Genomic DNA, 66,610 nt, shown 5'->3' on the forward strand with positions numbered 1-66,610 from the left:
CAGCACACATTTGTACTGCCAAAATGCATATACCTCTTGGAGTTGCAAATGGCGATATCTTCTCCAGGAGTTGATTTGGCTATGGATGTCTGCAGGACCCATTCCTTATGTATCCATTAGCGAGTGACTCAGCAAACGTTCAACTCACTTATGATGTATCAGCTTCCTTTTGAAAACCAAAGCCTACAATTATGCTAACCGTGTGTTGTCACTTAGGAGGGCTGTTTGGACAGCTCTTTCCAGCCACAGAAAGGTTGGACCTTTTGGGTGTGTTTTCTGCCCGGCCAGCTAACTTACAATGGTGATACGTGCATCAACCAGGGGTGGGGTGGGGGGAAGCATCCTTTTCAGGCAATCAATAGTAATTGGATTCATTAAGGTGCCAGGAGCCTTGCTTAGGGGCACATGCATCTGTAGAGCAGCTTCAGCCACTCCTGAACTTGTTCCGGGGGGGGGGGGGGAGAGTACAAAGTGGCATGAAATAGCCCTTTGCTGTTTCCCAGAAAATAAATGCATTCACCCTTCCTACATTTCTTGTGTCACATTGCAACTCAGATGTATTCTATCTGAAATAAATGTTTAGTCCTCCACCCATTACTACTTCCATAATGTTGTAAACATATAAGAACCACACACCCCTACATATTTAATGTCTCCGCTTTAATCATTCTGAATTGACATGAGACTCTTAATCTCAGGGTTGTGTGTTCAAGTCCTGGGTTGAGCAAAAGATTCTTGCATTGCAGGGGGTTGGACTAGATGACCCATGTGATCCCTTTCAACTCCACAATTCTTCAATTCTTTGACACATGATTCCTCCTTGTTTCTCATGGGCATGTATATCAATGGGTAGGCTCTCTCTCTCTCTCTCTCTCTCTCTCTCTCTCTCTCTCTCTCTCACACACACACACACACACACACACACACACAGAGAGAGAGAGAGAGAGAGAGAAAGTGAGAGTGCTTCTGTTAAAATTGACATATTTAGGCACAAACTTTGTCAGTTTCACAGAGGTCAGAATCTGGATTCTGGTGAAACTAGCAAGCTTGGTCTGAAACCTTTTACATCTTCATATGAGAAAAATAAACATTCAAAAAGGCCTTCAGTCAAAATACCCTCTTCAGACCCAGTTCAAATGGGGAGCCTTCAGTGGTGCCATGGGAAATGTTGAGGTGCAGCCTCTAATCACGATAGACTTCACAGCTCCACACCCAAGGAGACTCGAAAAATGCAGGCAGCTGTGTTAATTCTACACACATAAACACCAAAGAGCTTCAATACATGGCACAATATCAGCACCAGCAGGATGTAAACACTATTGAGTTTGGTGGTGCTTCCTTCTGAGTGCATGGGCTCGATTGGTAAAATTATATAATAATTATTATAAAAATAATTTTTTTAAAGCAGCCAGCTCAAATGCAACCCTTAGCTTTCCATTAGAAATGCTAAGAAGTGTTGCCATTTAAATGGCAGGTGTAAATTAGAAACTCCAACAAAGAAAAGAAGAGCAGTATCTGCTTGATTATTTTCCTCATCCTAGGAGTACCTCCATGTGAATATGTCGCAAACAAACTCAGAAGTCTCATTATCACCTAATTCATTTGCCAGAGCAAGTTGAGCCCATCAATTGCCCTGGTGCTCAGTCCATAGCTCCTGCTCTGAAAAGAAACCCCAGAATTCCATTGCCCTGCATCCCCCCCCCCTCTCCACTACTGGGAGATCCTCATGTGATATACAGCCTTTTTGCCCAATTGTGTTGGCTAAGAAGGTACTCAAGCTACTCCTTGTTTGACTGCTCCTTCATATAAAAACTCTCCATCTGGAAAACTTGCACATTTGGGGAACAGTCTAAGGAAGAGGTGAGCCAAGATAGAGAGCTTCTTTTTCATGCATATTCATTCCACACACAGAGACTTCCTCTTTTCTTTTCTTTTTTACAATCCTGCCAAATTGCCCCACAACCTGAGGACAATTTGAGCACGAGGGCAGCTCCACACAAACAACTGCACATTCCCATGACTTCAGCCCTGCTGCATTTGAGCTTTAAAACCGAGTTGTCAATAAATTGAATCTGGGGCCTAATACAATCTCCTTAACTAAGCAGAAAACAAATAGAAACAAACAAAAACAAGCATTTGCTTTCATTCCTTGGAAATGACAGAGAAGAAATAAGGTTCTGCTTTTTTTTTTTACAGAGATTGAAAAATGAATGTTCAACAGAAGGAAGACCATTTCTCCATCCACTTGGATTGTCTTCAGAATCCAATAATTGTGTCCATTTTCTGTTAACTGTGGGTTAGGGCAGCTCACCTGACTTGATTTCTTTTTAAAAAAAGCCAGCGCTTCTGGTGGATTGTTCTACAAGACAGAGCCATATGCACCAATGTAACATGCAGCATTTTATTACCGAGAGTGTAGGATGCAATAGCATCTAGTATAGAATTTATTTATTCACTGCCCAAGCTGTTTTTAGCTGGTGGATTAGCTAAATGTGGGATGCTGGTATGCCATCCATCTCCTGACATTGCTAAAATCCAACCCAGGTTTCCAGCCTAGAGGGTGGCATTCTTTGGATGGCAGCAGAAGCTTAGATCAGCTTGGCATTCCATTCCCTTTGCTTAAGAGACCAGCATGAGCTTTTGGGTGACAGAACTGGGTACCACTCAAACCTTCTCCCCTGCATGTTATACAAACACACACACACACCTCTCAGGGTTACAGTTCTCAGCAACCCTTAGCAAATCACAGGATCCAGAATTCTTTGAGAGGAAGAGCATGCTTCAAATGTATGTTAAAGGTATAGTATGCACACAGCATACCTAATGTGGGTTGCCAGACACCTGGGAGATGGCCTTGCTAGAATCTGTAGGGAACAAAACAGAATGTGAGAGCACCAAAGAGGCAGACACAATGTGAAAATCATGAACCTTAAGCGGGTTCACAAAGCACCTCACTGCTGGCGGGCTGGAGAAACCCTCAAGACCGCAAACTCTGCAAAATTCCACGGCACCTCTTAACTTTCAGGAGCTGCCACTTTGCTGGGCTCCTGCTATTGTTTTGCACAGCTCCCAGCCACATCCCTGATTCCATGCAGCTCGCCTCTATTCCCCTCCCTCCGTGGGATGCTGCCAATCCCAAATTCCTACAGCCCGAGAACAGAGTTCGGCTGCAGGACAGGACAGCACGTGCGGCTTCTCCTCTCTCTCCCCTGTTCAGGAGGCCAAGGCATGCCAGGCATCGCCCTGTCTGCCTCTTCTTCTTCCCCCCTTCCCTTTCCTCATGCTACCGTGTCTGCTGTAATGGAAGCTTTGACATTCAGGCAATCTGCAGAAACCCTGGCCGGGCAGCCGCAGCCACCTTTATTTGGGCGTGCAGCGCTTTGACCTCAGAGCGACACACATCTTTTGACCAAAACAGTCTTGTCATTCCAGCTTTGCCACTACAGAGGATCCTCCGGGTGGATCAGATGTTACAACCATAGTAAACAGAGCAGAGGGAGGGAGGAGGGAGCAGGCCAGCCGGCCCTTTTTTAGCTGTGCCTTGGGAAGCGGCATCGTATGGACTCATCCAAACAAGGCAAGGCTTACCTCCCAGTGCTGGCTAAGCCCGCCCAGGGATCTGCAGCCCACTTCCCCTGTAGGCCACTCAGATCTTGCAGGTTTGTCTCTGCCCACTGGTTGCTCACTGTGACTTGTTGCCTTCTCAGAGCACCAGCAGCAAAATTCTCCTGCAGGCAAATCCAGGCCTGCACAATGACTTCTGTGTCTGCTGCATGGATCTCCCCAGCACATCAGTTCACTTCTGGGGCCCCTTTCCATGCGCTCATATTTCAGAGACAGGCAGGCAGCTTTTTACAGGGATACGATGCAAAGTCTTGAGGTTTAACGATGGAGTTGCGTGCAGTATTGTCAGTTGCCCTGGTAAAAGAATTGTCACCAACCAGGTGGGGAAATAGTAAAAGGAGAAGTCCCACCCCAGCCTAAAATGTGGCTAGGTTGTCCTTTTTCTTGGTTCAGATTGAATCTGCTTTTTTTGGGGGGGGGGGACACATCAAACGACAGCATTTCACAAGAATAGATATGGATTGTGTGGGATGTTGTGTGTACACTGCTTTGCAAACCAGCGGTGGGAGCACCCTGGATGCCGAGTGAACTGGGAGTGTGCACACAACCTGAATGTGAAACATGAAGCCAAGCCATGAAGCATCGAAGCTAAGGGAAATTCTACCGCATCAGAATGATCATGGTGTGTTATGGAGGTAATGTCATAAAAAGCAAAGCATAGTGTAAAGGCCAAGTGACTTTTCCCAGGATTGGCCCCTTGTACATGTTTGTGCAAATACCAGACTATAACAGTAGCCTGCTTGTGGTCATTGGTCTATTGGTACTTTGTAATAAAATAAGTTCCTCCCCTTTTGGTTACAGGTAGGTAGCCGTGTTGGTCTGGATCGAAGTAAAATAAAAAAATTCCTTCAGTAGCACCTTAAAGACCAACTAAGTTTTTATTTTGGTATGAGCTTTCGTGTGCATGCACACTTCTTCAGATACAGTGAAATGGAAGTTTCCAGGCACTTATGTAGAGAAGGGGTGGGGAGGGGTGGGGATGGGGAGGGGGGATCACTCAGAGGGGTGGGGATGGGGAGGGGGGATCACCCTTCTGAGTGATCCCCCCTCCCCATCCCCACCCCTCCCCACCCCTTCTCTACATAAGTGCCTGTAAACTTCCATTTCACTGTATCTGAAGAAGTGTGCATGCACACGAAAGCTCATACCAAAATAAAAACTTAGTTGGTCTTTAAGGTGCTACTGAAGGAATTTTTTTATTTTCCTCCCCTTTATCCATTTTGAATTGAACTTGGGAGTTGGGTTGCCCAGTGTACCAATCTTATGCAGCGATGAGGACCTGGTTTCATTAGTTTTTAGGAGAAGCGAATAAGCTATTGGAGGCCAGAGTGATGTTTAAAGTCATGGTAGCAGAACATACACATGACTATGGAAGAAATAATTGGTCTCTTGGTTCCTGCAACAAGAGGAGTAAATGTTTCAGAGGAAGAAAGACGGGGTATGATCCACCTGTTGGCCTGTGGTGTGCTCTTGGGCTCGCTTTGAGAGCCTTCTTGAACAATTCACAAGAATGGTTACAAACGATGGAGAACAAGCTCTTTCCTCGTTCAGTTGACAGCAAATGCAACCCCACGGAGAGCAAGTGCCACGGAATGTCCTATTTGGGATCTCATAATCTAAAGAAGGCTGATTGCTGAAGAATTGATGCTTTTGAATTATGGTGCTGGAGGAGACTCTTGAGAGTCCCATGGACTGCAAGAAGATCAAACCTATCCATTCTGAAGGAAATCAGCCCTGAGTGCTCCCTGGAAGGACAGATCGTGAAGCTGAGGCTCCAATACTTTGGCCACCTCATGAGAAGAGAAGAATCCTTGGAAAAGACCCTGATGTTGGGAAAGATGGAGGGCACAAGGAGAAGGGGATGACAGAGGACAAGATGGTTGGACAGTGTTCTCGAAGCTACGAACATGAGTTTGACCAAACTGCGGGAGGCGGTGCAAGACAGGAGTGCCTGGCGTGCTATGGTCCATGGGGTCACGAAGAGTCGGACACGACTAAACGACTAAACAACAACAATCTACAGTCTAAGATTTTTGTTTGGGTGGGAGTAGGGTTGCCATCTTTCAAAAAGTGAAAATCCAGACACAAAAGTTGTCGAGCTTTTTGTAAAATCTTTTTTTAAAAAGTGAATTTTTTGAGCTTAAGGGAATTTGCAAAAAAAAAAAAAAAGCTACACTTCCAACATGGGTTGCCATAAATCTTGATTTTTCTGGACATTTCAGCATTTTCTGCCCGAACCATGTTTCCGATGGCCGAATCCCAGTAATGTCTGGGAACTTCCATATGTATGGCAACCCTAGGTGGGAGGAAGGTTGATGGAGATGCTTTACTACAGAAAGTGAAGTGCACCAAAATGATAACTCCACAAACTGCATAATATGGCAATGACTACAGCTCTTGAACAGACTGCTTCCTAATGTGAGAGATGGATAATGTACTAGCAATAGCTTGGGCAGCCTAAGTGTATGGTGTAAGAGAAATGTGTCGTTCTTTGAAGCCCCAGTTTTTCCTGGGCTGAAAATTCAGAGTGCTTTGAGGTTTGTTTGAGATAGGGAGCAACATTAAAACAACAACCCTGCATTAATTCATTTAAAAGCATACTGTAGTTGTTTGAAGTCAGCACCATTTGACAAGCTAACATTCTAAAGCAGGGTAGACAAAAGATGTTGTTCAGCTACAACTCCCATCATCCCTGACTGCTGGCTGGGGCTGATTGGAGTTGAATGACATCTGGATGGCACCACATTGGCTACCCCTGTCCTAAAGGAACATTATCTCCACTTCCCAAGGACTGTTCTCTGACCAGGACAAGTCACAAAGACCATCATCTTCAACAGAATGATCGAGGCGCAAGTGACTTGATATGGCACTGAACACCCTACTCCCAAATTGGTCTTTCTGTCTGTTTAATAGCAGTATTTCTGACAAAGTGGCCATTATGTATCCTTTCCTCTTCAGCAGTGAAATCCTCTTTCTGACTCAAAGTCACACACAGTTGCTGTATCCTGGAGAAAAGGAGCAACAGCTTCCGCAACTGCAGCTGAGAGACAAACACTCATGACATGCCTTGTGGGCCTATTAATAAACTCTGCATCTTGTCCTTCCTGGTTAGACTGAAATCACATGGGTTGAAGCTCTTCAGACAATAGTGCTTGCTCTTGCGTAAATTACTGACAGAAATATAACCTTGGTCAGCAAATTCAGACTTTGGATTAACCTCAGTCTAGCCCCAAATCACTTCCTTTGGGGGCCCAGCCATTCATTTGTACAAGCCTTTCCCGATCAAAAGTAGGCAGGGTATTAGGTGCCAACAGCAGTTCTGCTTCATGGGTCAATTTAACCTGCTTGGCAATATTTTGAGGCTATGCAACCATCCTTGAGCATGACTTACTCTGGGCATGTGCTGGTCACAGTTCTGAGACACCAAAAGCCCTTCAAATACCGTATTGCAGAAAATATGCAGCTGACTCACAGTGGAAACACTATTTTGCGCTAATTGTGTGTAAAAAGCAGCAAAGATGTGGGAACTTACAGCAGTGAGTAAGAGCAAGGGAAGCCCCATTTAAGCAAGGACAGATCTGAGCTAAACAAAGCTTATGTGTATGGTGTTAGGAGGGGGGTGATTTCAGCGGGGAAACAGCCTGTGGGGGACAGTTAAGTTCTCCTGTACTGGCTTTCTACTTTAGTTTGCAACTTCTGTGTTTGCATTTTGGAAATGCAGGGGGCCAAGCACGGATTGGCTCAGGTGCCAAACTGCAGGCAGATTGAGCACAATAACCTTTTCTTCTCTTCTCATTTTCAACCTTAAGGCCAAACAACACCAGGGGTGGGGAGCCTCAGACCTGGGGGCTGAATGCAGACCTCCAGGCCTCAAGACTCCCCAGGCAACTCCCTATCCACAGGCCCCACTCCTTCTTCTCTGGCCCCATCCTCTCCTCCTCCCTGCTATGGGGCCTGCAATGGCACCCACCTAAGAGGTGCTGGAACTGCTTTCCGGTGCATTCCTGCTGAAAACAAGCCCTGCCTCTTTTTTTTCAAATAGATTTTAATTTCTTTCTTTAAAAACATAGACACACAACACATATACATACATTCGATTTTCTTCTCCTCTCTCATAACATTTTACAAAACAGAAATAGAAAAGGAAAAAGTTAAGGTAAAGAAAGAAAAAATATTAAGAAAGAGGGAAAAAATACTATTACCGAAAAAACAAAACACTCCGCCCACCCCGTATCATGGTCCAGATTACAATCCCTCCCATGGAAGGAAATCTGCTATTGTGAGCTACACTGTTCTGATCCTGAGCAGGGTGCTTTTTATTTTTTTAAGGCATGTTTGAATGTGATCATTGCACACTTAAAGCACTCTTCGGCCACTTTGACACGGTCTTGCCTTTTCCCACAGAATCCTGGGAACTGTTGTTCGTTAAGGGTGCTGGGAGGTGTAGCTCTGCAAGGGGTTGGTTTCCTAACAACACTCAGCCTCATGATTCTTTGGGACAAGCCAAGACTGTGTGGCATTAGGGTGTTTTAAATGTATGGTGTGGATGGAGGTATCTCTCCTCATCAGTGGAATATATTCCCTCAGTGTCCTCTGATATGAAGCTATGTTCTGGGTCTCTGCTTTATTACCCTTGCAGCTGATTTTCACTTTGAAGAAGCCATGGTGCTGCAAACTATTCGACCACAGCAGCAGTATAAGAAACGCTTCCTATTTTAGCAGTCACATCATAGAGTGAAACTACAGTGCCCTTGAGCTGCTCCTGCAGATGCATGATGTGGGAACACCCATCATCACATCCTTAATTCTGACACAACCAGTGGGTGTAGTGGAGATCTCACGAGGTGGGTGTACTGGAGATCTCATGGATCCATATTTACATCAAAAGTCATTTGATGCACACCCTCTCTGTAGGCGTGCACCCACATTTTGTTAAGCTTCCAGAAACAACAGAGCATGTGCTTCTCCAGTGTCTTTATTATAGATACATTCGTACTAGCCTCATCTTACCATCACTGCATAAGTACCCAGGGCGCACAGGACGACAATTCTATACCTCCCTGCTGCTTTCAAATACCAATCCTGCTACAACATACAACGTTGCTGGATTCTGCACAGCAGCGCTCAAAATTTGTCAAATGATGACCTGTGCCACAAACTAGATATAATGAGCACTCGTATTAGAGTGCTCTGTAGACTGATACCTATAGTCTTATATATACTAACCTTTTACACTCTTGTCTAATGTTCCTAACCCTTCTTTTAGACTCTCTTAGCTTCTTTTGGATTTTTATAGACTTTTATACATACTTTCTATTTTAACTTTTCTTCTTTTTTGAGTTTTTTAAATGATTGTATCCCTTCCTCCTTATGCTGGTCTACGACCATAATAAGTAGTAGTAGTAGTAGTAGTAGTAGTAGTAGTAGTAGTAGTAGTTAAGCTTCCACACCAGACCCCCTCCTTGCCCAAAGAGGTCCTCAGTGTTTCCTTTTCCTCATATGGGAGTAGAGCTTGCCATCCTGAGCACACGACCTATTCAACTCACTGGGACTGAACTTTTGATTCAACCTGCTTAGACTCATGGCTGTGTTATCTCCCAAGTCAGTTCTCAGAGTGATGGGTGATGGGCATGTCCAGAAACAGGCTGCTTTGAGCGCTATTGCTCACACACACACACACACACACACACACACACACACACACACAATATGCCACCAGTGCTGGGCATACACAAAGCACTTGTGTGTATGCAAAGAGCCATAAACACTCCCTTTCACACTTGCAGAGCTGGGGAAATGTATAAAAGACTTATTTCTGCCTCCTCCACCTCGCCCACTCCAAGCATTGACATCATACCAATCTCCTACAGAGGCAATGCTGCCTCTGAAATGTGGAACTGTGGCAGACCAGTAGGGAGTGTGAGGAAAAGGACGGACTTGGCATCGTTGCAGCCATTTGTGATGTGTATGTGTGAGTATGTGCATTTTCATTTTAGGTGCCTGGAACCCCTGGAATCTTGCACTGCTTGGAGATCGGGGTGGCATGCAACAATATGAATCTAAAGCCGCACCTTAACAACACTGTCACTGCTGAGAATTAGAATTAGATGCATGGCCACTGCATGTGAGGTTAGCTCTGCAAAGACAGGCTTCCTTTTGTTTCTGAAAGGGTGTCTCCACTCAAGAGATACATGAGACTGGCAAGCGTGGAAGCATTACAAAGTGGCAATTGGAATGGATCTTAGAACTATTTATACTCCTAAAAATTAATGTCTGAAATTGCTGCCAGCCTGGAAAAGGGGAGAGACACTGGCATTCAGTGAGGCACAAAAACTAGAAATGGCGACTTCTCTGACTGCCACTTGGGCTTCTGGGCAGCACCAGAAAAGGATGGAAAATCCGGGTAACATTTCAAGCCTATGATACCTAAGTGACAACAAAGCCTACAGCAAAGATGGCTTCAAATGCACTTGAAGTTGGGATCCCCAGAGCAATCCAAGTAGGAGAAACAGCAGCTATGGATCATTTTTCTATAAATAAAAACTGTTGTGTTTGGAATGTGTTTCGAATCCATTCCCATAGGCGTATAGACCAGTGCTGGATTTACATAAAAGCTAAACAAGCTATAGCTTAGGGCCCCACTCTCTTGCGCCACCCCACCCCCCAAAATGTAAGGGGGGAAAACTGGATGCACATTTCCAAAATATAAGATAAAAAACAAATAAAATAAAACCTACATACAGCAACAGTGTTTTGTGTTGTGTAGGCTCCTATGAGGTAAGTAATGGGCCCTGCCTGCTAGCCTGCTCCCTAAAATATCACTGGTTTGCTCATTTCTATATACTGTATAGAGTGCCCACATTCTGCATGGACTGGTTGCATGGCAACATGTGCAAATGGCTTAAGATACCTATTAGGTCCATAAATTATGATATAGCATATATTCAACACAAAAAAACAGCGACAATTTGTTGTTGACAAAGGAAGGACAGCTGGACATATAAAGGGCCCTATTACCTTCAGTAGCTTAGGGCCTCATCAAAACTAAATCTGGCCCTGGTATGGACAAGCCCTCCTTACTGAGTGATGTCGGAAAGGGAACATGCACATGCTCAGATACTCTTTATTACCAGACATTTACATTCTGCACTGACTCTGCCCTTCATCCAATGAGCTCAGAGCAGCATCCATCCCCTGAACCAGTCTATTATCACATCAGCACTATGTGGCCAGGTGTTTGACTGATCCAGGCCTACCCATGAAATGCTGTGGCTGAGTAGGGATTTAAACCTGGCTCTCTCCACCATAAGCCACTACATCAATACAATGTCCTTAGAAAAATCCAGCATCTTTCTTCTTGGCTGTTTCTTTATCCAGGACAAATGTGCCCATCCCTGTTCAATAAGTGTTACCCTTGAGCCTTCCAACACCATGCAGGGCTTAATGTTGGACCAGATCCATCTATAACTAGACCAGATTCATCCATAAATTACTTGGCAAAGCAAACCCTTGGCCCTTAATTACCACCAAAGTTATTGCTGTTCTGAGCAAGGAAGTTATAAACCATGCTAATTTGGCTCTCATGTACAATATCCATCTGCCCTAACTGCACAATATTGAATTCTCAAATTGGCTGCTTAAAAATACAGACTTTTCGCCCTTTCCTGCAGGTCGTTTTCGTTTGCCTCTGTATGTGTGTATGTGTAAATCTGACCACATTGTCATTGGTGTGAGGTTAGTCGATATATCACTTATACAAGGCAGACAGCACCTGGATTCTGTTGGTACACCAACAGGAACATCTGGATTCAATCTACCCAGACATAGCACAACAAAGCCCCTTTAGAGGAGAGCAAGAGCGGGACGGGGTGGAGAGTCAGGCGTTTTATGTTATAGTAATCAGTGGGGTCTGCCACTTTTGTACATACCGGTAGTGTCAGTCAGGAGTGCTGACTTACACTTTTTGGTCTTTCCTTCTTAACCCTTTGCTCACCTTTCACTGTTCATTTAGCATAACCACCAGACATGTTACAGCTAGGTAGCCGTGTTGCTCTGACGCAGTAAAAAAATAAAATAAAATAATTCCAGTAGCACCTTAGAGACCAACTAAGTTTGTCATAGGTATGAGCTTTCGTGTGCATGCACACTTCTTCAGATACACTGAAACAGAAGTCACCAGACCCTAATATATAGTCAGAGGGTGCTACTGGAAGGATTTTTTTATTTTGTTTTCACCAGACACGGTTGGACAACAATGAAAGTGCAACGTTCTGCCTTTCTCTTGGCCGGTGGCAGATCAATCAGAAGCCACCCCCAAAATACTGGGGTCTGGGGGTGAGGTGGGGGGAAATGAATGAAAAGTGAATGTATTCAGACATTATTTAGGAAGGTTAGGAAGATATTTCTCATATAAGAAATGGCAGAAAACAGGAAGAGACTTATTGTGAAGTCTTCCCTTCTTTATCAGGTTTGTCCTTCGTTTGTTTGTTTCGAAACATTATCTTTATTCAGTTTTGGGAAATGGCAACATGCATTAAACATAGCCAGCTCAAGGGCTGTTATCATAATACAAAGAATGAATTAAGTAACCAGCACACAAGACTGAAAACATTGTCAGTATAAGGGTCGCCATTTAAATTGATCTGGGCACAACCCCTCTAACCCCTGTGCTCAGGAGAGTCCATAAAAGAGAAGGAGGAAACTAGGCCATGAGGAAACTGTTGGAAGCACAGCAAATGTTCAGTTTGCAACTTTGCGGGGGAGGGGGAGGTACTTTTGTAATTGGCAAGCGTGACAGCAAACTGATGAGTTGGAGACTCGAGTCAGTTGGAAGTTGGCTGGCAGTGAGGAAGACTGCTGAGATTATGGGATTTGAAACACAAGAGCAGTCAAGTACAACTCCCTAGAGTGGACATAAAGGGGGATGTCTGGACCAGTCAGTCGGAACTTCCTGTTTCTCCTAAGCTGGGCAGACTTTCTCTACATGTGACTAGAGGTGGGCGTGGCCTCACCTGTGCAGGTAACAAAAGCAAAGGACTGGCCACCATCTCTCTCTCTGTCTGACTACATTCGTTAAAGAAGCAACATCTGCTTAGCCAAAGATGCTCTCTTGGCTTCTAGCTTCTAGCCAAGAGAGGACAAAGGGGCTATCTCCTTATGGGATGGTTTCCAGGTGTATGTTACTTTTCTAAGCTAAGTCTGCCTTCCGGGATCCTACTGTGAACAGAATGTGAGTAAGTAAACTCTTTTTTATACTTTTATAGAAGACTGTGTCATGTCTTATCTTTTATTAGGGAATAAAGAGGGAAATACCAGGACAGTTGTTATAGAGGCTTTAGCGATCCTGAACAAACACATCTGCTGAAAGTTAAAAATGGGAATGTTACTCTGCTAAATTGTGGAACCCGTTAACACAAGTTGGAAAGGCTATAATCAAACAATATATCCTCTCCTGCATCCCTGAACATTCCCACAGAGATTTGACCATTTGAGGAGCTAGAGGGAAAAGCAGTTCTGGATGAGTTATTCCTCTGTGTAGACCTGGCCTAAGGAAGACGAACTTCTGTGTTCATTTCTCCTCAAGTTATACCCTGTTTTTCACTCAGTAAAGTAACAAATGGCCAACAACAGTTACGAGCCACTTTGGCTATATTCCACCTCCACAGTCAGAAGCAGTATGCTGGGATTCGCAAGTGGGCATCAAATGAACAGAATGCTGGACCAGATGGGCCTTGAACTGATCTTACAGAGTTGTTTGTGCATTCTTATTTGCCCTCACAATAAATGTGCAGCTGCCAAGTCTCTGCTTATAAGCGACTTCCATATAGCATCTTACATTCATATGCTTAATAACACGTGAACCTTCTCAAAATCAAGGGTGCAGGCAATTGCAAGCACTAAGTATAGGCAGTAGGATTCTATGTACATAATAAGGGCTGCATCCCTACTGACTTCAGTTGCCAACCTCACCAGCCCTCTCCCCCTGCCTTTACAGCTCACCCAAAGAATGTGTCAGATCTTGCCATACCTCTGAGGGTCTCCTGGGCCACCCACCTGCCTGCATCTCTGTCCTTGGGTTCCCACCTCATCACCTCACTTGGTTCTCTTGTCTGGGCCTCCTGCTTATCATAGAATGTAGAGTTGGAAGGGACCCCAAGGTTCATCTAGTCCAGGGGTCAGCAAACTTTTTCAGCAGGGGGCTGGTCTACTGTCCCTCAGACAGACTATATTTTGAAAGAAAAGATAATGAACGAATTCCTATGCCCCACAAATAAGCCAGAGATGCATTTAAAATAAAAGGACACATGCTACTCATGTAAAAACATGCTGGTCCGCGGGCCATATTTAGAAGGTGATTGGGCTGCATCCAGCCCCCAGGCCTTAGTTTGGGGACCCCTGATCTAGTCCAGCCCCCTGCAATGCAGGAATATTTTGAACCTATGGCCCTGATAATAAGAGTCTCATCCTCCACCGACTGAGCTATCCCAGCATTTCTATGTCTCCCTTCTCCAGTTCCCTCCTCCTCCTCACCTCACCTTGGCCTGCCTCTCTACCCTCTGGAACATTCCCCCTCTCCTCACCTGAGCTGCCTACCTGCCCACCAGCTTGACACACTGTAGTTTACAGCGCCAACTGTCTGCGGCCAAGCAAACTACAGTGTGACCATATCCTTAACCATTTTTAATCTCAGCAAGATACGTCACTTGGAAATTGTGTCAAACACTTGAAGGCAAAATAAAAAAATAAAAAAAATCCTTCAGTAGCACCTTATTTTTTTTTAAAAAAATATTTTTATTAATTTTCCAATTAAAACCAATTATATCACATTCAATATTTCAAATTATACACATATATATATCAATCAGACCGAATGTTATGCCAAATCATCTAAATAATTTATTTTTGGGTTCCCATGCTTCAAGAAATTGGGAATTCCTCGCAACTGTCCACTGCCGTCTTATTTCTAAAGTTCAAATCGTCCTCCAAGCTCATAATATTCCAAATCTTCCCCTTACAGTCACCTAGATGTTTTCCACTTTCATCCAATTGTTCCAGCTGCTGAGATAAATGTCAAACGAAGTTTCACAGATGTTCTTTCTCCTGTGTGAGTTAATCAGTCCAGCCTCCCCATAAATCTTCTTAGTGGAGCTCCCTGTTGCGACGGAGTAGCAGCGCCATCTTAAAAGGCTCAAATCACTTTCATTTTCTCTCATAGCCATGAAGATTTACGATTTATTTATCTTTATAGAATTTACAGCTTTTTCAGGCAGGAGACCCAAACATCCAACCATGAACTCTTGGTAAATTAATGGATCTCCTTGCCCTATAGCTGAACTTAGCTTCAGGTCGCTGCTCCAATTTAAAGTGCGTCACAGCTCATAAATCCTCCGAACGCGTCCAGGACTCCTTCCGTCTGACTAGGGGGGGGCTTTTCTCATCGGCAACTTCACATCTTTAAGAAATATGCTCAGTAACAACAGCTATAGAGTTCAACTCACACAGTCTTTTGCTTCTCTTTCACTCCAAACAAGCCAGGACATCGCGTCCGGGAAGATACGAGGCAACAATATGAAGAAAAAATAAAAACTTGCTTCCCTTATCGCTCCGTCCCCATCAATCCTTCTTCCAGATGCCGTACATTCTTTGACTCCTCTCGCTCAGCAGCATAAAATTCTCAGCAGTAAACAGCGCTTCTTCCCCTCCTTCTGAAGTATGTCCATAGATTTAAGCCTAATTATCTTCTTTAACCATGGAAATCCCCGCCATGCAGATTAGCGTCCGGGAGTCCTGGCCGTCGTAAGTGCTCAGCCCAAGCTCCCCCCACTCCAAAAACAGTCGGAGTGGGTCTGGGGGCATCGCGGGCCAGCGGCCCCTCTCCGTAACCCCCGGAGAGGGTAGGGGGTTGCCATTTACTCCCCTAGCAACCGCCAAATTCCTTACGAAGGTCAGAGAGATGGAAAACAGGTCCGCCATTCCTGCAGGCGGAAACCGGAACCCAGTAGCACCTTAAAAGACCAACTAAGTTTTTATTTTGGTATGAGCTCATACCAAAATAAAAACTTAGTTGGTCTTTAAGGTGCTACTGAAGGAATTTTTTTTATTTTGGTATGAGCTTTCGTGTGCATGCACACTTGATGAAGTGTGCATGCACACGAAAGCTCATACCAAAATAAAAACTTAGTTGGTCTTTAAGGTGCTACTGAAGGAATTTTTTTATTTTGTTTCGACTCAGACCAACACGGCTACCTACCTGTAACTTGAAGGCAAAGCATTTCCGGGGCAAGGATGGGTGGGCAGGAGCTGGCATGATCAGGCACAGACCTGTGGTCCCATAACCTATTGTGTGTGAAAAGGCCTCTAATGTTTGACATCTGGTTTCATACGCTCTCCTTCTGGTCAGTCTTTCCTTCTGCACAGGATATCCCACATAAATGAACCCTCCTGTCTGGATTTCTAAAGAAAATGACCCAAATATAAATATTAGTTGCCGAAGGATTTTAATGTGGACCAATCTGAGGAGGCTATTTGCACCGTCTTGCCTTTCCTGATACCGGAGGCATCGAGCAGCTTCATTGGCAACACACGGAGAGGGACTTTTTTTTTGGAAAAAATGACAAAGTTACCTGGCGCTAAGGCTCCCTCTGGGGAAAAGCTGCTTATGGGGACCAGGCCACCATCAAAGAATTCCCTGCTAACGTAAAGGGGACTCGTTGCTATGCTGAATCGTGACACTGCTGGACTTTGTTCAGCAGCCACACCTACGTCTTGAGACCCGTAGCTGCGCTTCTGCTGGGGGATGTGAGAAAGGCTGCTTTCCCTGCTGCTCAGTCCTTGAATGCTTATCCGAGGTGCTGCCAGCAACTTGGAAATTCTCAATTTGTCCTGCTCCGCAAGCTTCTTGACCACGGGAGATGTGTGACTAGTGTAGGCTGGATACTGGATGCGGTGGATCAGATGCGGTGGCATGCCAATATTGCTTGATACCAAAGCCCGATCTAAAACCCAAAAGGTAGAGAATATATATTAGTTTGGGGATTTCCGGCTTCAAGGATTTTGATTCCAGAAAACAAATCCTTGCCTATCTGTACCGGTTTGTGCATAATGCTAAGCTGTGTTTTGTTTAGGCCATAGTTTGTTTAAGCATGAGTTGTCTCACAGATGATTGACCAAACCACATCTTGTTTCTCTAAAACTTGCTTTGTTTTCTAGTTGTTCTTGCCCTGTGTGTGGTTTGATGAGTGCCTTTCTGGAGTGCGATGGTGAAACAAACTATAATTGAAGATGAGTGCTGGGTCCGCATGTAAAGCTAAACCATAGCTGAAACAATCCAAGATTTGTATATCAACAACAAACTATGGCTTCTGGTGGAAAGGATTAACATATAGCGCTATGTCATGGTTTAACAAAATATTGTTTAATAAGCCACGGTTTGGCATCATGTGCAGAATAGGTTTCTCCAAGGAAATCCCAAGGAAAGAGAAATTCTGGCCTGCAAACAGGAAGAGGACAGAGAAGTTCACAGAAATAAGACACAAAATTAAAGAACCATGAAGAAGGTGCTTGGAAATCCTGGAGCACCATTGTAGTGCTGGATCTAAAAATAAATAATAATAATAATAATAATAATAATAATAATAATAATACCTTTATTGTCAATGTACAACCTGTGTACAATGAAATTATGAAATAAATCATAAACCAGTAGTCTTCACCAAGACATACAAACATTTATTTCAGAAGGATCTTTCCCAACCCACATGACTGCTATCATCACACACCGGCTGTTAAGTATTGACAGGGCAAAAATGCTCTCAATTAACAAGATTCAGCAATTCGTATTGGGTGCAGTGGTCCATAAAAGGCACACTGCAAGGCCAAGAAAAAGTTATGCGCCAGTAGCTGCATTTCACAACCTCAAGCTGTGCCTGAATCCACTTTGGCAGACATTGGAGAGAACTGGCCAGACGGTTTTGTGCTGGGAGGATGACACCTCAGTGTAACAGCCTAACAATTATACCTGCTGCCTTTGGACTCCTTGGCTCAGCTGCTGTGAAACGACCACTGACATCTTGCCTCACATGGGGTGCAAAGCCCTCTTGGATTTCTCTCCATTGTAAGTTGCACATGCACCTTCCCTGAAAGAACACGTGGAGGTACAACCCCCCACCCCACCCCAATGTTCTTGGATGAGCTATTTTGTAGTTTTGTGATTTCATTTCTCTTTCTTTCCCCTGCATTGGCCCTCTCAGAACTAGCTGACAAGTCCCACTCTGACTCTGGCAAGAAACCAAATTGGCCCTCATTCACGTTATTGGATCAAAATCTAGAAGGAGCTTTAGATACAATGCAAAAAGGTGCAGCCACGGTTTTCTTGTTTTTGTTTCTTGCACCACCTGACACATTAAGCTGCCCAAGCTACACTACACTTAATGGAAGGAGAACAACAATCCCCTCCAGGTGACTGTGCAAGAGGTTCAAATGAGGGAAATGAAATAAAAGGTATTGGCTTACAGTAGGTGAATAGTATATGCACAAAACAAATGGATGGAGAGGATCTAAAGTTGGAAACTGGCGTCTGAGATGGAAATTGGTGTCTGAGCAAAAGAGGAGTACTTGAATTCCAGCATAAAGCTGGTTCCATTTGATAGGATATTCTGTTGTTGTTGTTGTTTAGTCGTTTAGTCATGTCCGACTCTTCGTGACCCCATGGACCAGAGCACGCCAGGCACTCCTGTCTTCCACTGCCTCCCGCAGTTTGGTCAGACTCATGTTGGTAGCTTCGAGAACACTGTCCAACCATCTCATCCTCTGTCGTCCCCTTCTCCTTGTGCCCTCCATCTTTCCCAACATCAGGGTTTTTTCCAGGGAGTCTTCTCTTCTCATGAGGTGGCCAAAGTATTGGAGCCTCAGCTTCACAATCTGTCCTGATAGGATATTCTACTTTGGTCTAATATTTGGGGAATTTCAATTCAGGATAAAACTAAGAAATAAAAGTATGAGCTTTCAAATGGGTGAAAGTGGGTAATTTTTACATGACTGAAAAATTCCCCGTAGATTTGAGTGGGAAGGGATGGGTCAAAATTATCCTATATTCAGTGAGCAGTTCATGGATGTTTAAGAATCAGGATTTGACATAAATTACATCAGGGTTGGGAAAACTAAGGCTCACTGGATGTTGTTGGAAGCCAACTCTCGTCACCCCCAGCCAGCATGGTCAGTGCTAAGGGTGATAGGAGTTTGAGTCCAGAAACATCTGGAGGGCCACAGGTTGCAAACCACTGTATTGAAGCTCATGGAATCTTGTGCTGAGTGAAAGTAATAGCCAACCCTCCCCTTGATCTCAAAATGGAGGGCTGCATATTGAAGTAGAAGAAACATTTCTGTGTTCTACTCAATCCTTCTGAATGACAGCATTAAAAATGCAGGATCTTCCCCACCTCCTCTCCAGGGAAGAAAGACATGACCATAGAAGGAAACCCAGTGAAGTTGCCAGTGCCTTTCTGCAGAGAACACTTTTCTTCCTCATAACCTGCGTGCATCTTTGATGGCAAACCATCAGTCAGCTTTCGTACCCATGTGGCTCTGTCGTTTCCATATTTCCCCTTCCCTTTCCAGTTGCCTTTTTTTTTTTTGCCTCTGCTGATATTTCACTGAACAAAGTCCCATCCTGCCTTGAGACCTTTAACACTGTGCCTATAAAATCCGAACACTTGGCTAGCTCTCTGCATGCCTTTTCTCTTCTCCATGGTTACCCCAGCCGAGAAACACTTTGTTTTTGTGTCACTTCCATTAGGCTGATTGAGTTTACAGGGGGAAGGGCAGGAAACCATTTGATGGGAATAGAAATTCCACAAAACAAAACTCAACAGATAAAAATGTTCCTCTTGGAAGAGTTTTCCCTAGCACTGGGCAGCCCTTGTCAAGGAGTTTGCCACAGCAGGTCCACTTGCAGCTTTCCTATGACATGCCAAGAGATTTTGTGACCCAGCACTACAAAAGAGAGGGGGGTGGGGTTCCAGATTCCCCCAACTGAAGAACATTGCTTTTTATGAAAGAAGGCAGGGGACATATTTGATGGATTTAAACCATATATCCAGACTCACAACTTCTAGCTGTGAACACCAATAAACAGATGAAGTTCAGCTTCAGAGGTTTTGAAGTAATTCTTCTTTTATTTTAATAAACTAAACATATATCACTATAATATACAGACTGTGTGAGTTTCAGTCATCTAACATAAGTAAGAACGCATCTTTACCTCAGAACACACTCTCCAGAACGGACAGTTAGGAATAACAGTTACCAAGGAAGACTCCTCCCCCACCTCTCTCTCCACTGAGTCAGGAGATGGACAGAAAAGGGAGGGATGAAAATACTAACAATATTACTATCATGGCAACCTATCCAACAGTACATGTTAAAATGGATAATTGCTTCTAGTTCTGGCAAGAAGCTGACATGGAGGCAATTTCCACACTCTTCTATTTAAAGACCATTTGCCTGTGGTAGGGAAGAGAGATGGGAAATAAAGTTAAACCCTGCTGGCTGTAACTCAGCATGTTCTGACAGTGTATAGAATGATTAGTAAAAGCAAACGAGGGGAAATAAAATTATACACTGAAGATGGGAACTTCGCAAATGGGTGGGCTTTTTATTTGAGAAGGGGGCTGCAGAGTTACAATGTCTTTTGCTCTTTCTTGTTTCAAAGCTGTGTGTTTTTAGCCCTTCCTCGCCACACATGCATAAAGGTTGTAGGGCCCCAGAGCTCGTCTCCTATTTATTTTGCCATGTGGTTTCCATGTACACTCACTCTGGGGCCTCCAGTCGGAAGGCTCTCTTACGGTACCTCAAGACGCTAGCAAGGGTAGGGAGAGGTGTGGCAAATGCTTTTGTTCACTTTGCAATGGAGAGACAAACTAATGCAAAACACTTTTCTTGGAGTGAGCATGATAGCTACCCCTACACAAACGTATTTGAATTTCAGTCTTTGGCTGAGTACAGTCTGGCCTAAATAGCAAGTGAGTATGTTGTAGCTCCCTGGAAGGACAGATCGTGAAGCTGAGGCTCCAATACTTTGGCCACCTCATGAGAAGAGAAGAATCCTTGGAAAAGACCCTGATGTTGGGAAAGATGGAGGGCACTAGGAGAAGGGGACGACAGAGGACAAGATGGTTGGACAGTGTTCTCGAAGCTACGAACATAAGTTTGACCAAACTGCGGGAGGCAGTGCAAGACAGGAGTGCCTGGCGTGCTATGGTCCATGGGGTCACGAAGAGTCGGACACGACTAAACGACTAAACAACAACATGTTGTAGCTCAACTGGTTGTCATCCTCATGGTGCTCTTAAATGAGGGAGGGGGAGAGATAAAGCAGTTCACAAAGGGGAGGGGAAGTATAATAAAGACTCTGTAAGGGAACAAAAAGTATGAGTTCACGTTCTCACTAGAATTAGCAGAGGTTCAGATACACAAAGTCAGGCAGTTCAGGGATGCTAGTCTCATTCTGATACCGGTAGTATTCATGGCTTGCTGTGCCCAGAAATTGCCATCATTGTCAGTTTATGATGTTATTATTGGAGTTTTATGATTGGCATGTGCTTTTTGAAATACTGTTTGATGTTTTTGGGGTGGGGGTAGCCATTTTTGCAGGTTGTTTTGTTTTTGTTTTTAGAAATGAGGAAAATAAGTTTTAAATATGAAAATAAAAAGGTAAAGGTAAAGGGGCCCCTGGCTGCTGTTAGGTCCAGTCTCAATCACTCAAATCCGCTTATTGTGAGGACCATGCCTGTACACAAATATCAACACAACAAGAATTAAAAATATTAAAATTCATTGCATACTAACCCAACAAAACCTTCATCCCACAAAACAGGAAGAGAAGGAAAACAAGCAACGAGTTAAACAGACGATGAAGGGGTCTTTACATTGTCATCCATAAATCTTTCCCTGGCTTTCATGGCCTTCATCACAAAAACTGCTACTGCATGGGTAATACGTGGATTTGCATCAACTGAGTTGTGGCTGCCACAGCTGTACACAGAAACAGCCCCCTGTGCCTCCTGCAATGAAGCTATATTTTCTGTTGTGTTTGTACAATGATCATGACTCGGCTGCTACTGTTGTACTAACAGTAAAATGGCTGGGGTGGAGCAGGGTGGGTGGGGGTGATTCTGCAAACTCTTAAGGCAAGCCCAGGAACAGATTGAGTAAGAGAGCTGGGAAACTTTTCCTGGACCAGTTTTTTTTTTTTTACTGGGAAGGCCTATCGAGGTCAGTGACCCTGGCCTCAATTCCAGTGTTTTCACATATGCCTTTCCCCCTTGTCCGGGTGAGATAGCTTTTCTATGAATGGACCCTTCTGCCTGGTGCCGACCACAACATGCTATGGAGGAGCAAAGTTAAATACGGTCCCTTGGCAGGAAGGCACAGCTCACAGATATTTGGGGGTGGAGGAGAGAGCTTGCTTATGTGAAATGCCAAGGCAACAAATAGTTGACATTAGAATTGCATGCAGGCTGTGGGACTAGGCTATTTCTTTCAGGCGCTCACACAAAGGGCCCCTTTTTTGTCTCGCTGCTAAAGACAAGCAACAGAACGAGAAATACAGAAACGATATTGATAGCTAGGGAAAGGCCTGTGGAATTTCTGGGGAGGGTTTGCTATCCAAAAAGCACAATGGCCTGTGCTTTGAAATGCACAGACCACGTAGGATGCAAAAGGCCACTGGGGTCTCACGTGACCATGGATTTGCCTTCCCCACCTACCCCGGCTGATTCCCCCTCACCCAGAACTTGGTGAGAGTTCTTGCTGCTCTCCAACATTTATGGCAACAATCCTGCCACACATTTAGGCAGCCTGGCTGCATACCCTCCAGCATTTCTCCAGTGAAAGTAGGGGTGCCCTATTCCATAATAGTAATAATTTTATTATTGATACCCCACCCATCTGACTGGGTTGCCCCAGCCACTCTGTGTGGCTTCCAACACATATAAAAACATAATAAAACATTAAACATCGAAAACACGCTTCCCCATACAGGGCTGTCTTCAGATGTTTTCTAAAGGTTGTATTGTTACTTAGCTCCTTGGCTTGGAGGTTGCATAACTCCTAAGGAAAAGCGGGACATTTCGGGATCAATCAGAAACAAAAGATGGCTTCGGTAAATCCGTTACTGTCCCTGGAAAATAGGGGCATTTGCAGTGTCTGTGACTGTGCACAGAATGGTGGCCTAGATTGCCTTCCACTGATTCATAGAACCAAAGATTCATAGAATTGTAGAGTTGGAATGACCGCAAAGGGTCATCCAGTTCCAACCCCCTGCAATGCAGGAATTTCAGCTAAAGCATCCATGACAGATGACCATCCACAGGCATACGTGCCACTGGGGTGCAAAGATCTGCCCAGTGCCCCCAAATTTAGTTTAGCCCCCCAATTAACTTTTGCATCACCGTTGTGAGCGCTGTCGTTGAGTCTGACAAGCGGCACCATTGTGAATGAGCGCACAAAGTCAAAAGTCCTTTAGTGAAACAGTAGGTATACATTTTGGTAATACCTAGGTATTTTGTTTTTCTAGCTTGATCAAAATTATTTATTATTTCATAACAGGTAGATAGTTAAGCGGCTTCAGCGGCAGGCGCCTGGTGCCCCCCAGAATTCAGCGCCCGGGTGCCCTGCACCCCTTGCACCCCCAGGTAAAGACGGCCCTGGCCATCCAACCTCTGCTTTAAAAACCTCCATGGAAGGAGTTGTTCACAACTGTTGACAGGTGCTAGGCCAGAGAAGCTTAGGTCTAGAGTTACACATGAGGTGTCCAAGTCAGGTTTGCAGACTTCAGGTGTTGTGTCTTTGCTGCAAAGCAGAATCCAGTGAGGGATATTTATAAAAGGAAGGGTTGAAAGAGGTCACTTAGTTGTAGCAGTCTGTCCCTGCCTCCTCCTCCCATTTTGCCCCAGCCTACAGTTCCAGACCCATAGTTCTGTCACAGTGAAGAAGCACTGCCCAAAGTTTGGAAACATAACTTGGATAAATAGAGTGTGGTTCTACTCTAAGGGCCTTCTCAGATGATAATAGACACACAGTTGTTACTCATTTGTTGGGGAACCAGATGGTTTCCTTCTGTGGCAGGGATAGAGCATTTTCCAAGCACTTGGGAGGAAATATAGCTCAATGTGTGTGCTGGGTTCATATGATCAGGAAAGCACCGCAAGGCAGGAAGAAGACTTTATTTTATTTTATTTTCAAAAAGGCAGCTAGAAAGGCCTCACACAGACACCATGCAAAATGCCTCAGCAGTTTAGCATTTGATCAATAGCTAATGGTGGAAGAGGAAGAATTGCTATACAGTGAATGAACCACGTTAAATGTTGGCGGCACTGCCAGCCAAAGGAACAATCCTAACACCTAAGATTCATCAAGCTAGACCTTACAACTTCATTGTTTCCCTAGCTACTAGGATCCCAAAGCGTCCTAATTCCCAGAATGAAATCTAAACTGGAATCTAGAAACATATTAAAAAATGCTGTGAAAATGCTTAAAAACAACAACACGTTTTAAAAAATGTATTAAATTTGCCATAAGCTCACCATAGCCACCTAGTGTCACATTTGTATAATGCACTTAAAACATTATATTTGCAGCTGTACAGCGGAGTCCCAAGGTTAGTCAATAACCAATTACTTAAACTGGAGTGCATTTCACCGGGGGGGGGGCTGTTCTGAATCATTAGATGCAGCTTGTGAACCCTGTACCGTGCACAACTTCAAAATCTGGAATTACACAATATGGGCAGCTGGGTTTAGACCACCAAGGAGTTCAGCCCCCTCCTACCTTGTGTAGGAGGAAGACATCGCTTTTAAAGCCCTTTTGAACATTGCCACCATTTCCATGGCAAATACATACCGGTACATACTGGGAGATAATATCAGGGCCATTTAAGACAAGGCCATGCAATTGAATGGTATGCATGGCACATCACTCTGGCGCCAAGTGTGGCAGCAGAGGGGGAGTTAGCAATGCAGCTTGAGTATGGCCCACAGTGGGATTGGGATTGTAGATAGTGCAAACAATCATGGGCTTTGTGGATAGAGATGAAGGAGGCACATAATAGCATGAACGTATTCCAGAGGGTGGTAACGTAGCCAGTTGACCACCACCAACACCCTGTGCTTTTCCAACTCTAACACCTGCATGATGCAGACATTCTAAAAGTAAATGTCATTTCCACTTGAGACCTTTTATTACTACAGCTGCTAGTCAGAGCAGACAACACTGATGGACACAAAGGCTGAGTTGCTCTGTGCTTTGATGCTCAAACCAGCCCTGCCAAAGAGCCCTGCCTTTCACAGAGCAAAGCCTCGCCACTTTCAGCAGTGATCTGCCCCTAAAGCATCATTCAACAGCTGTTTTGCTCATTTTCCCCTGAAGTGGTATTGCTGTTGCTGTGCAGACACTCCTCCATGCCCATCAGACAGTGAAACCTTGGATATAAGTGACTACCCAATTTCCAAACAGTCAGAGAGAGAGATGGAGAGAGGGAGAGGAAGTGCTGTAGCAGCCCGAACAAAGGCCGCCTTTGTGAGCTTGGAGAACAACCCAGGAAAACACAACACGGCATTAAAAATTACATGCTAGGCTGGCAGGATCGTTCAGAAGGGGATCAACCAATCCAAACAGCGTTTCCCCAGGACTCCAGTGAGAAATTCCGGCACTGCTGTTTCAGAGCAGAGCTAAGTCTGAAGATGTTTGAGTTCTTCTCAAACTGTTCTAAGAAAAGCGCCGCAAATTCTGGAGCGGACACATGGCTGTCAATCCCAGCTTGTGTGTCCTAATAATACATATGCCAGGTTTGAAAAGTCTGTGGAATCTGGTTGTCATTAACTCTCCGCTGATGTTATTGAGGAGGAGTGAATGGTGAGCCTCCAAAGGGCACAAGATTGAAAGACCCAACGGTTCCTCTGCTATAAAAATTAGGCGGCAGCTAAATTTATTTGCCCTGAAATTACCTGTGAGCAAATGCCAATTCCATGTGGCGGCAGATATCACTAGGTAGCACTGTTGTGAAATTTGCCTTTTAAGCCTCATTTGACCTAGGAAGTTGACCATGTGCATTTATTTAGGGCGCCGCTGTACAGTGAGTATTGGGATTCAAGAGCATGCCAGAAAATGGAGGTTTCCGCAATTAAAGTGGATTAAAGCGCTATGTCGCCTAGCACAACAAATCCACTTTTTACAAAAGAAACAGATATCTTTGCAGTTCAGAAAGTGATGGGGAAATGGACAGAAAACGTGGAATGAATGAATGATTAATTAATTCATGGGAATACATGCCAACACCCCGCAAGCAAATTAGGAGGAATGCAAAAGGAATGTTCATCATCGTATAACCTCCTTGCAAACAAATCAAAATGAATGCTCAGTAAAGACTCAGTATAATCAAACTGTGTGATCTTTGTGCAAGAAAATCAGGATGAATGCTCACAACATAGGTTGAAGCCTTTCTTCATTATTGCAGTTTAGATTCCACCTTCATTCAAGGTAGGTAATAACCACCAACCCCATCAGACACCTTTTCTTTTTAAAAAACTAAATCGGGTATCTGGGCTACAAAGCCCACTGAGAGATTTATGCACACTGCGGAACTTGGCCCTTTCCACACTACTGATTTTAAACCTCCAAACTGCCCCTCCCAGCTGCTTACTCCAATGGGCTTTTGCCAGTCGTACCCTGGAACTCAAATGCCTTGGCTCCCAAACAAATCAGCTCCCAAACAATCAAAACCCAGAAGTGAGTGTTCTGGTTTTCAAACTATTTTTGGAAGCCGAATGTCCGACAGGGCTTCCATGGCTTCCAATTTGCTGTAGGAGCTTCCTGCACCCAATCAGAAGATACACTTTGGTTTCCAAACGTTATGGAAGTCAAACAGACTTTAGGAATGGATTCCGTTCGACTTCCAAGGTATGACTGTTGAGTACAAGTTGAGGGGGAAAGAACAGGCTCATTCAGGTGGATCTGCTACCCCATATCAGATCTCCAAAGAAAGGCCTGACAGTCCTCAGGTGATTTGAGCTAACTCATGGCTCAATCTTTCTCCCTCTCTCTTGTCTAAAGGTAAAGGTACCCCTGACCGTAAGGTCCAGTCGCAGACGACTCTGGGGTTGCACGCTCATCTCGCTCTATAGGCCGAGGGAGCTGGCATTTGTCCGCAGACAGCTTCTGGGTCATGTGACCAGCATGACTAAACCACTTCTGGTGCAACAGGACACCGTGACGGAAACCACGGTGCATAGAAACGCCGTTTACCTTCCCACTGCAGCGGTACCTATTTAGCTACTTGCACTGGCATGCTTTCGAACTGCTAGGTTGGCAGGAGCTGGGACAGAGCAACGGGAGCTCACCCCGTCGTGGGGATTCAAACTGTCAACTGGCGTTTGTCCGCAGACAGCTTCTGGGTCATGTGGCCAGCATGACTAAGCCACTTCTGGTGAACCAGAACAGTGCACGGAAACGCCGTTTACCTTCCCGACGGAGCAGCACCTATTTATCTACTTGCACTTTTTAGCATGCTTTCAAACTGCTAGGTGGGCAGGAGCTGAGACCAAACAAGGGGAGCTCACCCCATCGTGGGGATTCGAACCACCAACCTTCTGATTGGCAAGCCCTAGGCTCTGTGGTTTAGACCCCAGTGCCACCCGCGTCCCTTCTCTCTCTCTCTTGCCCACCTCTCCCTATTTCTTCCAAAACGCATCACCTGATGTTTCGATGCAAACACATCCACCACACCCGCCCACAAACTTAACTGTGTGTGCATGTGTCCTTGTGTGCTTCTGAACACTCAAGAGATTCTTCCACTTATCAGGAGACCATCTCCTAACTTCAGCTGATATCTTATCAATGGGAGCTCACTATTACAGCCAGCAATCTGCCTAACAAAAGCAACCACCACCCAGCAGCTAATAATAATAGGAATCAAATCTTTATGAAGCCCCCTGAGGATGCAGCAGTGCCTGAGAGTACAATTTTGCAATGTGAAGGAGTACCCTTGGGCACTGAAAAATCCATGAAGGTATGATCGGGGCTGCAATACCATTTACTTGGGCCTAATGCTCAAGGAATGTGCTTCTAAGAAATGTGATTAGAGGTGTGCTGCACATCACATATGAAACCATGAAATGTAAGACATGCTTGTAAAGAAGTGGATGTTGACTTTTCCTAAGCTACTTAGCCACTTGCACAGCACTCAGTTGTTAAGATTTCACACCTCAAGGGGACTGTCCTTGGAGCGCTCTCAGCTGATCAACTCAGGACCATTGCAGACTATGCAAAAATACTACCAAAGGACTGAAGTTCTGAAGAAGAATGCTTAATACATCCCAGGTCCTATTTTTCCTGAAATTATTAGGGAAGGAATGGGATATCAGGTATCAGGAGGCCAGACTATTTGTCCTCCTAGGATGGCATTTTCTACTCTTGCCTGCTGACAGATTTCCAGCATTGGTTCTCCAGCCTCACTTGATACCTGATTAAATTTTATTATTATATGATGAGATTCCTGCATTGCAGGGAGTTGGACTAGATGACCCAGGAGGTCCCTTCAAACTCTACAATGCTATGATTGTATATGGGATCTTAAAGATTGAACTTGGGACCTGCCGCATACACAGTATTTTTTTGCTGCTACCTAGCTAGCCTCCAGACCCCCATCCCTGACAACATTACATAATGGGATAGCAGATACAAAATAACCATTGAAATCACTTTTCCTACTCCAAGGGACAACTTTAATATTCTGGCCAAAATAAGGTGTTTGGTGTAAAGAGGTGTGCACTGGGCTCCTTGTATTTTTTATTTTTATTTTATTTTGCTACAGTGGATTGATAATATGGCTATTTTCCAACTGAGCTCTCAATGGATTGTGCATTCCTACAGCCCCAACTCAGTATCCATGCATTAAGTCCTTGAATAAACTGAAAGCATATTTCCCCGGTCCCTAGAAAAACAAAAACAAAAGCCAGGCATCCCTTCCTCTCCAAAGAAGCCTCAGGCTTATTTCATATCTGCCATCATCTTAAAATAACTGAGCTTTACAAGCAGGACATGATGCCATCCGTGATTGGGCTTATGCTATGCATCACCAATAGGTCACTCTCTGGCTCAGTCACAGTATAAAAGCAGGACTGTGCACCAAACCCCCAATGGCCACTCCAGGACGGGAAACGCAGGTTCATGAGAGGTCAATTTGAAGCAGAAAAGTGGCAGGGGGAGGGTGTGCTTAACCCTCCCTTCATTAGTGTTTCCACTGAAAACTCTCCCTTCAAACGACAAGATGCATGCACGTGCACACACACAGCTGCTTTTCATACCAAGAAGTTCTTCTAGCTGCACATTTACTCCATTCCAAACCAGATGTGTAGGCCTCCCTGCAGTGGAGGAGGAAGCCGCTTTGTCACTACGTAATGACGCATGCGTCGCTACGTAACGAAGCTGCACATGCATGCTATGCAGAGGGGAATCCCCCCCCCGACTTCAAAACAGAGCCTAAACGGAGCCTCCAGCCTCCTGGTAGAAAGCCTCGCTCGGGTGGGTGCCACCCTGGAGCTGGAGGGGGGTGACAGTTGGCGCCCCCAGCCTCCCGGTAAAAAGCCTGCTTGGTGCACCGTGCCGAGCGGGCTTTTTACCGGGAGGTTGGAGGGGCTCGGCTTGGGAGTTGCAGGGTGGAGCACCGACTGTCACCCCCCCAAAGAGTGGAACCTGGGGTGGACTGCCCCTACCGCCCCCTTGCTATGCCCCTGCCTCCCTGTCTTTTTAATAAAGACAGTTCCATTTGTAAAAGAATTAGTAAGAAGACGCCTGTGAAATCTGCAAGTTCTGATGTGAGAAAAGAGGATTTAGCCAGAAAGGGAAGGAAACAAACACAAAAATAAATGGCTGCACCCTGCGAAATAGTTTCACTGGGCACCGCTGATCACGCTGGCTCCTCTACTACGAAAGCCCACTGCTGTCTTTGGCGCTCTGCTTGTTTTCACTGTTTAATGAAACAATAATTCTGTTTTAACCATTGGCAGCTGTCTTATGCACTGAGGTTTTGTGTAAATTTGTTATCCTTCATGGTGAAAACCATATAAATAAACACTGCAGCTTTTCCTTCCTGCCCGGACTCCCCACAAGAACCAGGCTAGCGGCTCTGGGCTCCCCTTCTCTGTCTCTCTCGCTTGCTTGGCTTGATAGCCTCAGACGCCAGCAATCACAACCCTGCCTCCCACTGAGTGAGCAGCAAGCTTTGGTTTACATCAGCTTCTCCCTGGAACTCGTAATAAACACAGCGCAAAAGTTTTGGAGCCATCAATGAATGGGATTGGCCAGGCTGGTCCAGTGTTCCCAGTGTTAATACTGCGGTGGCTTCAGCCCAAAGTCCAGCTTAGCTTGATAACGTTGTCAAAGCTTCCTGTTCTGGCTGACTACATCTAAATAGAACCTGCTTACATGAGCTCAAATCCCAACATGTGCTGAATGCTTCAGTGCCTCCTGAAAAACTGTCCCAGCAAAGCTCAACTTGTTTCTTTCAGGTCTGCAAATTGGGAGAGACCGATTGGAACAAGTGGGTCTTTCAGAGGCCCAGATTCAAGAACAGAATAGTCCTTTCAATTCCTTTGACTTTTCCAATTTAAAACTGCCCTCTTCAAATCCCGCCCCAGTGAACCTTGACTAGCTTTGATAGGGGAAGTTGGTTAGTTTGAAATGTCTCAAAATTCTAAGTGCCTGGCTCTTGGATTTTGGAATAATTTAGAAATATATATATATACTGTTCGTTGTTTGTCGGCTAATTAAATTCAAAATTGCCAACTATTTGTAAATGATGAATAACAACAACAATAAAATTGACTATCAACATAGCATCAAAGTTCCTGCTTTGATGAGAATTCAAATTTTGCCAAGTGTGAGGAATTTATTCCATTGACTGCTATTCCAATTCATCTTGCCCTTGCTGTTGAAGGCCATCCCACTCAAGCATGGCAATGTTAGAGAGGGCTGAGGGTTGCCCATCATGACATACAGTGTGAAAGTGTGTGTGTGTGAACACACAAAAAAGAATTTGAGGCTGACTGCGTTAATGTGAGTGATTAAGTGTGCCTATTTCAAATTGCTGCACACTGAGGGCAGGTCCATTTATTTAGAAGATAAACCAACCTTTTAAAATTATTTTTAATAGGGAGGCTTTGCACAAGACAGAGCTTGCACAAAACTGCTCTATTAAAAAATTTTAAAATAGAAACAGGCATCGACAGTTAAACATGAACTGGGAGTGAAGGGTTGTTATGCCCCTCCCTCCCTCCCTGCTGCCTCCATTGCACTTAGGCCCCATAAAACTCATATTTTGGAGTACCACCCTTCACTCACTGTCTCAAGGATGTAACACATGTGGGTCATCTTAGGGCTGCATGTTGCTCTTGAGCCTTCATGTGGCCAGGTCAGCATGAGTAGAAACATGAGACATTTTTTAAATTGTCGCCATGTGGCTACTTAAGAACCACTCTATTGCTACCATGAATACAGAGACAAAGCAGATGCCTGCAAAATGTGGTCTAGCATGTCTGAACAGTTCCCTAGATGATGAAGTTCAAATAAACATAGCTGCTAATATTGAAGTGCTCTTCTTCTTCTTTGGTGATCACTCGTAGCTGAGTAAGATTGTCTTCCATAAACACGGTTTTAAAAATGAGTCCGTAAGTGACTGTGGAGGCCAATTCTGGATCCAAACGTCTGTCTACAGTGGGGACATTGGTTTCCAAGCGTGCCTTCCTCTTAGCACGTTTCTCCCTTGCGTCTCGAGTTCGAGTGTCTTTAAAGCCCATGACACATAGAGAAAGGCTGTTCTCCAACTGGAGCACTCGCAGGCCAGTGTTTCCCAGTTGTCAGTGTTTATACTACATTTTTTTAGATTTGCCTTGAGACAGTCTTTAAACCTCTTTTGTTGACCACCAGCATTACGCTATCCATTTTAAAGTTCGGAATAGAGTAGTTGCTTTGGAAGACGATCATCAGGCATCCGCACAACATGACCAGTCAAACGAAGTTGATGTTGAAGAATCGTTGCTTCAACACTGGTGATTTTTGCTTCCTCCAGTACGCTGATATTAGTTCACCTGTCTTCCCAAGTGATGTGTAAAAAATTTCGGAAACACCGTTGATGGAATCTTTCGAGGAGTTGGAGATGGTGTTTATAAGTGGTCCATGTTTCACAAGCATATAGTAAGGTTGGTAGTACAATAGCTTTGTAAACAAGCATTTTGGTTTCCCTGCAAATGTCCCAGTCCTCAAACACTCCGCACTTCAATTGGGACTCTGCCGCACTCGCAGAGTTCAGGCGATGCTGGATTTCGGCATCAATGTTGGCCCTTGTGGAAAGATAACTGCCTAGGTTCTGCAGATGTAATGGGATAGAGCTCAGTCTGAAGAGCATGAGACTCTTTATCTCAAGGTCATGTGTTCGAACCCCACGTTGGGCAGAAGATTCTTGCATTCCAGGGGGTTGGACTAGATGACCCTCAAGGTCCCTTCCAACTCTACAATTCTATGTTTCTATGTCACTTCCGATATTATGCTTATGCCAGCATACCTATTCAAAGTCTCTTTTCTTGTGGATTCATAAAAAAAGCTCTTAAAAACCTTGTGTTGAATTATTCTGCAGCTCTCCCTCCATCCCAGTGAAGGCCTGGGATTATCCTCACATAATATGTGGTATATTCTTGACATCTTTTTGGGGGGGAGGGGGAGAGACCTCCCCCCCAAAGAGATCCTTGGAATTCTGCTATGGATGCCCGAAATGCTGAGTGCTCTGTTCCTTAATCACCCAGCCTATAACTTCTCTGTTTCATCAGCTGTTAAATGTTTTCACTTAAAAAATTATAGCATGGAGCAATGTGATTTTTATAAATACTGTGAACACAGGATGGAATGCCAAGCTGGTAGATTTACAAGCCCTTAATAACTTGGGTCCAGGATACCTTAAGAATTGCCTTACAAATTAGGTTGCACTTCAGCTTCCATTAGCTCCAGCCAGCATGGCAAAAGGTCAGGGATGTTGGGAGTTGGACTATTTTGGTGTTAAGCAGTATAAAAATTAAAGAATAAAACACCTGGAGGGCCAGAGCTTCCCTATCCCTGACTTACACCAAGGAACTGCACACTCTGGGATGTAGAGGGCACATACAAAATTGTTGTTTTAACTGAGGATTTGAGCTACCCATTCATCCTCTGAATATGCCAGATTTTCAAAGTTTAGTGCACTCTGCTGCTCATTTCTAATAGACAACTGCTGAATGATCATCCATTTGTTTTTGACAGTAATGACTAACCCTGCTCTTTATACTGCTCCTCTCTTATAGAAGTCCCAATGAGCTCATGCTTCCATGTCAATTTGAGGATATATTGAATTTGTTTCCAGGAAGACAATATAGAATTTCCAATCCAAAGTTCATGGGAGTGTTTAAAATGTGAAATGTCCTGATCTCATATTTGGATGACATTTCTACCTTTCTTTCACTTCTTGGTTGAAAAAAAAAGCCACAGCTGAATTTAGAGGTTACTTTGATTTGTTTTGGCCTTAAGATAATAGTGGAGAATTTAATCCTGAAGCTTTCTTTTAAAGAACCGATTTTCTTCTTCTTCTTCCAGAAATAGCATTTCCCCCCAAATAGGACCCACTAATTATAATTCAAACAAGATCATATCTGTCTACACCGGGGTGAATCTCCTGGTTCCCTATGACATATATTAGAGGAGGCCTAGTCTTCATGATATGCCCCCCTTTCCTTATCTCTCATCCTCTTCCTTGTCCGCAAAACGAGAGAGAGAGATGGAGAAACTGCTGCAGTATAAATTCCCCATCCAGATGTTGATAACCTACAACTCCCATCCCTCCTTGACCATTGGCCATGCTGGAGTCCAACAACATCTGGAGAGCAATAGGTTCCACAGCCCTTTCTAGATATGTTATTCACTTCTCCGTGAGAACTATTCCAGTGGGTGAACCAGATAAACAGGGACAAAACGAAGTGGAATAATTATAGATGTTTCTAGAGCCTGGAAGTGTCCTGTAAGGCTTTTTGGTAAGGCCTGGCTTACAAGCTGGCTTACAAGTGAAAGGGGATGCCCTCCTCCTGCTTTGCTCAGAACATCACTCTGCCTTAGGAAAAACCGGGTCTGCTGGGCTACAATAATTAAGAAAGTAAGACAAACCCAACCTGCTGCTTCCCACAACAGCCAACCATTGTTGGAGATGCCTACAGACACCAAGCCGATAGCCTCACCCTGTTATTTGCCACCCAGCAAGTGGTAATCAAGGGTACGCTACTTCTGAACATAGGAGTGCCACCCAGCCACCATGCCTGATAGATAGCTTTATCTGCCGTCAATTTACCTAATCTAGGGACCCAGGTGGCGCTGTGGTTAAACCACTGAGCCTAGGGCTTGCTGATCAGAAGGTCGGCGGTTCGAATCCCTGTGACGGGGTGAGCTCCCGTTGCTTGGTCCCAGCTCCTGCCAACCTAGCAGTTCGAAAGCACGTCAAAATGCAAGTAGATAAATAGGTACCACTACAGCGGGAAGGTAAACGGCATTTCCATGTACTGCTCTGGTTTGCCAGAAGCGGCTTTGTCATGCTGGCCACATGACCTGGAAGCTTTACGCCAGCTCCCTCGGCCAATAATGCGAGATGAGCGCGCAACCCCAGAGTCAGTCACGACTGGACCTAATGGTCAGGGGTCCCTTTACCTTTACCTTACTTTTAGGAACAGAGAGAGGCTGTCTTACACCAAGTGAAGGTATTATTAGTCAAGACAAGTGCACTTTTGTTTATTCTGACTGGGAGCACATATCTAGGTTTTCAGGCAGAGCTCTCCAACACTAAAGCAGTGTGTAGCATAGCGGTTAGAGTGTTGGCCTAAGACCTGGGAGACCAGGGTTCAAATCCCCACTCGGCCACAAAGTTCACTGGGTGGCGTTTGTCACAGTCTCCCAGCAGTCTCTCGTGCCACTTTAGGTGCCAATTAATATCAGCGAGTAGGGCTTAAAATGCCTACCGCAACAGCACGATCCTACACCTGTCTCCTAGTCAATTCCACCCAGTTCAACAGGGCTTATTCCCAGGTAAGTGACTATTGGATGACAGTCTAAATTCCGAAATACCAGGGCTGCCACCTCCCCCTTCTGCAACTGCAGCACGGATTCAGAAATCTGAAAGATTTTAATGCCTAGTAAATTCAGACACAGATCACAGTGTTCAAAGTAAACACTTCAACCCCTCATTCATCACCCAGGAATGCTAATCCACCATGGCCTTGAACTCAGTAACTCTTGCTGAGATTTGTGGCCCAGATTCCTTTTAAGGCTTGCATCGGGGATGACTAAATGGGGGGGGGGCAATGTTTCAGAGTTTGTTTCCCCACTGCCACTCTTTATCAGACAGAAGAGCTGTCTGCTTGCCATGATAGAGTGACACTCTTTCCTCCAAGATTGTTCCTATCTGTGTTTCCTCTGAGGCAAAGGACCAGCAGCCTCCAGCCAGCATGCTTGGAGGGGTGGCTTTTGTAAGATTTTCTCTCCATTCCCGGCTAATTAGAAACAGGTGCTTGTTGACTGGGAATGACAGCAACCGGTTCTATAGGCTCACACCCTTAGCTGTGAGCTATGCCAAATAACCTGTTTATTGAGTGCCTGGCTTGTGCTTTACATTACGGTGAAGGAACACATGTCATCATCATCATTATTAAATATTGTGAGAGCAGTAGGGCAGCTCTAGAGGCACTCTCGCCGAATCCAGTCCAAATGCGCCTTTCTCAAGCCCTTGGGGAGAAATGCATCTGTCAGTTCAAAGCAGGAGCCCAGGCACAGAGTTCAAAGCAGGATGCCAGCCTGCCTCAGAAACTTGCTGCTCATACTGGGCACAATTCTGCAGTTTTTTTAAAAGCAAGTATCCTTCTTTTAATTGGCAATGAATGGATAAGTGCACAAACTTTTGTGTGAGACTCTGCTAAAGATACATGAGGGCGATTTGCAGCCTGAAGCATATAGGGAGGGAGAAGACTGGTGTCTGAAATAGTGGCCTGATTCAGACATAATGCTAAGACAACCTATGGATTAGTGTGAATGAGCAAGCATGCGCCAATGCAGAGCAAAAACCTGGCCTTGTGCTGCTACCACATTACCAACAGCAAAACCAGTGCTATTTTTTTTTGGGGGGGGATGCAGTGTTACACATACCCCTAAACATTTTGTGAATCTTTGCACTTTTGTCCATTTACTGTATTTATTTTTCCTGATTTGAACTATAAAATGGTGGTTTTCTTGAGTCATAATGAGAGTACCCCTAAACATTTTTTAAGAAAAAAAAAGCACTGAGCAAAACTATGTTTTATATAATCTGTAAGCCACCCAGAGTGGCTGGGGGAACCCAGCCAGATGGATGGGGTATTATTATTATTATTATTATTATTATTATTATTATTATTATTATTATTATTCCCAGTCCAAACTGGAGATGCTGGGGATGGATGGGACCTGGGACCTTCTACATGCAAAGCAGATGCTCCAACACAGTCCTTCCCCTCCCTATTTACCCACCCAGAGCAAGTGGGAGCTGCTCAGCTTTTGCAGCCTCCACTGCAGGCTGAGAGCCAAATGCCTCAGACCCTGAGGAGTGAGAAGGAAGCTGACATCAGAGCTGGCAGCATGCATGCATACAGCTTATCCATTGGATCGCCATCGGAGCAACATCTGTTTTCTGTGTCTTCTTGGGCAGGACGCCAAGCTTCTAACAATATTCAGCCTCATAGACCCATCTGTGCCCGGGATGTCTTATTTGCCTCCTGAAGCTCTCAGATGGCAACAGCTCCATGTGGGGACCCTGCAAGCAGCAGCAGCAGCAGCATCTGCCACCAGCGCCATCCTGCCCTGCCCTCTTTCGACGGAACCCCTCGCAAGAAGGCTCATGAAAAGGAGGCTGCTCTGAGCAAAAGCTAATGATCTTTCTGGCTCAAAGAGCATCCTCTCCCCAAGGTAGAGGCGGCGCTTCCGCAGCCCACAGCCGCCAAGCCCAATCGCTGTAGACAGTGTTTTTGTAACCCCCACCACCTGGGTGGCAACCAGCACATCTGCTGCCTGGATGAACTAAAAGCAGAGCTTGACCCTCCTGTTCTTCACAAGGCAGCTCAGTCGGCTGCTAAAAGGAAGAGGGAGAGAGAAGAACTGCAAATGCAATTCAGATTTCTCAGCCATCTGCTCCTAGAACTTTAAAGAAGTTCCAGGTTTCACCTCGAAAGAAGCTCAGGCACCCACAGCTATGTCTACGCAGGGAGCAAGCCACCCCACCGAGTCTGAGCCAGCCCCTCCTATGTAAGTCATGGAAGAGGTAGTCTCTTTCATTCCACCAGGCACAGGCTCTGGAACCTGCTCCCTTCATCTGGATGCTGTCTGACAGCTGTCAGCAGCTGAGCAAAGTGAGCCAGGAGTTGAGTCAGAGCTGAGGAACCAAGCCAGGAAGGCTTTGCTGCTCAGACAGCATCCCAGCCCAAATGGCAAGCCTTTTATAGGTCTTCCTGTCCAAGATGACCCAATGGCCAGGCTACCGGGTGGAGCCAATCCATAGCCTACTTTGCTGCAGGAACTGTACTTCTCAAGGGTTACAACATGGGGCAGCTAGACACAGATTTCTGGTCCTAGCCCTAGAAGTTCTTCCGGCCAATGTGGCACCCTTTAGAGGCTGTGGACTACGACTCACAGCAACAGCATGGTCTATGAGCAGGGTTGATGGTGGGGGCACAGGTTCCCCATCCCTGTTTTAAAAGCAGGTGTCATATTTTCTGGGTCCCAAACTGCTCAGAACTCAGGACAAGCCCCTCCAGAGGTCAGCAGAGAGCCCAGCCAAGCAGTGCCAGGGCTCTCAGACAGGGAAGACCCCAGCGAGATGGTGCAGGAGGAGAGGGATGCTGACGACTCAGAGCAGCCACAGGAGGTGTCGGGAGCGTCAGAGAGCAATGCCGGGGAAGGGGAGGTTTCTGGGGTGAAGCAACTGAGCAGCTCAGGAGGGGAGGGGAATGTGGTCCCTCCATCCCCCCAGTTACGCAGAGGGGGAAAGCGCCGGGAGCAGAGGAGGAGATTTAGGGTGCCAAGGATGCTCTGCTGGAGGAAGTCACGTCGAGCGGCACTTCCGGATTCTGACTCGGACTGAACGGTCATGGACTTTTTTGCTTTGACTTGTACATATGTATATAATAAAAACTCTGTAAAAACTGAGTTTGGAGCCTCTTACTCGTGAGAAGCAGAATCAGAATCAGGCTGAAATTCTGAACATTTTCATTGCCTACTCGAACCAAAATGTAACACTTGGAAACCTCTGAGATAAAAATAAATAAACATCAAAAGTAATATGAGTTTCCCCAAACCTCTACTTCAAGTGAAACTATTGCCAGAAACCTTATCCAAAAAACACACCAAGCTTTCTTCTGGTTTTGTCCTTCAGACCTCAGTGAAAAGGAAAACATTGCTCTAACATGTGGATTAAGAGGGAAGGGTTCGCTTTTGAGCTTCAGCAACTTTTGCAGTAATAATAGTGAACCCTTTCTTCTAAAACAAACCACCGTGCTTTCCAATATATAAAGAAAGAAGGAAATTAATTCTGGCTGCAAGAATAGTGGTTGATTAAGGAATACAAACCAGGGTTGCCAGATTATCAGGTTGGAACTGTCAACACAGAACCTTCAAATTATTGGATTTTGCTTCAGAATTCCCATGCCCGGTGTTGGGGCCTAGGAACTGGGAGAAAATTAAATTCAGTTTGCTTTTGAAGATGAACCAACATCATTTGCACTTTCCAAAACAATACGTGAACTGAAACACAGCAGCGCTTCAAAATTTGTGCTCTCCATATTGCACAATGCATATTTCCATCCTAGGGCTCACCCACACTTCCGCTTGTCCCACCACTTTCCCCTGGGAAAACCTGCTATTTACTGCTGAATTGGGACAAATGTCTATGGCACTTTTTCATGTGATCTGCTGGGTATAATTATGCAAGGAAGTGGGTCTGCCTGCACTACACATTCTATGGTCGTTCTCCACTTTCTTGTTTTCTTGAACGCCACAAAAAATAGGTGCGAAACATTTTTCTTTAGTTTGGATAGGAGCCATCTTCCTAGTCATAGTTCTATTCCTTCTTCAGTATGAAAGTCTTTCAATGAAAGTGAATTTATGCCTTTGCATCCATGACTGTCCCGTGCCTCTGAGAATATGGTAACTTCAGTGGCGGAGCTTCATGCTCCGGCACCGGGGGCGGAGAGCAGGCGGGGGTGGGGCTGGCACACATTCTGGGGATATGGCGCACTGCCCATACGGGCATGGCATGCATTCTGGGGGCGTGGCGTGCCACCTGTAGGGGCGTGGCGTGCCACCTGTAGGGGCGTGGCGTGTGTTCTGGGGGCGGGGCACCCAGCACAGGCGGGGGGCAGCCACCATGGCGCCCTCGGGGTCGCACTGCCCAGGGCGGAGCGCCCCCATCACCCCTCCCTTCCTACGCCCCTGGGAAACTTCTATTAATTTATTTTGCCATAAGCTAAACACAGGTGCTATACAGTCCCATCTCAAGGATCACTCTATTCCCCAAACCCACCTTTAAAAAATAAAAGCAACACTTCATCCAATATATTTGAATATGCCGGGCTGCAACTGCGCAAATTCACCATGTACCAAGAAAACTTTAAACATGTAATTCAATGAAGATGTATGGGGAACACATCAATACCAGTAATATAACACCACTTGGGTGTTCCTTTTGATTAAGCAGTTCATAAGCTTTCCTAACAAAATAGAGGACAGTACCCCAACTCTTCAGTAATTTTGTTCAGATTGGGATTTGGCCACAATAGATGATTGGCTCTCTGGTGGTGATATAGCAAGCCAACCCAGAATGCCTTACCTTTCAATGCACTCTTAAAAGGGACTGCCATGGTTGTTTTCATCCGTGTCAAGTGATTGAATATGTCCCTCTGAGAAGGCTCCAAGAGATCCTTTAAGAAAATATCCATTTGTCAGGCTTAATAAGATACAGGTTGGCACACAGCAAACAGGATGCATTTCTGTTTCTTTTGATCTCCCAGAAGCTAGGTGCAGTTCAGAAAGTTGCAAATGCCAGCCAGTAAACAGGGTGGTTGCCATAGAGCTGCTATATTGAAGTCCTGCTCAAGGAAATAAAGGCTCACGAGGGACATTGCTAGGTTCACAGACTATCTAAAATGAAGAGGAGTTTTATCATTCACTTCCATAATTATGAGGCTCTTCAGTGCGAAAGTTTGTTTCACACAAAACAAGGCAGTGTGATGACCTGAGCATCTTTTCTATTAACAGTTGTAGTCGATGCCTCATGCAAAAACTATGATTCCAGAATGAAAGTTTATGCACATTGACATAATTAATCAAGCTGCCCTTTGGGGACCAATGCTTTTTCAGCATTACTCATGGACCCGTACTAAACAGACTGTTCTTTACCCTCCCTGCATCTCTTTTTCCATGCCATTTACCACCTCTTTTTAGTTCAGTTGCCATGTTGGCTAATGGAGCAATGCAAATTAAAACAGAGCAATGTAGCATGAAGCCCTTGGCCAGGCAGAGGGCCTTCGCGGTGGTGGTGCACGCCCTGTGGAATGGCCTTCCATCAGATGTCAAGGAAATAAACAACTATCTGACGTTTAGAAGACATCTGAAGGCAGCCCACTTTAGGGAAGCTTTTAATGTTTGATGTTTTATCGTGTTTTTAATTATTATTATTATTATTATTATTATTATTATTATTATTATTATTATCATAGACTGCTAGTGTCATCTGGCTCAGTACTGTCAACACCAGGATTTCCAAGACTTGGGTCTCCAGCTGTTTTTTGGACTACAATTCCCATCATCCTGATAGCTAGGGATCATGGGAGTTGTAGTCCACCAACAGCTGGAGATCCAAGTTTCGGAAACCCTGGTCTGCATGGACTGACACTGGATTTCCAAAGTTTGAGGCAGAGGCCTTTCCCAGCCCTGCTTAGGGATTTCAAGACTTGAACCTGGAACCTTCTACATGCAAATCATGTGTTCTGCCACTGAGCTACAACCCTTCCTGGTGTCATGAAGTATATGGTACCTAAGGAAGGCTCTCTCTTCTTTCCTGACCATCAGGTGCAATGGGAACTTCAAGTCCCTCTGGAAGAAACCCTCTCATGTGTTATCATGCTAGTAGGAGTAGTTTTCTCCTGCAAATAGATTTAGGAATCAATACTCATGCAGCTGCTGTTCTGCCCTGCTCCTTGAGGCTCCCGTGGTGTAAATCATTGTGGCATCCTCACATCACTCTAGCATTGTAGATTATTGCTAGGAGCCAGGATTATGACATAGTTGGCACAGTAATCCAGTTATATTGTTCCTCCATTTTAGGGATCTTGCATGCTGCAGCTCTGCTAGCTAAGTTGCCTTCAAGCCTTGGTGGAATTAAAAGATTTACAACTGAGAACATGTGTCAGCTACCAGGCAACAGCAGGGCGGATACATGGGAGAGTTGGGCACATGGGAGCCTAAGTGAGAGTGTGATTATGCTTTCTAAGGATGGGCCTGCATGGAAGCTTCCTGCACTGTCAGTCTGCGGTAAGTTAAAGCGTACAAAGCATCATTTGAACAATCATACCCTATTGAGAAGATTTCGCAGAATTCCATCAATGCAGATGCTGCAAATGTTCCCTTTCTCTTGGGTTGATGAATGGGGATCAGCCCTGTTGTTTTGCAGATTGAGGTGGTGGTGGTGGGGTCCAGCCCTATGAGCTCAACAAAAACCCAATAACACTACGCCTTATGTAAAACAGCTGGCAATTTCTTCCAAGTTTGGTCGGCATTGGCAGAAAGTGAAGATGAGGAAAGGAGAGAAACAGAGATGGGCAGGAGGCAGAGAGCAGTGAAAGGGAGATTAGGTGGATAAGAATTAGACAGGTGGTGTGGTGGGAAATTGTTGATGAAGAGCCCCAGAGGAGCGGGCAAAAGCAGGTGAAGAGAGTGTGCCAAAAACAGGCAAGAGGACAGTGAGAGAAAGCTGGTGCATACCGAGTCAAGCCACTGGTCCATCCAGCTAAATATTGACTCTATACTTACAGTGGCTCTCCAGGGTTTCAGACAGGGGCCTCTTCCAGCTTTATCTGGAGATCCTGGGCATTCAACTTGGGACCTTTTTCATACAACGGATATGTTTTTTTATGGCACACCACAGAGTTATGGCCCTCTCCCTTATGAAAATGGACAAAGATTGTCAAAAATGTATGATTTGTTGTTGGAATGGTATACGAAAGATGAATTGACAAAAGACGTGATGATAAAATGGGCAAAAGATTTTGGGCATAATATTGAATATGACGTGTGGTTGAAATTGTGGAATCAAACATTGAAGTTTACTGCATGTACTGCCCTGAAAGAAAATGTCTTGAAAATGATGTATAGATGGTATTTAACACCAGTAAAATTGGCTAAGATGTATAGAATGAGTAGTAAATTATGCTGGAAATGTAAGGAGAAAGATGGTGAGTTTTATCATATGTGGTGGACATGCGATAAAGTTAAAAGATTTTGGGAAATGATATATAATGAATTGAAAAAGATTTTTAAATATACTTTCCCCAAAAAACTGGAGGCATTTCTATTAGGAATTATAGGAGAGGAGATTAGAAAAGAAGATCAAGTATTATTTATGTATGCGACAACCGCGGCTAGGACATTGTTAGCCCAAAAATGGAAAACCCAGGAGTTACCAACGATTGATGAGTGGCAGATGAAAATGATGGACTATGCGGACTTAGCAAGACTGACTAGCAAGATCCGAAACCAGGGAGAGACAAGGTTCCGAAAAGACTGGAGTAAATTTGTGGACTATATGGAGAAGAACTGTAGAAGTTTAAAGACACTTGCAGGACTGAAATAAATCCTACGAACTGACTAAAGTAAGGGTAATATAGAACTGCAAGATAGGAGTGAATAAGAAAACCGGATGAGGGGAGGGAGGGAAGTCACAGCTCGGCAGAGCAAAATGAACTGAGATGGGTGAATTTAAGACGAATTGTACAAAAAATGGTTATGTTTTGTTTGTTTATTTGGAAAAACTTAACAAAAAATCATTTAAAAAATAAGAAGAAAATGGACAAAGCTCTATGGGAAGGCAGGGGAGGCAAAGGACAAAAGGTTGAGAGCGAAAAGAACCATAGAGAATGGGGCAGGGAAGGAAGCAAGAACAGAGAAGTAAGTTCCCAGTTGGCCAAAATGATGGAACAAGAAGGCAGTCTGTGACCGAGCATGGCAACCTACCCTGGCAAGAGGCCTTGATCAAGAGATTTATATTTTGTCTCATATCTGAGGTTATTAAAAATGCTAGAAACTTACTTTTTTGGTAAAATGCCAGGAAACTGGGGGTTATGGGCCATAGGCGGGGAGCACCTGCCCACTTTATCTCCTAACCAACAGATGCCCATGACAGTACTCTAACCTCACTAACATTTCAATGCTACTATAATTCCTCCCAAACCCCTGTTGGGCTGAGCATTGTAAATGGTACATTTCTGCAGGAGATATTTCTGTTCCTGTTGCTGCCAGGTTGGAAGCAATCCGAGATAAATGGTTTTCTAACAGGAACACTGGAAGAGTCACTGTGGGGGAAGCTTCCCTGAGGTGAAATCAAGGCTGTCAAAGCAAACAACGATGCACCTTTTTTTTTAGCATCCTCGAAAGAAAGAGAGAGAGAGAGAGAGAGAGAGAGAGAGATATGCCTCTTGTAGATCTAGATTAAGTCATCCTCTTGGCAGGCTCACGGCTCACACCGGAATTGTGCATGTGACACTGTACAGTGTGGGAGTCACAAACAACCAAACAACTGGCAGGGAGTCAACTAGGGAAAAGACAATGCAAGAAACCACAAAGGCCAAGGCTACTTGGATTGGCTTGAAATCCAAGGCTCCAAGTCAACATCCCTCCTTGTGTCAGGAGTCCATTGGAAGGCTGCGACTCCAAGTGGCTGGACACTGTGTAACAACATCCTCTCTCCTTTGTTTTCCTGCAGCCTCTTCTTCACTTTCATTTCCTCTCTGCATCCGTTTCAGGGGCATGGTGCAACCCAGCATAGCTGCCAAGTCTCCCGTATTCTCCGGGAAATCCCCATTTATCCAGCTGTTCTTAGCTGAAAAAACAGATTTTTTTTTGTTTTCCCCCGATTCTGGTGCGGTGGCCATTTTGGAACTGGGCGGAGCATGCTCAGAAGTGACTTTTGATGATGCTCTGCTCAGTTCCAAAATGGCTGCAGTGCGACTTCTGGCGTGGCGGCCATTTTGGAACTGGGCAAAGCAGCATCAAAAGTCACTTCTGAGCATGCTCCGCCCAGTTCCAAAATGGCGGCAGCGCTACTTCCGGTCTGTTACTTCTGGCCCTTATTTCTCGGACAGCAACTTGGCAGGTATGTAACCCAGAGACACAGGCACCGGTTCTTTGTTACCTGCTAGCCACCACCACCACTGCTACTAATATTGTTGAACTATTGTGACTTCTCCATGCAGTAGGAAGCTCCTGGGCAAAGCAGTTGCGCAAGTTTGGTTCTCTTTGGAAGGTGGTCACTGGTGTCTTGCTAGCCTTTTGTATAATTTATTTGCAGATACATAGATTGAGTAGACTTGGAGCCCCAGTTGGCACATGACAACAGATAGCCAAACCGTTGTCCACTTCAGATCTCCAAAGAAATTGTGTCCAAAAGGTGCTTACAGAACCCAAACTCACCTCTCTGTCCTCTTGGTTCTCTCAGCCTTTCTTCTTCCTGACTCAAACCTCAGCTTCTTCCGGGAGAAGAAAGGCATGTCACTTTTCATGGCCTTCCAGGTGTTTCCCTTTCAGAACAATGCAGGCTGGTCTTGTATTAAGAAGCAATCATCTAACAATTATCTCCCATGGAGACACATCACCTGAATACATACCCTGAGCTATTAACATTCCAATCCTAGGTCAAGATCAAGACTCTTGTCCAGATGCTGCTGCTTTAAGGCAGGGGTGGGAATTGGATCTAGCTGGTGAGCCAGATCCTGACCTCCCGCAAGTCCCGTGGGCTATTTTGACTGGTGGGTGGGGCCACCACATGCCAATCACTTAATGTCACCATGTAAAGTAAAGTGTTTGGCTTTGCTTACGTGGCATGAAATCCAACCACACAGGGAGGGACTATGGGGTTTGCAGGTGGCACTAGTCATGATGGCCACCTCAGGTGGCAGGACCCACAGGGGCAGCAGAATCTGATTTCTTTATTCCCTCCCCCCTTGTTCCTGGCAGGGAGGGGGGGTGCCATTCTGTGGTGCACCTCAGGTGCCCAAATGTACTGGGCCAGCCTTGGCTCAGATCATAATGACCATTATTTAATCAGGCCACAACTAGCAGTTTCACAATTCTCTATATAACATCAGGCAAGCTGTAACTTTCATCACAGGGAAGAACCCAAGAGGAACCATGTGCTAAGTACCCCGTTTTCCCCGGAAAAACCCCTTTTTTACTTACCTTTTCCTGGTGGTCCCCCGTATCACTTCGTCTCCTGTTTTTCTCCGTTATTTTCTCCTGCCGGCGGCCATTTTTTTCCTTCTGATTTGCCCTTCTATGGGCACCAAAAATGGCCACTGCCGGCTTCAAAAGTCACATCTACGCATGTCCGGAAGTGCATAGACATGACTTCCGGTGTCATCGGCGGCCATTTTTGGTGCCCATAGATGGGCGGAGCGACACCGAAAGTAGCGTCGACGCACTTCCTGACCTGTGTAGATGTGACTTTTGAAGCCGCCGGTGGCCATTTTTGGTGCCCATAGAAGGGCAAAACGACACCGGAAGTTACGTCGACGCAACTTCCGGTGTCACACGTCTGCCGGTCCCGGATTCTGCAGTCTGGGACTTGGAAGGTAGGGCCATGTGCCGCTGATGCATAGATGTGGATGAGCACTGAGTGAGGTGGGGAGCATGTGGATGGATGGAGGGATGAGTGTGAATGGGGTGTGTGTGTGAATGGAAGGTATATGGAGCTTTGGCCCCACCCTCTGTTGGCATATCAACTCTGGAAGGTAACGTATGGCAGGAATGCAGTCCTCAGGCTGAAGAAGTCTCCCCACCCCTCATTTAGAGGATTTTGTATCAGGGATTAACTTAGTCAAAGGGTACTGATTATTTCTGGGAACAGAACCATCTGAAGCATCCACCCGCTGCAAATAAAGCAACATCGCCCCCCCCTCCCATCTATCCGTCGGGATGTGAAGCGTATGGTCTCATGGAGGGAGGCAGTGTCATCAACTGCTGAAGTGCTGCCAAGTGCTCCCTTGACTTCTAGCATTCCTGGAAGTGAATAAGTTTTTCCTTCTCTTCACTGCCATCGTGAGCCGCAAAGACATTTGTTCTTTCCTTTGTTCTGGGTTAAACCGGGGGGGGGGCTAGCAGGAGACAATGCAACAGCACGTTGCTATGAACCGCTGGGCAGTGATACAAACAGGACATGTGCGTTTGACTACTGTTCCAAGGAAGGGATATTTGGCAAAGCCCCGTTTGTATGATTGAAGGATATGTTAGTAAACGATTTGTTCTGAGATCACCACCTACACAGCCAGGATTTCTGTCTGTACACACAGGCGTGACTGGTTGGCCGTACAGCCCTAGAGCCTTGCCTCTTCTTCCTTCCTTCCTTCCCTGGGCAGTCTCCCTTCCTCTCAACCCAAATGCCTCCAGGCTGTATGTCATTGACAAGCAGCAGTTACCTCATGAATCAGACACCCCCGCGTTCAGACCTTGGGCTCTTCCAAAGGAAATTCCTCAGTGTGGAGCACAGTGGGGATGTCTGACTCACATCTTAACTCAGGGGTGATCCTGTGGGGTTTGGAATGGACTGTGGGAAACAATCCCAGGGCACCTGCCATGTTCAGCCAATGCTATTTTCACCCCCGAGTTATGACCTAACAAAAATGGCTCTTTTTTTACTGAGAGAAAAGCCACAAAAGAAATCCCACCTCACAACCATGAGCCAATGGTGACTGAGAGTAAAATTCCCCCTTTGGCCCAGAAAACCAGCTGCCATTTGAAGCTTCAGCGAAAAGACTCTAAACTGAAAGAGGGTGAGCTGCGGAAGCTTGATGAAGGGGAAGACCATGGCGAGCCCTTTTGAAAAGGCCAGAATTCCACCCACAAGGCCACACAGGTACAGGGCAAGGCCTTGTGAGATCCCACAAAAGACCAGGAGGGCCCCTTGCAATTGGAGCTAGCAGCACCATCCCACAAATTGGTCCCCGGTGCGCAAAAGCACACAGAACCATGAGTTAAAAGTATGATGTGGAGGTGACCATAGAGTCAGAAGGGGCCTTGTAGGTAACCTAGTTCATCTCCCTGCTTGATACAGAACTGGATCACCTCCAACAGATGACTGTCCAGCCTCTGCTTGAAGACCAGCTCTCGTGGGGGAGCAGGATTTCAAGTTTTGCAGAGTTTTGATCCAGTTACATACATGAGGATGGGAAAAGACTGAAGTAAACGTGGATATAAAAATGAGGATTTTCTTTAAGGTGATTGCAGATATCTCGAGGTGGATGGAGACTGCAGGCCATTAGTTGACAAGGACCATTAAAGACTCCACAGGCCACATTTCCCCCCGGAATTTCCCAGGATCAAGGATGTCAGACTACCTACTTCCTCCTAAGAAACTTCCTGCATTCCTGAGTGCTTTGGCTAGAGTAGAAACTTGGAAAGTAACCTTCCGGACATGCCCGAAATATCTGAGATTCCCCCACCCCACCCCTCCATTAAAAAGGTGAAAATAGAACCAACAGATTCACCATATAATCTTAATCAGTATTTTAAAATATATAATACTGACCAATATGTAAAACTAGTTGTACAAATATGCACACACATAAGCCAGCAATTAAAATCCGGCTAAAATTTCTGAAAGTTGTATTATCTTTTTCTTTCACAGTATGAATCAGTATGTGGGGTTCATCTGACTTCTTCTCGGGCAATGAGGCTTGCCCCTTTTCCTCACCCCATGTACCCACTGATATTGGCTCTGGGCAGGTCAGGAGAACTCCCAAAACAAAGTGTGAAAGCAGGGAGAAGCTTTCCCTGCAAGCTGAAATCTGTGCGCTGTCAGAACGGTCAACTTAATGCAATGCTGAGTGACCATTGAAAGTTGCCCAAAGAAGGTATTTGCTGCACGATGAACTGTTTTCGCCATAATAATTGTTCAGCATTTGGGACTGGTTTCAATGTGCAGGTGCTACTACTTTGAGGGATAGTCCCGATTCTCTCCCAGCCGTCTTCTTGCAGCTAACCAGAAAAGGGGTGTTCTTTTTCACACGAAGCATCTACAGCGTTTGAGGAATGGCAAGGCTGTGGGAAGGTCCTAAGCAGCCAGGAAAGCTGATAACCACTGGTTACGCTAATCATCCAAATGTCACCTGGGTCACATTTCAAAGTGGGAACCGGGCCAAAAATACGAGAGGCAGAAGAGCATTTTGAGGCTCTGCCCGCGGTCAGTTCCAAAATAGAGGAGGAGGCGTGTTTGTGGCTGTGTAGAAGAGGAAGGTGTCTTTGTTGCTTCGCGTATCATGGTAATCTGAGTAAAAGCCAGGTTTGTGGTAGTCTTGGCTGTGCCAAATAATAATAATTAAATCTACGTACTTAAGAATTTATTTATTTATTTTTTAAAGAAAAAAAATACCAATAGGGGCACCTGAGGCTCATTTATTTCCACATTCCACTTAGATAGTTATGGATATCTATACAGAGGTCTTTGCACTTTGAAGATGCCCACTCTGATACACAGGAGGTCAGTCAGTCAGTCAGGGTATAAATAGCCAAGCCTACCTCACGGGGCTGCTATGAGGATGAAATTGGGGTGGAGAACCATTTATGCTATCTTGAGCTTCTTGGTGGTGAGATCTAAATGGCATAAATAATTAAGAAGGTCTCTAGTTCTATCAAAGCATCAGATTTTTGCCTTACAAAGACCTTTTGAATCCACACACCATCAGAATCTGAATTTTCGAAAGCGGGAGTTCATCACGGTTTACCCTCCCCACCCCATTTCAGCAGTAGTCCAATCTGTTGGTGGGAAATGTGGGCAGTGTAGAATCCACTGGCAACATATAACCCCTGTATAATACCTGAATGGTCATTTAATCTCCATAATGTGTGTGTGATGCAGATTGTAGGGCCATAACTCTTATTTGCTATGTAGCCACTGACCTCTGAGCATATCTGTGAAGATGAAGATTTTGTATACAAACAATACAAAATGGAGTGGCAATGCCAATTGCCAAAAACAGGTGGCTTGAAAGTAAACAGCAAATACAACTCCAAAACGATGAGTTGACATGTTATTCCCTGAACATATGCGAAGTCCAGTGGAACCCAAGCTCAGTCATAACTGAATCCAGTATAAACAGCTTTGTAGAATCCCACTGGGGAAAGCTTTGGCTTGATAGGACACATAAGGAACTAGAGCGTGACTGTTTACCTGGTGTGTTTTACAGTCGTCCCTCCCACCAAAGGCTCCATAAGGAATTGTCACTGTGGCCGAAGTTTTGCAATAAGGCATCATGCTTAGGCAGTAATGTGATACTCTGTCAACAGAGGAGAAGGCCATGGTTTGAATTCCCGGTGAAGATTTGTACTCATGATCTAAGCTACATCCTGGATACTTGAAAATTGAACTTTGCACTTTCAGGAAAGGAACAGCCAACCTAAGTCAAAGAGCCATCATATGAATTGAACCCGCCTGTTAACAGGGCAACCTAAGGTTTCTGCAGTTTCCTCTGTGATAAGGTAAGAAGACAACATGTTTCAGTCAGGCTGGTTCCGACATCATGATGCTAAGGCTGGTTATGCACAAACCTGTTTGTTGCATGGAAAATGTAGTTTTTCCTCAATCAGGAATCATTCATGCTCAACATGCTGCTTTCCATCTAGATTGATTCTAGATCCTGCGATCCATAAGGCTAGTAGAGCTGAGTGATGTCTGGTTTTCAACATCGTGATACAGTGGTACCTCGGGTTAAGAACTTAATTTGTTCTGGAGGTCCGTTCTTAACCTGGAACTGTTCTTAACCTGAGGTACCACTTTAGCTAATGGGGCCTCCTGCTGCCGCCACACGATTTCTGTTCTCATCCTGAAGCAAAGTTCTTAACCCGATGTACTAACTCTGGGTTAGCGGAGTCTGTAACCTGAAACGTCTGTAACCTGAAATGTCTGTAACCCGAGGTACCACTGTATATCACCAGCTAAACATCATGATATACCAATATATCACTTTGTCTGAAATCAGGATGGAACTATGTGGAAGCGAATGGGGCAATGTCCTGGCAACTGCTACTACTTAGGAGTCTACAACGGAGATATTTTTACTTACCTTTAATATGTTGTTACAACTGTTATTTTATAGTATAGAGCAACAGGGGTGGCAGGAATCACGAGAGAAGCAGGACTTTTCCTACATCACAATTTTTTGCATAGCACACACACACATAGTGATTTGCGATATATCGCCATGCCAAATATTATGAAACTGTTACCACGATGTGGACTTAACCAATTTTGGATGATATATCAATACACCACCCAACCCTTAATGTTAGATTTTCTCAATTTGGGATCACTCATGCTTGGTACCCTCCCTGTTTTTTTCAGGATGCACAAGAAGCTTCTGCTAAAGAGTCTAGATGTCAGACAGGAAGTAAGGACTATGGTCACATCTGCACCTCCCCCCCAAAACACACACACACACACACACCAGAATCCTAGTGATGTTGTTGATGATGATTTTATTATTTATACCCCACCCATCTGTCTGTAGTTTGTTAAGGTTGCTTGGAATTGTAGTTCTGTTAAGGATAAACTACAGTTCCCAAGATTCTTTGAGAGAAACCATGTGCTTTAAATATATTGTGTGTCTGTGTTGTGGACCTTCCAGTGGGAAAATGGGTACAGGGTCTGCAAAAACAGATTCCCCTCCGACTGACTCTAGGCCCGATTGATACACACAGAGTGTCCTCATTTCATAAAGAAAGAAAAGCTGCTTATTTTGAGGGAAGGGAATAAAATTCTGTGTATGTGTAAGTTTCAGAATTAATGGGATAATTGCATTAAAAAAAAAACCCTCTCCCACCATGAAAAGTTGGGCCACCATGTCTCCCTTGAGTATCAAAGATGGCTGGAAAGCTACTCTAGGGATTCACAATTCCTGTCTGCATTTGTAGGAAGCCTCTCTCTCGGCCAAGGATGAAGTAGATGAAGTCCTTCATTCAATACCGATATATTTTTAGAATTGTGGGCAAAGAAGATGGTCGGTCTGTTGACAGATACAACCTTGCCTCAGCTCCAAAGCATGATGTCAATTTTATTGCATTCCCTGATAATCCCTCACTCCGACCAGCACATCAGCATTAGCAGCAAGTCAACACTCACTAAAAGCAAGGATGCACTTCATGCTGGGGCTCTGAGATTCCTCTGGCATTTGCTCTGCAAACTAGATTCTTGCCAGCGCTTCTCTTTCCATGAGCTCACACTATAAACATTTTCACACACCCTTCCCCTAATGCAATGATCAGTACAATCAGGCAGAAGGGGGCTCTTTTTCATTGACTGATGCTGAAAGGTGGTGGGTTGGAGCAAAACAGGAATAGTATTTGCACAGACAGGCGGAGACACACACACACACACCCCGACCCTGGGCGACACCCGCGTGCAATAATGACTCAAGACAACATGTTATGGGATTAAAGTTTGGCCACAACTTTATTAAAACTTCAGGTGTCGGGAGACCTTGGCTTAGGCATTGGGCGTGAATCCCTCCCAGTTCCCGGCCGGGATCTGGGGAACATCAGGGTTATCCAGAATATGTGGGGGTTGGGCTGGCTCTGGAGAACATCTGTTCAAGCAGAGAGCCTGCCCCCCCCCCATTTCACCTTTGTCGCAAGGGAGAGCAATGGCAACCTAACGGCGTATGGCCAGTGCTTTCCCCTCAAAACAACCCCTTTAATGGGGAACCTTGGGATCGCTGCCGCAAGGGGTGGTGGTCACTGCTTCATGCCCCCCCCCTAATTTAGGGAAGCTATACTAAAGGATTCTGCCCAAGGCCCAAAACCGCCAAAGTTGTGACGTTTTGCTATGGGGAAGGCAAAACCTGCCAATGCAGGAAAGTTCCTTTCTGGCCCTTCAACAGCGACCATAATGTAGCAGCGCCTGCGTACCTGTGAAGAAGAGGTTAACCTGCAAAAGAAGACTTAACTGAGGGAGGGCAGGGTGGGAGAAGCTCTGAAGCCGACTGAGAACTCCCAAGTAAGTTCCGCCCACTGTTGTGTGGGCTGGTCGATCCCTCCCCTTACCTGGCCAGCTCTCTCTTGGCAATGCCCCCCCCCAAGCTGGGATTGGGTAACTGGCAGAGGTCGGCAGCTACCTCCAGGTGTCCAGCCAGGAGGAGGGGCGGTATCCAGGCTGTAGTGCCGGGAGCCACATGGGATCAGGGGTGGGCTGCATGCGACCGTGCAAAAGGCAACCCCCCCCCTGATGTGGGGAGCGGTCATTTCTGCTCAGCTAACTTGCCAATCAACACTGGAGGCCTGCAGAGCAGGAACATGTCTTTCTAACCAGCTGTGCTTGCCACCTGAGTGTGAATGAGTCATAGCTGCCAAGTTATCCCTTTTTTTAAGGGAAATTCCATTATGCTGAATAGGCTTCCTCGCGAGAAAAGGGAAAACTTGGCAGCTATGGAATGAGTGCAACCTTGGCATCTTCAACTATCCAAGGGGGTCACCAAAAGACAGCAACACTCAGGGAACGGGGCAGCCCCCTGTTACTTAATGCAGCCAGGGGGTGACTTAAGAGAAAGAAGATAATTTGCTTGCTTAAATAAATACAGAATAATACAACACCAGTTGAGTAGCAGAGCAAAAGAAAAGCACAATAGCTCAGGTGGAATGGGATGGAAGATGGAGAAACCTACTCAATTTTGGGCATGCTGTTTGGTGTGCAAACTCAACGAGCAGTTTAAGACAGATTATCCAGTTAATAGTTTGTCTCTCAAAGGGAACTGGATCAAGCAACACACATATTGCTACAAATTATAAAGGAGAATCATACAATGAATTTAGCACCAAGAGGTCTAGCTGCATGGAGAGTTAGGCTGTTTCCATGCTAGAGTCCTCCTTCTTGCCTGAATGAAGCATAATTAAAAGAGGTCGCACAAACTCACCTACAAAAGAAGACTCAGAAATATGTCCTATTGAATTCAATGATGTTTCCTCTCAGGAAAACAGGTGCAGAATATGCAGCCTTAACTTATAACCATATTATCCAGCAATGACCCTTTCCCATAGTAAAATATCATCATATAATGCTTACTCAGTAAATGCCATTCAGCAAAGTTCCCCAGCGATGTTAGTTAACAGTTTCTTCTTTGCAGGCTCAACCCACTTTATTGCTTCCCTCAGCTGAGGGCTAAACTAGATGTATGCGATGAGCATTTTTCTTCTTCAGATGAATAGTAGAGCACTTCAAAATGACCTGGTTTTGGAGCATTCATCCTGATTTGTTTTCAAGGAGGTTAGATGACATTGTGTCAGAGCCAATGCTATCCCACACTTTCCAGCACATTTCCCCATCAGTTTCCTTATTATAAAAGGTCTGATCCTGTGGAGAAGTGGGTCAACCCTAATTGCACAGCCTGTATTTGCCAGGAAGTGATTGAATAGCAGCAGTCTGGAAACATCCCTGCTCACAGGTAGGCCCAATGTCAGTTGGTACAGTTCTGAAGTGGTTCTGGTCATAACTCCAGGGATGGTTCCAGAAGGTTGGCCAGGATTATGTGGGCATCAGGATGAATTCTTTTTAAAGAAATTCCTGCAAAGCATATGTTATCAGTGGAAGTAAAAAGGGCGCAAGCTGGCACCAAAATGAAAGGAAATGTATTTGCTCTCCAAGTCCCCCTTTTGTACCAAAACTGTTCACCTGCAAAACAATTTGGCATGGCATGAATTGAAATAACCACTTACAACTTGGGCAGATTACATATAAAAACAGTTTTAGTTTTGGAAACCATCTAGTCAAGAAGCAAAGAATGGAGAGAGAACCCTTTCCTTTGTGATGCTGGGTGCCCTCTCTGCTAGACATTGGCACTGGAGCTTGGGAGACAATGTGTGCAGCGTCAGACATAGGAGATTTAGAGAGCAGGCAGCAGAGCTGTTAAGCTTTGGGATCATTCTCCCTGTGTCATCTCTGGGACCCATGTTGGTACAGTTTAAGCATTAGCATGACGATTGCATGATTTCATGCCCGAAACTTTTCCCATTTCTGTTTGTTTATGAAAAGAATTCCCCTGACAACACTGTTTCCAAATGAGTGTTCAAGGCTGGGAGGACTTGTTGGACTTCCATCACATATGATGACAGCAGCTAGGTGTGTTCCCGTGTGTGTGTGTGTGTGTGTGTGTGTGTGTGTGTGTGCCTAGGATTTGTGTGAGGGAGTCTGAGAATCAGGAAACGCAGTGAGGAAACTAGAAGGACTGGTGTGTGCTCTCTGGGAAAGGCAAAGTTCGCACTTTGCAAGGCCTTCAGGATTTTTTGTTCCTGGACAGGATGAGATAAACTCATCTCCAGGAAGCATGATTCACCTCTGCGGTGGAAATGTATTTAAAGAGTTTATGTTGATAAATAATGGCTGGTATAAAAATACCTTCCTCCTTAGCCATCTCCAAGCACCACCATGGCTAGCCAAGGAGGAGCAGTCAAGCATCTCTTTTGCTTGTCCAGATCTTTTGCTGAGCATTTTCCAGGTTGCAATTCTCTGCTCTTTAGGGCCTCGAGGCAACTGCTGGGTGGCACATCTTCTTGAATTGAATGTATTGACACAGAGACTGTGTCACTGGTTTCGTTAGGGCACTGAAACAAGACAGAAGTCCCAGGAATCTAATATTCAGCCCTCAAAGTTTCCACACAGGGGCTTTAAAATAGCCATTGAACTTCTCTCACATGTTCCTTATGTGGGGTTGTGCTGTCAGACTGGAAGGCACTGGTCACTCAGATTAATATTCCGGCCAGTCTAGATTTGACATTCATCTGCAGAGAGGTGTAGGCAAAAAGGAATCTGTTGGAAGGTCCGCGTGTGTCAAAAGCACCACTAGAAGTTATGTGGCTCTTGAGACCCGACCGTCCTTATAAGTGCACCATTCATAGGAAATGGTTGCAAAACACATGTGGAATAGCCAAACAGCTCTGTTTACATCTGGAATGCCAGAGAGTTCACATGGCTAGAAAGGCTTTTGTGTGGCTTGTCTGTGGTTCCTCAAACAGAAAGAACGGAGGGCTGGCTGCGGGCGAAGAACCACCACCTTGCTCTTTTACAAAAAAATTGTACACAGTCCCTTTTGCAGGGTTGCTGTCTGCAGAGGAGATGCTGGATTTCTTCAGCCAAAGGATGTGTCATTGATGAGAAATGCTGCTAGCAACTTTGAAACCTAACACCAAACAGAAAGCAATGACCACAACAACCCAGCATAACCCAGAAGGTGTGCAGTATTAGGAAGCTGCCTTATCCTATGCCACACCATAAACCAATCGAGCTCAAGATTGTCTACATTGTGTGTGTGTGTGTGTGTGTGTGTGTGTGTGTGTGTGTGTGTAAAACCTGTGGCCCTCCAGAGGTTGTTAAACTACAACTCCTATCACTCCTGAGCATTGGCCATGCTTGCTTGAGTTGCCAGGCATGGACCCTGGGGCCTCCTGAAAACAAGGCAGGTGCTCTATCACTAACTTCCAGCCCCTTCCTAAAAGGCAAGGTCTAATTACTTAGGCAGCTGGGCAAACGGTTTTTTTTATAATGAATATATCAGGGACGAGGTGTTCTTGCAGTGCAGCTCCCACCATCCCTGAACACTAGCCATGGTAGATGGGATTGGTGGAAGCTGTAGCCCAAGAACATCTCATAGAAGCACAAAATTGCAGCATTGGAAGGGGCCACAAGGGTAATCTAATCCAACCCCCTGCAAAGCAGGAAACTTTTGTCCAACAAGGGGCCCAACCCCCCAGCCCTGAAATTAAGTCTCATGCTCTACTGACTGAGCTATCTCCTACTATATTGACGAAGCACAGGTTCCCCATCCTTTAAACATGTACATTATAGCTCTTCCCAGAAAACAGCATAAGATTCAAAATAACTCAAGTGAAATGCTCCACCACTGTTGTTTTTCTTCTTCTTCTTCTTCTTCTTCTTCTTCTTCTTCTTCTTCTTCTTCTTCTTCTTCTTCTTCTTCTTCTTCTTCTTCTTCTTCTTCTTCTTCTTCTTCTTCTTCTTTAAAATGGCCTTGCTTGAGTAAGAGGCTCCATCCTGAGGCTGGCTTTGATCCTTACAGCTGTTTCAACTCACTGGGGATATACTGGCAGACCTCATGCTAAAGCTTGTCTGCTGTTCAAGAATATGCCATGATTCGATCCCTCCAGTGATTGGAGGAGGTGAATTATTGCAGAGAACATCTGGGCATGCCTGCCTTGCATATGTAGACAGGATTACCATCACACTCCCCAAAACGCCACCAAGGATTGTAAATAGGTAAAAATGGTAGGAAAGGGAAGCAACAGTGGCCATACTGTGGGTGTCTGTTATAGACCTCAAAGCCAGACCGAAGACCTGGATGATGCCTTCCTAGAGCAATTACCAAACATTCAAAAAGGAGAGCTATAGTAGACATGGGAGATTTCAACTATCCGAATGTGTGTTGGAACTCAGACTCTGCCAATAATGCAAGGTCCAACAAATTCCTCCATTGCCTCGCTGACAATTTCATTTCCCAGAAGGTGGAAGAAGTGACAAGGGGATGAACCATCTTGTACCTGGTTTTCACCAACAGGGAGGAACTGATCAACAAAGTGGAAGTACTGGGAAACCTGGGAGGAAGTGATCATGTCCTCGTGGGTTTCATTACACAGAGGCAAGGAAAAGCTGAGTAGAGTGACTGGGGAAACCCAGCCAGATGGGCGGGGTATAAATAATTTATTATTATTATTATTATTATTATTATTATTATTATTATTGTCTGACATGCACACTGAACATTCAGGAGGCTGATTTCAAAAAGCTTAAGGAACTACTGGGTGAGATCCCATGGTCTGAAATACTCAAAAGAGAAGGGAGTCCAAGATGGATGGAAGTTTCTTAACGGTGGAATGTAGAGGGCACAAAGGCAGACACATCTGACAATAAATAAAAGTGGGAGGCATCTAAAAAACCCCAGAGTGGCCACATAAGCAGCTTACAGATGAGCTGAGATGTAAGAAATGAATGTATAAGAAATGGAAGAAAGGAGAAATCAGAAAGGGGCACACACACACACACACACACACACACACACACACACACACCAACTTAGTGGGCATTGCCATTCAAGTGGGGGTGTGTGCCATGTCATGTGATTGATTATGTGGAGCAGGACTTCCCTCTCCCCACCCCCACTCCATATTTTATTCAAGTTAGCACCTCTGGCTATACATAGGCACTCATATTTTCTTGACAGCAGGCTTCCATCTGTTTCTGCTGAGCTAAGATGGATTTTATTGAACAGCCACTGGAAGGCCACCAAGCATCACTTGGAAATACAGTGGAGTTCAGGTGGGGCAAGGGAGGGCCTGATTTGCAACTTGATCTGTGATGATGAAGGAGGGCTGTGAAATCAGGGCAAACATGACTGCAGCCTGAAATGCTTAATAAGATGCGTTAAGTGGGGAGCGAGCCCTGTTTCCTGAACCTGGAGGCTGAGAGTCTAAATGGAGTTCAAAAAAACGCCTCCTAAGTAGAGCCAGGCTGTGGGTCTCAGTCTTGCACTCCTGCACAACTCCTCCTTCACACAACTGCCTGGTTCCAATTTGCTTCTTCCCACTTGGCTCCTTGCTCCAACAAAGTTCAGCGAAAACATATTCCTCACCCCCCATCTCTGCACCGGTGACCCAAAGGGAGCAGTGAGCGGGATATGAGAAAGGGTGGAAACAGCGACTCTTGCTCTGTTTTGTCATGGATTTCCTGTCAAGAACTTCTGCTCCTGCAGCCAAGGAATGTTGACACAGGCCAAGAGTGACCCCGTAATGTGGCTCCACCCGGCTCCGCATCTACTTGTACTCTCGTCTCCCCCCTCTGTTCCCTCCTCTTTCCAGGCAAGTGGGGAAGTGCTGGTGGGGAAGTGCTGCCTTATTCTTTTCCACTTCTCGCACTTAAATTGATTCCTGGAGCCATTTCAAAGGAGTTCTTCCAAAAAGGACTCTGTGCCAAAAGTAGCCATTTTCTAGCCTCCTGCTCCTACCTTTGCAAAGGAAAGAAGGATTGTGGTTCCCTCTGCTGGTAAGACAAGAACTGGCTGCTTGTAGCATAAGATTTTGTAAACAAAAGTCTAGAGTACCACTGATAGGAAAAGAGGAGCAAAAAGTCCCCTTGATCTGGCCTGCTTGGACCACTAAATACACTTTCTCTATCCCCTTTTCATTACGACCATCTTCTATTGTCTGTTCATTAAAAACAACAACCCTGAAGTTGCTAAATACAGAGAATATTAACCACAAAAAAGCTCTGTATGAAATTTGTATTGACGCAAGTATGCATTTAAATTGCATACATTCTCATTTTCTAGGCTTTCCTTACCCTTTCTCCTGCTGTGCCTCAACTTGGATACTGCGCAATCTGTGACAACTGGAACATTTTACTTCTTACTATCTGTTTTACGTGATCCCCAAGCTAAGGAGATAAGTAACTAAACAACCTTTAGAAGACCTCTGAAGGCAGCCCTGTTTTGGGAAGATTTTTAATGTTTAATGTTTTATTATGTTTTTATATATGTTGAAAGCTACAGAGTGGCCTGGGGCAGACAGAGAAAGAGAAAGAGAGGGAGAGGAAATGGAAATGGGTAAATGTTGATTTTCTGTACAAAAAGAGTTGAAGGCCTGTGGTCCCCAGGAAAGATCCAGCCCATTAAGCCGCTGGAAATGGCCTGCCACCCCTGACAGCTTTTTCTTTTCAACCCCTCTTCCCACTACGTAAGAGGAAAAGGTCGCATATCTCCTCATCCCAGTATTGGACAGTGTACCTGCACAGACTGTATTTCTGAATTGCCTATATAAATTTTGGAGTGTGGTTGCCTTAAATTGTTTTTAAATGTTAAGTGTTAACTTGGATGTTTGTATTTGCAGCTGTGGGCTGCTCAGGGGCTTTTGTTGGGGAGTGTATTTTTAATTAGTTTATATACATTAGTATAATTAATTGTTTTAATTAATTTTATTATGTATTTTGTGTTTTTATATTGTGTTGTGAACCACACTGATACCTTTGGGTATAGGGTGGCATACAAATTTTTACTAATAATAATGTCATACCTCGGTTTACGACCATCGCAGTTTGCGACCGGTTTGCGACCGCCGCGGAACCGGAAGTGTTTACATCCAGGTTCCGCGGCGCGCGGATGCGCAGAAACGATCTGCGCAGTGCACGCATGCACAGAAGCGGTCTGTTGGCGCTCCGCGCATGCGCAGAAGAGCCACTCCATTTACAACGTACTCGGGGAGCGACCGGCTCCCCGGAACGAATTGCGGTCGTAAACTGAGGTATGACTGTAATAAATTAATAATAATAATAATAATAATAATAATAATAATAATAATATATTTCTACCCCGCTCATCTGGCTGGGTTTCCCCAGCCACTCTGGGTGGCTTCCAACAACATATTAAAATACAATCATCATCAAATATCAAAAGCTTCCCTAAATAAATATTAAAAGCATCCCTAAAATGATGATGATGATGTAGATACTGCTAAAATCAAAGATTGTTTGTTGGATGTAAGGAAAGCAGAGCTAGGAATTAGACTTGCACCCACTTAAAACTGGAAGTGTGTCAAAGTTTCCCTTCTATTTTTGACCCCTGAGCCACTTCGCTAACCCTGCCCCACCCTATTGTTCCTCTAAGAAGGGTGGTGTGAAGGACATGAGGCGAGGCTCCCTCATCACCTTCCTGTCAAACCATGACGGCTTCTATTTCTATTATTACACAGGAAAGCCCGTCCAAGCTTTTATTATTTTATTTTTAAGTTCCCCACAGCAGCCCAAGTGGAAGTGAGATAAAGGCCATATAGTTCCGACCCACTCATAGCATCACAATGGGGAAGTGTGGCTTCCCAGCAGCCGGGAGCCTAGATACACAGTGGCAAGGGTATAAAAAGCTGCAGAGGGTGGTATATGTGCTATATTTATCTGAGCTTATTAATAGACTTTTTTCTGGTCTTAAGGAAATTAATTGCATTTCCAAGAAACAGTAAATGACTTTCAGGAAATAATTCAAACCAGTAACAAGCAGAAGAAGAATTCTCCACACCAAGTAGGGCTTTGGTCAGCCAAAACTGGGTAGCTTTAAAAGAAAGAAAGAAAGAAAGAAAGAAAGAAAGAAAGAAAGAAAGAAAGAAAGAAAGAAAGAAAGAAAGAAGCACTGTATTTAGGGATACTATGTGGTGAAGAAGAAGAAGAAGAAGAAGAAGAAGAAGAAGAAGAAGAGGAGTAGTAATAGTAGTAGTAGTAGTAGTTTGGATTTGATATCCCGCTTTATCACTACCCGAAGGAGTCTCAAAGCGGCTAACAATCTCCTTTCCCCTCCTCCCCCACAACAGACACCTCACCGCTCTTAGCCACTACACCACACTGGCTCTCTCCAACAGCACACTACAAATTGTAATGAAGGCAGGCATTTTGCCCCCTCAATATCTGTTGAAAGGGGGCTGGGCCCTCTCAGTGTTGAGGGGGTGGAGGAGGCCAAACATTGAGCCGAGCACAGCTCAACTTCAGTGGCTGGCTTCTCCTGAGTGTTCAGCCTCCTCCAGACATCGTCCCACCATGCATGTGCAATGTGCACTGGGCCCCCTCAATCTTGGGGGCAATTTTGTGCCTCTGCTCCTTGATGCATTGTTGGTAATCAAAATTCCCTAGATGGTACTATGTCAGCCACGTGATGCCCAATTCCTTAAACTGTGCTTGTGAAGCCATCACAATTATAAGCGAAACTTGGGAAATTAGAATATCGTCGAAAAGTGCATTTATTTCAGTAATGCAACTTAAAAGGTGAAACCAATATATGAGATAGATGCAGGACATGCAAAGCAAGATATGTCAAGTCTTAATTGTTGTAATTGTAATTATTTGTCGTTAGGAGGGTCAATTATAAATAGAATGTAACAAATGAAATGTAATAGTGATGTTTATTTTTGTATTATTGTAACTAGGTATTTGTTTTACTACTGTGGAATTTCCAAAAGAAAGCATTTGTAAAAATGAAAAGAAAAAGAAAAAAAATAGTAAGTTGCCTTACTGAAATAAATGCACTTTTCGATGATATTCTAATTTTCTGAGTTTCAGCTGTAAATTGCTATGAAACTAAAACAAGTACAGTGGTACCTTGGTTCTCAAATTTAATCCGTTCCAGAAGTCTGTTCCAAAACCAAAGCGTTCCAAACCAAGTCTCACTTTCCCATAGAAAGTAATGCAAATTGGATTAATCCATTCCAGATTTTTAAAACAATCCCTAAAACAGCAATTTAACATGAATTTTACTATCTAACGAGACCTTTGATCCATAAAATGCAGTCACGCAATCAATCAATCAGTGGCTGAACTGGGTGCCACACAAAAACAAAAACAAAACAAAAAAAGCAGCAAAAACGCAAAATAAATAGTAACACTCAAAACGGAAGTGCGGCACTCAAAATGGAGCACGTTTGGCTTCCAAAGAAAGTTCACAAACTGGGACACTTACATCCGGGTTTGCAGTGCTTGGGTTCCAAGTTGAGTACCAAGGCGTTGGTACCTTGGTTTTCGAACGTCTCCATTGCCGAACATTTCTGTTTCCAAACGCTGTAAACCCAGAAGTAAATGCTTGTTTTCGAACACACCTCAGAAACTGAACATGCAACGTGGCTTCCGTATTGGGGTTTCCGTATTGAGGCTTCCGTATTCGAGTTTTCGGTTTTCGAACGTTTAGGAACTTGAACGGTCTTCCGGAACGGATTACATTCGAAAACCGAGGTGCCACTGTATATAGATAGGTCATAGGGGAAAGAGAATAAAAGGGGGAATGGGGATATTAAAGCTTCCATCACTGTTTGAAGCAAGTTGGGAAGCAGCCCAGAGAAAGCTACCCACAATTAGTGAAAGGTGTGAGAAACCGCAGGGAGGGAGGAAACAAGTCGGTGGGTAGGAAGCAAGTGCAAATAAATTGCTCATCCTGCAAAGAACAAGCCGTGCAGTGAGGCAACAATTGCAACCGAAAGGAAAGGAACCTTGGAACGCAACCTCTGCTTCCTGACAGGAAAAGAGGAAGTCCACAGTACGGAGGGAGCGCTCTGTTACAACATGTACTCGGATCACAACACCAAATGGAAGGTGCTTATAACCACACCAAGGGTATGTTGTTGTTTAGTCGTTTAGTCGTGTCCGACTCTTCGTGACCCCATGGACCATAGCACGCCAGGCACTCCTGTCTTGCACTGCCTCCCGCAGTTTGGTCAAACTCATGTTCGTAGCTTCGAGAACACTGTCCAACCATCTCGTCCTCTGTCGTCCCCTTCTCCTTGTGCCCTCCATCTTTCCCAGCATCAAGGTCTTTTCCAAGGATTCTTCTCTTCTCATGAGGTGGCCAAAGTATTGGAGCCTCAGCTTCACGATCTGTCCTTCCAGGGAGCACTCAGGGCTGATTTCCTTAAGAATGGATAGGTTTGATCTTCTAGCAGTCCATGGGACTCTCAAGAGTCTCCTCCAGCACCATAATTCAAAAGCATCAATTCTTCGGCGATCAGCCTTCTTTATGGTCCAGCTCTCACTTCCATATATCACTACTGGGAAAACCATAGCTTTAACTATACGGACCTTTGTCGGCAAGGTGATGTCTCTGCTTTTTAAGATGCTGTCTAGGTTTGTCATTGCTTTTCTCCCAAGAAGCAGGCGTCTTTTAATTTCGTGACTGCTGTCAACATCTGCAGTGATCAAGGAGCCCAAGAAAGTAAAATCTCTCACTGCCTCCATTTCTTCCCCTTCTATTTGCCAGGAGGTGATGGGACCAGTGGCCATGATCTTGGTTTTTTTGATGTTGAGCTTCAGACCATATTTTGCGCTCTCCTCTTTCACCCTCATTAAAAGGTTCTTTAATTCCTCCTCACTTTCTGCCATCAAGGTTGTGTCATCTGCACAAGGTTGTGTCATCTGTGTATTATACCCTTGGTGTCATCTGCATAACCTCAGATATGCAGATGACACCAAGGGTATAATACACAGAAATTGTATTGGAAATTTATAGGATGTATTCTGGTAGGTAGCCTGCATGTGAAGCGATGTAGAAACTGTAAAAGAGAGCGCAAAAGGATGTTAGGAGAATTTCCTTTTTCAGGCTGTATTAAGATTGGGTCAATATTGTTTGTGCAGGAAGAACTCGGCCTTGAGCGAGCCTGATAGAAAGGAGGCACCCTGTCCTTCTCTCTGAATGAGGCATCCAGCTCTGATAATGCAGGCATGCTTTTCCTCCAAGAAAACGACTTGATTTCTATGCATAAAGCGAGGGAATGCCTCTATATAAGCCTGTGTAACTCATAGGCCTGGGGATTCCACTTTTGTGGGTTCCAAGTGGCTGCTGCTATGACCAAGTTTCCTTAAACACCCCAGTGGGATGGTTATTGAAGAAATCCACTAAACAACAAAGGCTTTTTAAATTTGAGGGAGATTTTATCAGGCCTCTCATCGATCCTACCCACAATCACCTATACTTACCTGGAAATGTACATCAAAAGAGACTGTTCTGCAATAGGACAAGGCTTCACAACAGCAAAGCTGTTGTTGTTTGCAACACAACTGTACAGACATGGGGGGAGCTGGATCCCAGGCTGGTCTCAAATCAGAGCTAATCGTCTGCCCCCTCGCCTTCAAAATTACTATTGCTCTGTAAGAGTTTTATTTTTAAAAAAGTTTATCCTGAGTTATCAGGTTTTGTTACAATTTAAAAAAATAAAAGCATCACAACATACACTATAAAAGCATCAGCCATACTTCCCAACCCCCCCTCCCCAAGCCTAACAAGATTGTTGTTGTTGTTGTTTAGTCGTTTAGTCGTGTCCGACTCTTCGTGACCCCATGGACCATAGTACGCCAGGCACTCCTGTCTTGCACTGCCTCCCGCAGTTTGGTCAAACTCATGTTTGTAGTTTCGAGAACACTGTCCAACCATCTCGTCCTCTGTCGTCCCCTTCTCCTTGTGCCCTCAATCTTTCCCAGCATCAGGGTCTTTTCCAGGGTGTCTTCTCTTCTCATGAGGTGGCCAAAGTATTGGAGCCTCAGCTTCACGATCTGTCCTTCCAGTGAGCACTCAGGGCTGATTTCCTTAAGAATGGATAGGTTTGATCTTCTTGCAGTCCATGGGACTCTCAAGAGTCTCCTCCAGCACCATAATTCAAAAGCATCAATTCTTCGGCGATCAGCCTTCTTTATGGTCCAGCTCTCACTTCCATACATCCAACAAGATTCCAACAAGATTAAATACCCCAAACATCCCTGGGACCCACATGGCATTGTAGCCCACCCTCAACAACCAGTAAGTATTGGGTGTCACAAGACTGTGGGCAATTTGCTCAGAGTACCCCCACCCTGAGCTAGGCTTCTCATCTACCCCATTTTCCACTGAAATTACCAGATATCCTTTGATCTCCTTCTCCTTAGACACTTTCTAAGTGATCCAATATATTTTTAAATTGTATTTTGGCATTTCATTCACTGACTAAAAGGGCCCCAGAACTCTATATGAATAAATGAATAAAAGATGCCTAGCTCAGAACAGGATGAGCAAAACCAAATTTCAAAGTGTTTAGAAAGTCAAATGAGTTTCAGGGACATAGTGTGGTGTACTTGTAACAGCACACTGCCACCTAGTGGGTTTTATGATAACTATTATATTCATAGTTACAGGTAGGTAGCCGTGTTGGTCTGACGTAGACGAAACAAAAAATAAAAAAAATCCTTCCAGTAGCACCTTAGAGACCAACTAAGTTTGTCATAGGTATGAGCTTTCGTGTGCATGCACACTTCTTCAGATACACTGAAACAGAAGTCACCAGACTCTTATGTATAATCAGTGGGTGGGGAGGGGTATTACTCAGAAGGGTGGTGGGAATGGGTGATAGGCTGATAGGAGTGGTAAACCTGTTGACGACTGTTAACGACTGCAATTGGTCTTGCAAAAAAAGAGCAAGGGGTGAGATGGCTAAAGAAAGCTTTATCATATATAATGAGATAAGAATCCAATGTCCTTATTCAGACCAGGTCTCTCCATGGTTTTAAGCTTGGTAATGAGTTGCAGTCGTTAACAGTCGTCAACAGGTTTACCACTCCTATCAGCCAATCACCCATTCCCACCACCCATAACACATTTGTTTAGAATTCATTCATATCACAATTGGTTGCTGTAGTCCGACTTTCCTGTGTGTGCAACTCATACACCACCACACATTCTGGCCCCAACCTACCCCCCCCCCCCCAGCTTGCGGAACTCTACAAAATAGCTTCACTGGTTGCCAATTTGTTTCCAGGCCTAATTCAAGGTGCTCACATTACTGTTCAAAGCCTTAAATAACTTGGGGGCCCCAACAACTGAAAGACCACCTCCTTTTCTACTGACCTTCTAAGGCGTTAAGATCAGCAAAGGGATCTTAGTTATAGAATTCCCTCACTAGGGGTGCATCTTACACCTCCATTATGTAGCGAAAGGAATGTCCTTATTTTCATGTGGAATGTTGCAGAGCTGTAGCTACGGGGGCGCTAACCAGGTTTTTTTTTGCCCCAGGTGAAGCCTCCAGAGGGGTGCCATTGAGGCTCCCAGCTTGTGTGTGTCTGCAAATGCACGTGTGTTCGTGTGCCAAACTGGGTCTTTGACCCAGGTGAAATAAAGCCTAGTTTTGCCCCTGAATGTTAGAAGGTATGTGACCACATGCACTGCATTTGAAATCATAAAAAAGCTCTACAGTGAGGGGGGAAAGTATTTGATCCCCTGCTAAATTTGCCCATTTGCCCTCTGATGAAGAAATGACCAGTCCATAATTTTAATGGCAATAATAATAATAATAATAATAATAATAATAATAATAATAATAATAATAATAATTTATTTATACCCCGTCCATCTGGCTGGGTTTCCCCAGCCACTCTAGGCGACTTCCAACAAAAATTTAAAATACATTTAGGTTTATTGTAGCTGTGAGAGACAGAATAGCAACAGGAAAAACCCCAGAAACCCAGAAGGGGAGCAAATACTTCCCCCCCCTCACTGTATTGGTTGTATGCACTCTGCAATGGCTATTCCTATATCTGTAAGTCACTACCTGATGTGGCAACCATTTCGCCAGCGACTCTGGGTCTTAGGATTGTTTTGCGTTGTCCTGCTGTTTCATCATTTTAATCTGCTGCAATTTTAAACGGTATTTTGTTTTAAATGGCACAATGCTTCGTTTCAAATGGTGTTGGAAACAGCTCTGTGACTTGAAGAGTGGTCTAGAAGCTTGACAAATAAATAAAATGAGCCAGACCTAGCCTTAGCCAGCAATGGCCTCCTTAATAGCAAGCTCAGAGCACTAAATCACACCAGTGCTGAAGAGTCCCAAGCTTAACTCCTCTAGGGCCACTTATACCTTCCCTTGGGGATTCCAACAACCAATTACCAGGCTCCTCCTCCTAGAGTTCCACTGAACAGCCCACGAGGACAGAACCCATTCTGATTGGTCATCAAGATTAACAATTAGCAATGGCATTCATATGAACAAAAAGGACTACGTGAACTTGTGGAACAAGGAGATTGTCAATAACCGTACCAATGTCTTGCATGCCCAT

The 66,610-nt window shown here is 44.8% G+C and overlaps 1 protein-coding gene and 1 long non-coding RNA gene across 3 annotated transcripts; one reads left to right on the top strand and one right to left on the bottom strand.

Moving 5' to 3' along the window:
• Positions 1–2,380: 2,380 nt before the first annotated feature.
• Positions 2,381–39,828, bottom strand: LOC132591744 (uncharacterized). Of its 2 annotated transcripts, XR_015948065.1 has the most exons (4): positions 39,590–39,828; positions 15,875–16,619; positions 13,678–13,847; positions 2,381–3,918 (listed from the first exon to the last, which is right to left on the bottom strand). XR_015948065.1 is itself a non-coding variant. In XM_060271807.2 (2 exons), exons 1-2 carry the CDS (start codon positions 39,696–39,698, stop codon positions 16,105–16,107), a joined length of 624 nt encoding a protein of 207 aa, XP_060127790.1. In that variant the 5' UTR covers positions 39,699–39,828; the 3' UTR covers positions 15,802–16,104. The 2 variants fall into 2 exon arrangements, 1 of the variants encoding a protein (XP_060127790.1); XM_060271807.2 differs by lacking the exons at positions 2,381–3,918; positions 13,678–13,847 and having other exon boundaries at positions 15,802–16,619.
• Positions 39,829–40,977: 1,149 nt separating this feature from the next.
• LOC148686816 (uncharacterized) lies at positions 40,978–50,696 on the top strand. The gene is made up of 3 exons (XR_015948582.1): positions 40,978–41,292; positions 49,406–49,503; positions 50,366–50,696. It is a non-coding gene; the product is annotated as an uncharacterized LOC148686816 (long non-coding RNA).
• Positions 50,697–66,610: the final 15,914 nt, after the last annotated feature.

Source organism: Zootoca vivipara, chromosome 2 (assembly GCF_965207765.1).
Source record: "Zootoca vivipara chromosome 2, rZooViv2.hap1.1, whole genome shotgun sequence".
In the NCBI taxonomy this organism is placed as follows: domain Eukaryota; kingdom Metazoa; phylum Chordata; class Lepidosauria; order Squamata; family Lacertidae; genus Zootoca; species Zootoca vivipara.

Coding starts and splice junctions, on each gene's coding strand:
- LOC132591744 (XM_060271807.2), bottom strand. CDS start 39,698: ATGGATATTTTCTTAAAGGATCTCTTGGAGCCTTCTCAGAGGGACATA. Junction 16,620..39,589: donor TTTTAAGAGTGCATTGAAAG/GTAAGGCATTCT, acceptor TTTGGGTTTTAG/ATCGGGCTTTGGTATCAAGC.